This window comes from Xenopus laevis, chromosome 2S, assembly GCF_017654675.1.
Source record: "Xenopus laevis strain J_2021 chromosome 2S, Xenopus_laevis_v10.1, whole genome shotgun sequence".
NCBI lineage: Eukaryota > Metazoa > Chordata > Amphibia > Anura > Pipidae > Xenopus > Xenopus laevis.
This window is the reverse complement of record NC_054374.1, coordinates 73,595,012-73,658,156: the sequence shown is the minus strand read 5'-3', so window position 1 is coordinate 73,658,156 and position 63,145 is coordinate 73,595,012. Positions and strand designations below refer to the sequence as shown.

The 63,145-nt window shown below is 39.3% G+C and overlaps 1 protein-coding gene and 1 long non-coding RNA gene across 4 annotated transcripts; both read right to left on the bottom strand.

Moving 5' to 3' along the window:
- Positions 1 to 2,565: 2,565 nt before the first annotated feature.
- On the bottom strand, positions 2,566 to 15,537 carry LOC108709557. The gene is made up of 3 exons (XR_001934654.2): positions 14,142 to 15,537; positions 7,745 to 7,940; positions 2,566 to 3,257 (listed from the first exon to the last, which is right to left on the bottom strand). It is a non-coding gene; the product is annotated as an uncharacterized LOC108709557 (long non-coding RNA).
- A 3,190-nt stretch (positions 15,538 to 18,727) lies between these two features.
- On the bottom strand, positions 18,728 to 33,576 carry sfpq.S (splicing factor proline and glutamine rich S homeolog). 3 transcript variants are annotated; one of them, XM_041583986.1, is made up of 12 exons: positions 32,826 to 33,575; positions 32,025 to 32,213; positions 31,248 to 31,549; positions 30,332 to 30,427; positions 30,031 to 30,227; positions 29,817 to 29,901; positions 29,325 to 29,439; positions 28,208 to 28,253; positions 27,697 to 27,809; positions 19,686 to 19,733; positions 19,281 to 19,348; positions 18,728 to 18,797 (listed from the first exon to the last, which is right to left on the bottom strand). In XM_041583986.1, exons 1-10 carry the CDS (start codon positions 33,513 to 33,515, stop codon positions 19,710 to 19,712), a joined length of 1,857 nt encoding a protein of 618 aa, XP_041439920.1. In that variant the 5' UTR covers positions 33,516 to 33,575; the 3' UTR covers positions 18,728 to 18,797; positions 19,281 to 19,348; positions 19,686 to 19,709. The 3 variants fall into 3 exon arrangements, with proteins under 3 accessions (XP_041439920.1, XP_041439921.1, XP_018104999.1); XM_041583987.1 differs by lacking the exon at positions 28,208 to 28,253 and having other exon boundaries at positions 32,826 to 33,576; XM_018249510.2 differs by lacking the exons at positions 18,728 to 18,797; positions 19,281 to 19,348; positions 19,686 to 19,733 and adding an exon at positions 23,591 to 24,357.
- Between the last annotated feature and the right edge of the window lie 29,569 nt (positions 33,577 to 63,145).

Sequence of the window (63,145 nt, the reverse complement as noted above, 5' to 3'; positions counted from 1 at the left end):
GGGTGCAGTATCAATGATATCAATACATATTCAGCAAGGAAGATCCGCACTCTCAGGTCTTAAGTAAAATGTAAAAAATTTTATTGTTACATACGAGACTGACGTTTCGGCCTCCTCCGAGGCCTTTCTCAAAGTGTCCAATCAATTACAAGAAAGCCTTATATACAAGTGTTGGCGGGAGAATAGACAAATTGAGGCTGACGTATTAACATCATCACACAAAGTGCGACTCCGATTTACATATCACTCTAAATTACATAAGACTCATTAAAAACATAAAAATGCATAACTTGCTTCCATTACAACTATTCATAATCTCTACATTAAAACATTATATGCATTCATCTTCTAAAACCACGATACTATGCAACTATGTTTTGTAACATTAATATGTCATTTCCTGCTCCGTGTTATAACAATAAACTGTGTTGCAAAAAATGTATCAAAAGTAAGAGATAAGATGACAGGCCTGCTCTGAAGCTCCTTCCCTGGCTTATGTTAATTGACTAGTTCGGTATCTAAAATGATCGCTCCGTGTACAGCTAAAATAGACTCTAGATCTAATCTTTTCACGAAAACACTACTTATGTGCCCCACTCCTACATAATATATGACTCCTGTCTTTTGAACCCTGTCGTTATATGTCATCAGTGACTATAAATCCAGACGGATATAAGCCCCTCTATTGTGATCTACCAAGTGTAACAGCGTGTGTATTAAAGACAAATCTACTTGTATATGCGCAATGGGACCCTGACCCTTCACATAATTCTATATATCAAACAAATTATGCTTGGTGTATCAATCAGTGATAAAAAACCAATACACCACCTTAATTAAGTGCAAAAGGTTAACCCTTACATTCCCAAATAACAATGTCTCGAATTAATGGGTACTGTATACAATCTTCATTACTCATCTCAATTAGATTAACAAGTGAACACTGTTGTGATATTACTCTATATCTAATACCTTAAAAACATTTACAAATATTTATGTAGAAATAAATTAGCACCACTACATATAAATAAAATTAGTGAGCAATACATATAGCAAAAAACGAAAATAATAAATCAAATGTAACACATAAACGTGTGTGAAAAGGGTCCCGGTGTCCAAAAAGTCACAATCCATTCATGAAGTCATTGGTAAGGCCGTCTGTCAGCCTGGGCAAGCTCCACCTCCACTTAATATCCACAGGACATCCACTATGATCCACATTGTGTGTTGGTAAAGTTAAAGTGAAGCTAACGGATCTATCCGTCTTTCCCAAACAGCCCTTGCAGTGGATAGAGTTGCTACCAATAAGGGGTAGATACGCTTATCAAGTCTTACTGTGCTTTCTAGTGCTTCATATAATGCAGTGATATGCTTGTAGATACAGGGCATAAACGGACCCACTGAAGATATAAGGGTTTAAGGGTACACTCGGCAACAGTCTCTGTGCTCCAGATAAATAATGGCACTCACCCCCACCCTGATCAGATGTTAGTGGAAGGTGACTCGGTCTTGCACCCATTGTGCCCTTGTATACGCAGAGCAATGCAGGAAGCAACATGCACGACATTTTAGAGCGTAGGGCACACACCAAATAGATGCAAGCGAGGGAATTTTCAACTCACATACGGTATAGTTCTCCCATCCGATCGCCAGAGATACTATTCTCCTATCCGATCGCCCTTCCGGTAATTCTTCTCCTCCGTCTCTTAATGATTGCAGCTGAGGATACTTTGCGGGTAAAGATGGAATCCAAGCCAATCATCCGAACTAAAGCCATCGTTAAAGGCTTCGCTTTGGCAGTCTCCACTCCAGACCATTATAGGCCTCTGGGGGATATGTCGATAACATCAACCAGCATTATGTCTTCTAACACCAATCTTATTATAAGCCTTCTGTGAAAGTAAAATGTTATAATGTCCGAAAAACACGGGTGCACGGCTAAATTCACCAATAACAATCCACGATGTAGCCAGCACTCTCGAAAAGTAGTCCAAGGTGCCTGGGTGCAGTATCAATGATATCAATACATATTCAGCAAGGAAGATCCGCACTCTCAGGTCTTAAGTAAAAATGTAAAAAATTTTTATTGTTACATACGAGACTGACGTTTCGGCCTCCTCCGAGGCCTTTCTCAAAGTGTCCAATCAATTACAAGAAAGCCTTATATACAAGTGTTGGCGGGAGAATAGACAAATTGAGGCTGACGTATTAACATCATCACACAAAGTGCGACTCCGATTTACATATCACTCTAAATTACATAAGACTCATTAAAAACATAAAAATGCATAACTTGCTTCCATTACAACTATTCATAATCTCTACATTAAAACATTATATGCATTCATCTTCTAAAACCACGATACTATGCAACTATGTTTTGTAACATTAATATGTCATTTCCTGCTCCGTGTTATAACAATAAACTGTGTTGCAAAAAATGTATCAAAAGTAAGAGATAAGATGACAGGCCTGCTCTGAAGCTCCTTCCCTGGCTTATGTAATTTAGAGTGATATGTAAATCGGAGTCGCACTTTGTGTGATGATGTTAATACGTCAGCCTCAATTTGTCTATTCTCCCGCCAACACTTGTATATAAGGCTTTCTTGTAATTGATTGGACACTTTGAGAAAGGCCTCGGAGGAGGCCGAAACGTCAGTCTCGTATGTAACAATAAAAATTTTTTACATTTTTACTTAAGACCTGAGAGTGCGGATCTTCCTTGCTGAATATATATATATATATATATATATGGGAAAGTTTCTTTCTTACAAATTTCTTTTATTCTGTAAAATTACAGTTATTTCAGGTCTGATTAGGCTGGCCCACGACCTTCATCCTCTTGCAGCCTAAGAGAGCTGAACTGACAACTGGATTCTTCTTCCTCACGCTTAAACTTTGCTGTATCTCTGCCTGTCTGCTGGTAGTAGACATAAAGCTGCATTCTCTCAGCTGCCTGGGGTAATTTCTGGTTTGTCTGTCTACATGAGACACCATGAACCACAAGGTGATGATGTCCTTCATGAAAACTGGATGCCAGCTCCTCCTTGGACAAGTCTTGATGAGGCCATTGTGCCCTTCTTCCAGTGCAGTCTCTTCGTAATTCAGGCCTGTTGGGTTTGCAGAAGTGAAAGTATGTCACATGTCCGCTGGGTGCCATAAGGATACTTTTTTTATGAAGAGAAGCGGACAAACTGCTTCCATGCAGGGAGGGCTGAGTCCATGTTCAGTTATGACCCAATCCAACAGATCTGTACCTATATTAGAGTATAAAAAACAAAATTTACACTCCCATTAACTTAGCACATGGCAAATACTGCTGTATATCATGCCAAACCAACACAGGCGAAGGCACTATGTTCCTAATAAACATTATTCCATTATCGCTGTACTACAGAAAAATATACAGTGAATAAAGTACCCCCTCTTGTAAAATAAAAGAATATTATACGTTACAGAGGAGTTTCATGACCATAAAAAAACACGAAGCCGAAGGACGAGTGTGTTTTTATAGAGGTCATGGAACTCCGAGGTAACTTCTAATATCCTCATATTTTGCAACTGGGGGTACTTTATTTATTATAATACACAAGTTTCAGTGAGTCATGTGACAGAAATGACATCAGAACTCACCATTTATAACTGATGACATCACCGTTTATAAGGATATAATTTTCAAGATATTCATGGCTTTTGTGTATTATATATAAATATACAGTAACTATAGCTTGGTTCTAATTAACTTGATGTCCTTTTTTAAACTATGTTTTTGCATGTTTTGAAAACATATTTCTTATTGGCTTTAATTATTTATTTACTTTTCCTGAAAATGCCTGGCGAGGCATTTTCAGGCGACTGTTGAAAAGCGCATCGCCTCGTGTGGTTAGCACAGGCGTTTTTACATAGGCGCCCATACAAAACTGTCGCCTGCGCCGGTCGCGGCGCTTTGTCGCCGCGACCGCAAACGCGTCGCTATCTCCCCGTGTGGACTAGCCCTAAAGCTGGCCATAGATGCAAAGATTCGATCACTCGAATCCTGGAATGATTGGACTTCCCCATCTCCCGACCTGCCACTAACCATTCAGATCAAATAAAGTAGAAAAGAACAGATCAGCCGATGTTCTGCCCCTGACAGCAATTGTACGAAAGTTATGTCCGACCAAAGCTGGTGACAGTCTCCCGCTGAAAATCGTACAAATGGCAATACACGCAGAGATATTATCGGCAGCCAACAGAAATCTTTTAACCAGTCAGATCGACCAAACGACCGATCTCCATGGGACGAAAAATGTCGGGACTCCCCACACAAATAGTCCGAAAATAGTACGAAAATCGTACGAATACGAATTGCCATAGGGGTCATTTAGGAAACCCTGGGCACAGTGCAAGAGCACACCCCTCAGTGATCATCTACTGAGCACTTGTTCTGAGGGGTATGCAACTCTTTGCACAGAGCATCTGAATGAAGTGCAAGGTAGGGGCACACCTACAGTATAACCACTGTTTCTGCGGCACCTCAGTGTTGCATGGAGTCGACCAACTTCAGGCACTCTCTTTGTGCAGGATTCAGCGTTTAACTGACAGTTGTAATACATGATTGACATGTGGTCTCCTTCACAGACAATATATTAGTGATCACTTTCTTTTGGTTTGTTGTCAATTAAATTCTGACTCCTGTATGATGAGAAAATGTAGAGAGACAGGGAAAACTAAAGATGATCTTGATTTTTGCATACACTGTACAGAATCTGAATTGCTTTATTTTAGAAAGATCCTTATTTCATAAACATATAATTTTTTGTTTTTGCAATAGTTTCCCTTTAAGTAACATAAATGATTAAAGCAGACCTAAAACTGTACCTCCCAACATTTTGGAAACAGAAAGAGTAATAAAAAGATTTGCAATGCAGAACATTTTGTGGCCACACCCCCCCAATTACCATGTTCTTTTTACAAAATTTGGCAGGTTATGACATTTGAACACATTTCTGTGGTTTTTATTTTTTATTGCAGTTTTGCTAGTGAAGGTGAATTGCCCTTTAAGCTGCATGTCACACTTTCCCCAAAAGAGCTGCTCATTTTAAATTGTTACAATTGTTTCTTTTCTGCTTATCTCAAATTGTAACTAATGTATCTAATTGCATCTGCCACATATTCTGGGCTATCTGCAAAAAGCGAATTTAGTTTTAGAAACATTGGGGCAAATTCACTAAAGTGCTAATTTTTGCCAGAGACCGCATTGCCACACTCCTCGCCACTTCGCAAGGTGCAAATGTGTTGCCACGATGCTAATTCAGTAAAATGCGAAGTTGCGTCTCGGCAGCCTAACGCTGGTGACTTTTCTCTAGCGTTACATCGACAGTGTGAGCATTTCATAGCAAATTTTTAACTAGCGTTCATTTCTGCCTAGCAAAACTTCACTAGCACTCTTACGCTTAGGTCAATTTGAAAAGCGCAGGTACATTAAAGTCGTAGGGACGTCTTTATTAGTAATGTTGGTGCAAATACTTGAAGTGGCCACTTTTACACAAATGTCCAAGGAACCATAATAAAAACAGAATAGATCTGATGCCCTATACACTAGCCCACCCTAAAACAAATGTGCCATGCCCCTCAAATGTCTGGGAAAATAATGTTAACAAACTTCTTTAAAAGTCGCCAGCTTTTTTTACAACTTTTAACGCATTTCCGGCATACAGGATATGATGTCACTGACTCAGTTTGCCTGGTCTGAGGTGGTGAAGTAAACTCTGGTTAAAGAGGTAACATTCAGTAAAATCCGCACCTTAGCGAATTTGTGGAGTTACGAAAAGTCGTCTGGCGATAGGGTGCGACCGAACGCTAGCAACGGTCTCGTTAGCTGGCGTATTGTCCTCTATGCCTGTTAGTGAATTGGTAATGTCCCTGCAGATAGGATTTCTGCCAAATTGTCGCTAGCACTGGCCACTTCGCCCTTTAAATCTGCCCATTGTATCTTTTTCTGGCTGTTCAGTTCAGGAGATTAAAGAAAAAGTCAGAACATTTCAGTAACAATCCGGGATTGCGGGTTGAGCTGTTAAAATCTGGACTGTCCCGTGAAAAATGGGACAGTTGGGAGGTATGCAAAAACCTTACAGGGGAACTATTACGAAAATAAAAATTTAATATAAGCTTCCTCATACTGAAGTAGGAAACTTTCTAAATACAATCAATTAAAAAAAATTGCATTGTTTCTGAAATAATCACATTTACCTTCACTATCCCTCTCAGCATCTGTTTCTCTTCATGCAGCATTTGGGTGTCAGATAATCAGTTAGACAGTTAAGGTCCTCATAGACGCAAAGATTTTTCTTTGCCGAACGACCGATTCTAGCGAAGTCCAACCAATCCGTCAAATTATCATGAAAGTTAGTGGGATTCGAACGATCGTACATTTTATGATTTTTCGTCCGACATCTGTCAGAAAATTGATCGGCCAGGTTAAAAAATCTTTATGGGTCCCAGTGCAATCTATCTATGTCTGCAGGGCCAAGCAGGCAGCTACTCTTCAGTTTTGCTGGCAATATTGCTTGAAATGGTCTTTTTAGTTGATGGACACATCGTACATTTAAATGATCATTTCGAGATAATCGTGGTCTCACGATAACGATTGTATCTTTTAAAAATCTGTACATCAATGGCCAGCTTTAGACAGTTAGATCCAATATATCTTATAGGGGGGCTTCCTTTCCTAGCAGATGAATTAGAACTCACTCAAAATAACTGATTCCAATAAAACAACAACAAAATAAATGCCTTCTGTACAAATTCTGCATGTTGAGAGACAGGATTTCTGGTGATTTTAATAGTGTGATTTTTTCATCTGCTAGGCAAAAGGAGCTCCCCTATAAGATATATTGGATCTAACTATCAGTGATTATCTGACACCCACTGCTGCATGAAGACAGAATGAAGAGAAACCGATGCTGAGAGAGGGATAGTGAAGATAAACTTGATTATTTCAGAAACAGTACAGAATTTTTGATTGTATTTAATTTAATATAAAATTTTCATTTTAGTGATATTTCCCTTATAACATGTACTTGCCACAGATGTTTCAAGAGTGGAGGATGAATGGAACAAGGATGCACTCTGCAGTTAGAGGGTGGAAGGATAGAAGGATAACATATGGAAGTGCTTAGGCACAGCATGTATGACATGCCTAAACATGCATACCTGAATATTTAACTGTTCACATTCTTCCATATTCCACAAGCCCCAATGTATAGCAAAAACACAGTTAAAAGTAATCATCTCTTTTTCTAAAAACCAATATGCAAAACTTGATTCCAATACATACTAACTAGTTACTATAGCGACATAACCTGATTGCTCCCCTATGAGACAACTGAAATGTTTTATTCAATATTATTAATATTATTATTTCCATTGTGCTTCTTTCTCTTTTTTAGTAAGATTAGGTTAGTTATTTCTTAACCCCTTAGACTGTATTTTATTAACCTCAGAGTTAACCACATTTACAAACGTTGTAAGACTGTCATTAGTTACATCTGGAGTAAATTTGCTCTTTTTTGACAGCTTCTTAGGTAGGGAGATATTATCCTTAAAGTGCATTTTCAATTTTAACAGTCTAGTAAATTTGAAAAAATCTGCCACAATACAAATCTACTTTGTATTGTGGCACAAACCCCAAGCCCTTACTAATAACAGCAGTCTCAGTGTCCGACAAAGTAATGGAGGAAAAATTCACAACCAAGTTATTTACCTCCTTTGGCTTCTTTCCCTTCATGGGTATAGCTCTCTGGGCAGTGGTTTATTGTAGTCTCTCTTGCCTCCGCTGGCTGGAGTAGCTCCTAAAAAAGGAGTTTGTGCCATAGTCATCTTCACTGCTGCTGGTCTTTTTCACCTGGAAGGATTCACCATTGTATAGAATGGACTTAATGGACTAAGAATTTTCTTTTCTTTTAAGGAAAAATAGCTGTGTTATTAATAATATTTTTGCTATATTATATTCACTTACTCCACGCTATCACTTTAATTGGGGGAGGTTGTTTGTTCCATATGAAGGTATTTAATACCCACAATCCTTGTTTCTGTTACACTTGATAAAGGGCTATGACCGAAACATGTAGTGTGCCTACACTGCTAAATAAACACATTGCAGCTTAAAAATACTGCCTGGAGCTGCTGCTATCGTATCCCAAGGTGTGACACATACACCTGAATCTGCAGCCATAAGGAATTGAACATTGGTGTCTGAATCAGAAAAACTTCTTTATTATTGTATCTGACCTTACTTAATGCAGAGTGCAGTTACAATAAATTTGAAATTTTCAGGTTATTCATAGATTTTGGTATCGGCACATAATAAGTCTGATACTATGCCTAAGCTAAAGTTCCTTTGCTAAGCAAAAGGTTGCAGTGAGTGCACATTTACCAAGGGGCAAATTTACTAATTTGCAAATTTTCTCTTCACCTAACTTCAGCAAAGTTTATCTCACTTCGCCAGGTGTATTTTCACAACTCATTTCCATGTTTACTAAAAAAAAATCGTAAGTTCACTTTTAAAGAGAAATTTGGTGAATTTTCTCCTGGCGTTAATTCTCTGCGAAAATCTGCCAGTATATTTCCCCATACAATAGTCAGGGCCGTCATTAGGGGGGCACAGGGGGTACACTTGTACCAGGCCCAGGTCTCTGGCTGTGCTGCCCTTCACAAAATATCCAGGCCCCCCTTGACAGCACCAAAGCCGTGCCACACCTGCCGAAGTACCAAACTGCCGAAGTCCCAAAGCCGCAAAAAGACCCGATGCCTTGAAAGGAGCCGAAGTTGACGTCCCAAAGCCGCAAAAAGACCCAAAGCTACGAAAGGAGCCACAGTTTAAGTCCTGAAGCCACAAAAACACCCGAAGCTATGAAAGGAGTCAAATTTGAAGTCCTGAAGCCATGAGTTCAGTTCTACTGAACACCAATGTGTTTTTTTTTTATTTTATTAAACCCCTGGCCAACAATATATTATTTTTAATATTCTATAGGGCCCCTGCCACCAATGTTTTCTTTTAAATATTCTATGGGCCCCTAATGTTTCTTTTTAACATGTAAGGGGGGCTCTGACCACCAATGATTTTTTTAAATGGGGGGCCCTTGCGCCAGTTTTTTTTAAAAAAACTTTTATGGGGGGCCCTAGCACCAATGTTTTTTTTTTAACTTATAGGGGAGCCCTGTCACCAATTTTTTTTTTTTTAACTTGTAGGGGGGCCCTGACCACCAATTTTTTTTTAACTTATAAGGGGGGCCCCTCACCATCAATGGCTTTTTAGAACTTGTGTGGGGTAGTTTACAGTTTTTAGTGCTAATGTCTGTGTGGTCTTTCAACTGTGGTGTGGGATCTGGGGTCAGCGAGGGCCAGAAAATTTTGTTGTACAGGGCCCAGTGGTTTCTAATGGTGGCCCTGACAATAGTAGTGCGGAAAATTCTCTAGTCTTTTCTCCATGGAGAAAATCAGCATGGAAAGGGAAGTTTGCCAGCGTGAACCTGGCAAAGTACACTTTGGAGAAAAGGGTAACTTTTTCACTTTGATAAATTACTGGATTTTTGTCAGGTTCACCTGGGGAAAAAGATAACGGCGTGAAAGTTCTCTATCGCTGAGGTTTTTTTGCTAGCGAATTGTCTTAGTCGCCTTTTAGTTAATTGTCAAATTTGCTGCAAATTTTCCCCCAAAAACCCACAATTTGCTCTTTAATAAATGTGCCCCAATGAGAAAAGAGTGAAAAAAGGGCAACTTTTACCGATTTTTCAGAAACTTCACTTAACCTCACTGTTTATTCAGACTAATTTAAAAACAGTTCAGCCCAAACCACTGAATGGATTGCTGTTCAAATACAGGCAGTTTTGTTCATGAGTATTAGTTCCCAGGTGGTTTTTACTTATAGATATGTATGATACTTCATTACATCCCTCTTCAGGTGGATGAAGTTGCTCCATACAGTGCATTTAGTGACCTAGTTCTATCAGGTTTCCTGGTTGTCACTCTCAGGTTCAGGCCATCTAAACCCAGACACCGTGTTATTATTATTACTGTGAACATTTATTGAGTTTGAGGCTTAAGTGCATATGCAACAAATATGTGCTATAATTTAAGACTTTCAAAACAATTTCCTTCGCACACACTGAATCAAACTGCACATTTAAAGGGATACTGTCATGGGAAAAAAACGTTTTTTCAAAATGAATCAGTTAATAGTGCTGCTCCAGCAGAATTCTGCACGGAAATCCATTTCTCAAAAGAGCGAACAGATTTTTTATATTCAATTTTGAAATCTGACACGGGGCTAGACATTTTGTCAATTTCCCAGCTGCCCCTGGTCATGTGACTTGTGCCTGCACTTTAGGAGAGAAATGCTTTCTGGCAGGCTGCTGTTTTTCCTTCTCAATGTAACTGAATGTGTCTCAGTGGGACATGGGTTTTTACTATTGAGTGTTGTTCTTAGATCTACCAGGCAGCTGTTATCTTGTGTTAGGGAGCTGTTATCTGGTTACCTTCCCATTGTTCTTTTGTTTGGCTGCTGGGGGGGAAAGGGAGGGGGGTGATATCACTCCAACTTGCAGTACAGCAGTAAAGAGTGATTGAAGTTTATCAGAGCACAAGTCACATGACTTGAGGCAGCTGGGAAATTGACAATATGTCTAGCCCCATGTCAGATTTCAAAATTAAATATAAAAAAATCTGTTTGCTCTTTTGAGAAATGGATTTCAGTGCAGAATTCTGCTGGAGTAGCACTATTAACTGATTCATTTTGAAAAAAAAATTTTTTCCCATGACAGTATCCCTTTAAGTGCTCTCAATGCATTTAAGATAAGAGCCCAGTCTTCCATCAGGCACTGCTACTTCCACCATTTGCCGCTCATAAAACAAATAAAAATGTGTGTGTATTTCGCTTTAATAGATGCAATCCACTTTTCAAATCATACAAGTATCAGAAATAATATATTTGCAGAGCACTGTCACCAATGCAGCTTTCAATACATAGTAAAGCATGGCATTAGCCTTTTAAGGGGTTATGGTGGGTGGATCTTTAAAATGTTGTATAGCTTTTTCAGCTGATTAAAACAAGGGGTATGATATGGCATACTTTGTCCTGGAATGACGTTCTACTCAAATTTTCCATCATTAAATAATATTTACAGTAGTTTATGATTCTTCTGGATATGACTTTTTTCTTTTTATGTGCCTATAAATGTATCTCTGTTGCTGGATTAGCAAAACTGGCATCACCACAAACTGGATTGGCATATTCCTGCAGCTGGTTACATGATTTCAACAGGAGGGAGAGTAGACTGGATTTCCCAAAAGCTTGCCTACACAATATATTCCTCAGGGGGTTAGGGAAAAAGGCCCATGGACCCCTGGTAAAGTGTTTATAGGGATCCTAAAACTGAGATATTTAGGATGACTGCATTTATGTACAGTATGTCAGTGGAGGGCTTAAAGCTTAAACATGACTGGCGGTTGTCTTGTCTTTAAGTTCTTTGTAGTTGTACTGCACCTGTGAGCATTTCTAAAATAATTTAATCTGCCATATTTGTATCAACCCCACCATTTCTATGTTAATACACTGTTTTAGTGGAACATGCAGTCTGTTGCTGCTCAGCTGTTTTCTATAATTGAACATCACTTTCTGAAGCAGAAAGAGCCAGAAGGTGCTTGTAAGAGCAGAACTGCAAAATGGCAATTATTCCCTTCTGCTCTTCAACAAAACTGGAGAATAGAAGTTTATTGATTTCTGAAAACCTTATCCAAACTGATTTTATCTGACACAAATAAAGATTTTGCAATTTCTTGCATATTTTTTTTTTTTGTCTCCTCCCCTTCGATGCTGTATTCTGTGGGGTCATCTGTAAGGATATTTTCCATGCACATGGTGTGGTTATATGCACTCACAGAACTGCGGCTGCACAGCACAGGGGTTGTATCCATGGCAACATCACTGGACACAATAACTGTGGGTACAGTCCCATTGTGTAAACTATAGTCAGTTTTAATGCGCTAAAGCCGCAAAGTTAGCGCATTGAATGGCAAGTACACAGGGGCCCAGGATGTAGAGGGGCCCCTTGAAGCCCGGTTACATCTAGTTACACCACTGCAAATGCACTTACTAAACATGTCTCAGAAACCATGGGGCATATTTATATTTAACACTGGAAACAAACATTACCTGTGATGTTGCCCATAGCATCCAATCAGCAATTAGATTCAGTCCCGGATTTGTGGATAGGCCACCAAGGCCGAGAGCGGCAGGATTTTAGGGGGTGGCATGCTGCCCAACCACACCCACATTGGTTCAGAAACACTGGGGATGTGCAGGAGATAGAATAGTTTTTTTAAACTTCCTGTGTGCTAATCCCCATTGTTCCTTTCTCCGTCTGCTAGAATCTAAATCATTAGCGGGATGGCACAAATCACCGAAGTTTCCTCATGAGGCAACTTCGGGTGACTTCGGAAAACGAAGTGCCATCCCGCCGGTAGTTTTGATTCAAGCCCGCGGGGAGGCAGTTCAGGAAGATTAGTCGCCCGAAGAAGAGGCAAATTATCGCCGGGCGACTAAATCTCACCAAATCTTGTCTGTCTCTGTCGCTGGAGTCGAGTTCAAGTTGACTTTAAGTCAAAGATTCTGCTGCAGCCCTTCTTTTGCCTTTGTCATGTCTGAGATACATAGCTGCTAAATTTTAGATTTATTGGACTGCACCTTTAGTGTTGTAAAACAGCAGTGGCTCTTTAAAAGACAATTGAAGCACAGCATGAAAAACTGATTGTAGCAATGGGTTATTAAACCCTGATGTTCAACAACCCAGAAGAAAATCCATCTCCCCAAGTTCACCAATATATGATTTATTGTACATGGCTGTGTAGAGTTGGGGAGATGATGCTATTTAGCATTATAGAGCTGCTTTATTTACTGGCACATGCGGTAGCCCAAGGTTATGACCAGACATTTGTTTTTATTTCAGCCCTTTGTTTTTCAATCTGTCAAATCTGAAACAAAATGGCATTTGTGAACATGCATCTCTGGCCATTAGAAGGCATTCTGTAGTTTACTTTGGCAATATATTCTTACAATGTTAAATAATTATAGAGGTCAACGTTGGCAATTCCCTCAATTATTCAGAGAAGCATGGGAAGACTGTAGTGAAAATTCCTACAAAATACACCAACTCTACCACACTGTGATCCTGACTGAGGCACAGTTTCAATATGATGTGAAATAGGTTCTCTTAATTATAGGGGCCCTGTAACCTCTAGTTACACCAATAAGACTCAACTAGTATTTTGAAGGACTCAACCTCAAATGCCATAACATTGTCTCAGATTTTATTTAAAAAAAAAAAAAATTATATATATATATATATATATATATATATATATATATATATATATATATATATATATATATATAATGATTACGATACTAAAATTACTAATTACTATGAGTTATTTTAAAGGGGTTGTTCACCTTCCAAACACTTTTTTCAGACCAGTTGTTTTCAGATTGTTGACCAAAAATAAAGACTTTATTCAATTGCTTTCCATTTTTTTTTATCATTTTTCCCAAAATCGAAGATTAAAGTGTTATGTCACTGTCTCTGGTATTTTAGTGTCGCAGCTCAGTAATTCAGGTGCAAATTCTGAACTTTTACAATTGGATACTTTTAGTGGCTACATGAGCTGATACATGTATCACAACAACTGTATCAATTCTAACAGCTGCCTTTAATGAAACTCAGGTATTTTCACTCAGCAGGGACAAAGATAAAAGATGTATCAACTAACTGTATCAATTTACAGTTACAGAGTCGGTGACCTACCCCAGAGCTGCTTTAGCAGGTGAAAAAAATACATTTTACACTGCAGTATTAGAAAAACAATCTCAAATAGAAAGTAAGGAAAAGTCTTTATGGTGAACAAACTGAAAAAAAGTGTTTGAAGGTGAACAACCCCTTTAAATTAGGGATATCATGCTTAGAACTTAGTTGTTTACTGCAGCTTTTAGCCATTGTAGGGTAAAAGACACTGGGAACTGTAGACCGAAAAACACCTGAAAAAGGGTGCAAGATGCTGTTATATTACATACAATGTCACATAGAGAATATTTAAATAAAACACACCTGTGTAGTTTGCTAGTAAGAGCATCAGTCTGTGGTCTCTTGATTTTTCCCATCATGTCCTGTTGTGCTGATTGTACATTAGGAAGAGTTGCTATGCATTTACTGGAGGACACTGAAAGGTTGACCGTCTCTCTCCTGCACCCGTCCTTACTTGGGTGATGTGTAGCCTGTTTTGATACAGGTCGTTTCTTCATTGCAAGCAGCTTTCACAGCCAGCTCTTTGGCGTATATAAGATGAATACATTCATGAATTATTCAGGCTTTGAAATATTTACAAGTCCAGGTTAAGCACCTGCTTGCTCACATCACAATACATAACTAGCTATAGATGTAACAAAAAATATTTTGTATATATAATCAGATCTCATGTGGATACATAAATACCTTCACTGCAGTTTATTTTCCTTTGATCTATCAATATATCTATTTAATTGCTGTAAACGAGTTTATGTTGTGTGCATTACTACATTTCTTGTTGAAAAAGTCATTGGGGGTCATTTATAAACACTGTGCAAATTTGCCCATGGACAGTAACCCATGGCAACCAGATTGCTGCATTCATTGTTCTACTCGCAGCTGGCTTTAAAAAGCTTATCGCTAATTGGTTGCTATAGGTAACTGCCCATGGGCAAATTTGCCCAGTGTTGATAAATGAGTCCCATTGTATTCTCCTTCACCAAGAATCCCAGGATGTGAGATCTTTATATTGATTATCATCTACAGCAGTTGGACATTACATATTGCATATAAAATCCCCAACTTCCAAATGTCGTTTCTTAAAGGGGACATAAGACATAAAAATCTGTCTAATAAATGTCCTTTTTAAATTAAACATGAAAACCAAATTCTTTTTTTATTAAAACATCCATACCTGTGAAACTCTATGCCTTAGGCATAGAGGCAGCAGGAAATTACTTCCCATTCTGCACTTCCTAGATGTCATTGCACTCCCCACATTCTCCCTCCTAAACATCTAATTGTGTAGCCAGAGCATGGGCATTATGTGCCCCATTCTGCCAGATAAACAATATTTCGGCATGCCTTAATAACAGTGTTAAAAAAAAAATAGCTGCTCCTTACTTGCTGCGAATGTGAATTCCAAGAAAAAAAAACAACAAGATTTAAATAATTTTATTTAAATAATTTTTTATTTAGCTTGACTAACATCATAAAATAGAATTTGGAATTATTTCATAAGGTGACTGGTTCCCTTTAAGGTGACCATACAAATTACAATAACGATCTCCTTGTGACCAAAGATCGTTTGTTTTTTCTACAAATGTTAAAGGGGTGGTTCACCTTTAAAGGAGAAGGAAAAGTAAAAACTAAATAAGCCTGATCAGAAAGGTCCATCTAAATATACCAGTAAACCCCCAAAGTAGTGCTGCTTTGAGTCCCCTGTCAAAAGAAACACTGCATTTCTGTCCTTCTATTGTGTACTCATGGGCTTCTGTATCAGACTTCCTGCCTTCAGCTTAAACCTCATTGCCCTGGGCAAGAGCATGCTCAGTTTGCTCCTCTTCCCCCCCCCCCTACTGTAATCTGAGCCCAGAGTAGAGAAAGACTCAGGCAGGAAGTGATGTCACACCACATTAATACAGCAGCTCCTATCCTAAACAAACAGAGAGCTTTAGAGCTTTTTACTCAGGTATGGCAAAACATTCTACAGAATAAATATACCATTCTAGCTTGCACTATTGAAGCTAATCTATTGGCAATAAAATGCCTCCGTAGCTTTCCTTCTCCTTTATGTTAACTTTTATTCATTAAGATGGAAGCTGCTTTTTAAAATCTTAGTGGATGCCCTTGTTGTCTACTGGAGGGAACTATTGGTAAATAAATGATTCTTTTCATGGCCCCCTTACATATTTATACATAGTTTTAATAACTCACCTTTTTATATTTTACATTTCTTCTGCAGCTATGTTCCCTCAAATTCCATACTCTGCCTGCCCTATGCTCCTGGTGTGTGCGCCGTACTTTACCTGCTCTAAATTCCTTGTGCGTATCCTACTGCCCTATGCTCCCTGTGTGTGTCCTGCCCTGTCTGTGGAACATAAGCCTGGTATTTGTTAGCATTCCAAAAAGGGACTCTTGGATGGCAGTGGATGCAATCTACTTGGACTTTGCTAAAACTTTTCATACATAAGCTCATTGGTTAAATTAAAGAATATTGGTCTGGCACATAGTATTTGTATAGAGAACTGGCTAAAGGATAGATTACAAAGAGTATTGGTAAATGAACATTTTCTAATTGGATCAGTGTTTGTGTAGTACCAAAGGACTCTGCCCTTGATCCTTTGCTTTTTAACTTGTATACTAATGACCCAGAGGTGGGTATGAAAAGCATGATTTCTAATTTTTGTAAATGCCAGGCAGAATGTTGCCACGTTGCAGTGATTTGACTTACAGTAGAATCCCCATTTTACAGGGAAAAAAAATGTAAAATCCAAGAAAATTTGAAAACAGGGAAATGTATAATGCAGAATATATAGGTGGGACCACAAAACAATGGAAAATGAGGGAAAACTTAAAATCAGGGGATGTAAAATTGAGGTTCCACTGTAATTGGAACTCTGGCCAGCAAGATGGAAAATGTGGTTCAATGATAATAAATGCAAGGCTTTTCCCAAAATGGCAGCATGTTAGGGGTTTTATTAATTGAGCAGGATCTAGGGGTTTTTGTAGATAAGTGGTCAAACTCCAGGCAGTGTCATTCTGTGGCTACTAAAGCAAAAAGTACTGCCTTGCATAAAAAGTGACCAAAACCCAATGCTAAAAAACCCTTAGCCCCTCTTACTGATTACCGAAGCGCTGAAGATAGCCCCCCCCCCATGAGCAACATGGGGTAATTACAGATGGCAACACCTGTGCAGGGGGAGAGACTATGGAGGGTCGGGGTTTTGTTTGCAATGGGGTTTAATTTTCCTTAAAGGAAAAGTAACACCAAAAAATGTAAGTGTTTTAAAGTAATGAAAATATCATGTAGTGTTGCCCTGCACTGGTAAAACTGATGTGTTTGCTTCAGAAACACTACATAAACAAGCTGCTGTGGAGCAATGGCGGAAATTGAAAAACGGCTATATGGCACAGGTTAACTAATGGATAACAGATACCATTAGACAGACAGAGCTTATTTGCTATCTGCTGTGTAACCTGAGCCTTTTCTCCTTTGAATGGCTGCCCCCATTGCTATACAGCAGCTCATTTATATAAACAATAGTAGTGTTCCTGAAGCAAACAGCAGTTTTACCAGTGCAGGGCAACACTGCATTATATTTTCATTACTTTAAAAAACACTTATTTTTTGATGTTACTTTTCCTTTAACTCAAGGGCTAAAATTAATATTGCCTCTTTATAAGTCCCCCGATAAGGCCTCACCTGGAGTATGCAGTCCAGTTTTGACCTTCAGTCCTAAGTGTATTAATGAGTTGGAGTGCAGTTGTGTGCAAAGCAACAAACTGCTTTTAAAAGGGATTGCAGATTTAAAATGATAAGGGTAGAAAATGCTTGCAAAGGGACATTATTACACTTTATAAGTACAATAGAGGGCATTATAACCATTAGCAGGTGGTGTTTTTTCTATAAAACAGGCCATCCATTTACATTAGAGGAAAATAACAGTCATTTGAAGGACTGTAAATAGTTCTTCAGTGAGGTTGTGGAATGCAATGGCAGAAGTGGTAATTCTGTTAATTCCTTTAAGAGGGTATTGGATGATTTCTTTAACATACATAACACATTGGGATACCAAAACCTACAATTCATATAGCTACAACTAAATAGTTTGTGAATTCATGGAGTAGTCCGTGTGAATTCATGGAGTAGTCCGTGAGCATGTATGTATTCCTGCACACTGGGTTTCATTTGGAGGGGACTTTGCCCTTACAACCTAGCCTCACCTGTACACTTAACAGCAAATTGTGGCCTTTGTACAGTCCAAGGCTATATGGCAGGATTCCAAGGCTATATGGCAGGATTCCAAGGCTATATGGCAGGATTCCGAAAGTTATAGGTTCTAAATGCATGTCATTTAAGAAAATTAGTATGCATCACTCAAGTCATGAGAATGTCTCATTGGCAGAGAAAAGTTGCAACTATCTGGAAGCAGCTACCTTAAAAGGCCCTTAATACAAAAGAAAGCTAGACATCAAGCGAAATAGCAAAGTTAAGTATGCATGCCATGAGCTTAGCCAGTTTTTAGATAAGGTACAGCACAGATTTCTAATTAAATGTTCTACCACACCACTCAAAATACTACTTTAAATATGCCATCTCTATTGTAAAGCTACCTCCTATTTATGGTTGTGTTCTATACTCACAAGAATTGAACCCCTTTGCCATTAGTTTAAAAAACATTTTAGAAATCAAGTTATGACCAGGTACACACTCTGCTTAAGGCAGTCAAACATTGCATTTTCTCCACTTGCAGATGACCCCAATGAAGACATGGCATTACACTGTATAGACCAAGCAATTTTTCAGCTGAATTTCATCCCATCTCTGCCATTAGACAGATGCCAGTCATTGGGCATAGATGGCAGTTCGGTTTAACCCCTCAGACTAATAACACAAAAAAGCCACATAATATGAATGTCTTTATTTAAAAATAAAACAAAAAAAATCCAGATTGCAGTCCAAGTTCTGCGTTGCTCCTGGAGAGGGGGAAAAAAAAATTAACCATTTATTTAATTTATTTTTTTCAAACATTCTTGCTTTTATAGACGTACCCTTTAGTGTCTCCCACCACTACTATGAAGGCATTGCAACCACCTAGAGCAGTGATCGCCAACCAGTCACTCGTGAGCAACATGTTGCTCTCCAATTCCCTGGGATGTTGCTCCCAGTAGCCTTAAAGCATGTGCTTTAATTTGAATACCAGGCTTAGAGGCAAGTTTTGGTAAAAACAGATGTACTGCCAGAGAGGTTGACAATCCACATAGGGGCTAGCAAGTGGCCAATGACAGTGCTTATTTGTCAGTTAAAGAACATTTTTCATGCATGTGTTGCTCCCAAAATTTTTACTTCTGAATGTTACTCACTGGTTCAAAAGGTTGGGGATCCCTGCCCTAGAACAACTAGAGCGAACTTATACACTTTGAGGAACTATGGTATCTGTTTTTGATAAACATGCCTACCTTATATAACAGACATTGTTCAGACTTGTTTTGGACACCTCATTCAGTGTGATATATGCAATTTAAACCTGCAAGAGAATGTGGGATTAAGATGTGAAAAACGCATACTATAAAACGTGTACACTACATTGTAGACAAACATTTACAAAAGCCTTGCAGCGTTTCATGCTTAAATTTAAGACTCATTAAATTTCTATTTAAGATACATGTAACTAATTATAAAGCCAGGTTGAATACATTAGTGTACATTATTATTACGACTAACCCTTTTTTGGGATAATTTTAATAGAACCATTTTAGGCAATGCTATGTAAATGTAAAACCTATTTAAACCTTATGTGCCAAACTACTGGCTTGCACAATCTTCAGCCATGATCTAAAAAAAAAAAAAAAAAAAAAACATACCTTGTACAGAACTTGTAGCAAGTTTTAACCAATGCCCACTTTCATGACCTAAAAAAAGAGAGGATAGTTATTTTCAATCAAAAATAGAGAAACAAACACGCAAACAACTATGGAGTCCAAGAGCCTATACACATGCTAAAGTGCAGATTTCATCAATCACTATAGTCCAGGAACTGAAGAATGGAAGAAAGAACTGCTTGTGCAGTGTTTATTTATTTATTTATTTATTTTTAAGCTTCAAGTCCATAGAAGGCCCACAAGATCATACAGTAAGTAGTCCAGAATGATTTAGTTCAGGAAATTGGCTCCCACTGGTCACAAAAATCTGTCACTAAGGGTAAACCTATTAGGCGTTTTATGGTACCTTAAATCTGGATTGTAGGTATTAAGTAGAATCAGGAGCTTGTGCTGGGAAGAGGAGGGGCGGTTAAAATGACTAAAATGCAGGAGTGCACACAATATTCCACTAAGAAGCAGTAACCGACTGTCAAGCTTCAGATTAGTATATATTAAAGTGTCAAGTCCATCAAGGCCTTAAGGCATTTTATGCAGTGTAAATAGCTTCATAGTTAACAAAAACACTTAAGGCACATCTGCATTTCCCATCAGTATACTACCAGCTCCAGCACCATGAAGCAAATCTAGAGCGACAGAAGACTTATGTCAGCCCAGAAGCCTTAGAAGTCTAAGTAAAAAAAAAGTTACCAATCCTTACCACATGTTCAGATAACCATTTGCCCAGTGAAATATCCTGTTAAATACATAGTACTACTAATCACAGGTATATACCCAATAAAGCTGTTAAAAATACAGTCCCTCTTATCTGCAGCCAAACAGAACATCAGTCTTTGGCACATTAGCCTAAACACTGAGCTGCAGACATCTAAAAAGAAAGTTAAAGCTACAGGTAATTTTTAAAGGGACTACACCTTTAACAAGTTCTGACACCACACTTCTGAAGTTTTAATTTTGTAAATAAAAAGATGAAAGAGCACAATGCAGCATTTGATTACAGCCTGCCTAGATTTACAGAACAATTTTAACCATGTCCGAATTATAGCTCTCAGATTCTTGCACTCAATACTATTCAAGGTTTGCCTTCTGCACATTAGTCTTTACAGAGAATGCTATGAGAGAACCATGCCAAGTACAGACTCGCTTATTGCACAGTTGCTTCATTTGAACCATTGCAAAGTCACACAAGTTGTATTTATGTCCTCAAATAAACAGTACATTCTTCTGGGTGTTTTGCACAGGCTAGTGCACTCACACCCAAATTATACTCTGCCTGAAAACTTGCCAGACAATTGGCAAGTTTTCGTTAACAGCTCAAGAGATGAGCAGTTAAAAGCCCCGCTCAAACATACATAAGTTACTGCCTATACATTCTGGCATTTAAAAAGTTACAGGTTCAGTGAATTTTTAATTACTTATGCCTTACAAGTGGATAGTACCACTATAGAGGGAAAGTTTTAGTATTTAATAGTCAAGCTTGGATCAGTCTAAGTTATATAGATATAAAAGTATTCACGATATCAGCATTGCCAGTTCTAATGTGAAAGGCAGGGAGTGCCAACACCATTTAATAAAGCTATTGTACCTCACCTTATGATTTGGACAAATTGGTTCAGGACATTACCAGACTGCCCCCACCCCCCCCCCCCCAACACAGATGCCAGTATGACAAGATTTAAATATATAGCTATGTACACAGTCTATGCTGATTTGGTAGCAATACTGCAATGTTCTTATGCCATATGCCTTCAAAAGCAGCATAGATTAGCAGATTTTATGGTTCCTCAACATTTGCAGGACACTTATTGGCAAGCTTAAAATATCTAAATATGTAGACAGCCATCCATTAAATTACATACAATAGTGTTGCATTTAATTACTACGTAAAATGCTTGTATTTAACTGGACTTCTTCATAGAAGTCTAATAGTATGCCTTCCTATTAGAAAGCACATTAAAACATGTAATACAAGCTGTAAGTCTTCCTATAGGAAGACAACGGAAAAGTAAACAAAATTAATGAGTATAAAAGTCTTAACAAAGACACATTGGCACCCATCCCCAGGCAATGTTTTCTATTAAGTAAAATGATACTGAGCCAACATCACAGTTTCACGGAAGCGCATTCTCGATGGCAACAGATGCAACTTTTTTTAAAGGATATTACAAGACCCCCAAAACGAATTACAAGAACATGGTTTGAGCATTTATTTCAATGACAGTGAAGGTAATTTCTTGCAGTGTAATCAGACGACGCTCCCACAAGTTTTTATTTTGATTCTGGCAACATTAAGTTACGCAGAAAAGAAACACGAAGTGCTGCATTGTGATCTTAACAACAGAAGTGTTATGTCAGAATATCACATTACACAGTAAGTCACCAAGTTAGAGGATTACAGGTTTACCTACCTGGAGGCTGTCAGCAATGAGAATCTTGAAGCAAGCAGGGTTACTACATCCGGGATCCTACAGTCCAATGGTAGCACTATGTTCCTCAAAGTTATGCACTGCAGAAATGCTTGCTACAGATGGTCACTAAGACTGTAAAGGGCAATTGAAGTGGCTAAAAACTCCAGTAAAAATCATATACCATGAAGATTTTCCCCAAGTCTCTGGCTGCCAACAAAAAACTTGTACAGATGAGGACTGAAACAAGGGCTACTAGTTTAGGTTAATCTTTGATATCAAACCACTGTTCTGCACAATGAATTTGTGCAGGTGACAAACTAAAAGCTAGCCCTCGGGACAAATTACTACTGGTCAGATGTTTTTAACACTAATACAAAACTATGTATTTAAAGTAATACAAAACTATGTATTTAAAAGGTTTTCTAGAACCTTGCCAAAGATCACTGTTTTTAAAATTACTTTTCCAGTTAACATCAACTTTAGCTTTAACGCAAAATGAAACTGCAATAAAATTGGGTTCGTTCTACCCATTATCTGACAGTGGCATGGGAGACCCTTTATCTTACCTATCTAGTGCCAACATTTTGCAGCAATTTAAATTTGATATAGGCAACATGCTTCTGAAATATGAATGCAGAAATATATTAAGCAGCTATTTACTCCAAAATAAGGTTCATATTTTGAACTTGGGCAGGATAAGGAACATGATATAGTTAAGACTGATTAAGACCTTTTGCATTATGTTGAGTTATGAAACTAAAGGAATGAACTGCACAGGAATCCATATAAAGGAATGAACTGCACAGGAATCCATAAAGGAATTAACTGCACAGGAATCCATATAGACAAGTCCGATTGACCAAATTAAATAAACTGCCCAATGTATTTGGTTAGCAATCACTTTTCTTAGCATACTTTGCTTTAATGTCTAGAAGTAATGCCAAGCTGTTTTTCTACTTAAGAACATAGTATACAAGGACATAACTATGCTAAGATAATGATATTGCATAAACTAAGCGACTACTTAGCTATACCATCATTACCACACCATTCAAATTATCTTAATTTAAGCCCAGGTTTTACTCATTTCAAAGTAAGAAAGGAGTTTTACTCATTTCAAAGTAAGAAAGGAGACTCCTATCAGAGCTTGTATAGTAAACATACAATCTCTAAGGTTGAAGTCTTTAAACACACAAGACTTCCTTTACAACCATATGTGGAGTGCTGATACAGAAACTGGCCCTTCCAATATTACTGAAGTGCCAAGTGTGCAAGGTAAGCACATAATGATCCACTGGATCAGAATAAAGGATTGTGAAAAGTACCAAGCACATGTGCTTAATGATATTTGAAGAGTGCTAGTATGCCTTTGAAAATAAGAATCATTGCATTTTGTACATGCAACAAAGCCTGGATTAAGCCTCTATAAAACAGTTTAATAATGCAACCACCCCAAAAATGTACCCATCCCAAAACAAGGAGTTTTCCATATTGACATTTTATTCAGAAGTTAATACAGCCTGTTACAAAGACAGTTTTATGAAGCTTCTTTCAGGCCACAAAATGCTCAGATACACAGGGAGAATAAAGGATATTTCCAGCCCTGCCCTTCAAACCCACTGGCATTTGCAGATAAGTTCCATTATACAGAAAATCACAGCTTTGTAAAACTCCATTCTTTACAGAACCAGCAGTATGGCAGACTTGCTTTGGCTGCACATATGCCATTTAAGCCTGCCACCGCATTAAACCTCTGAAGCAAGCCTTGGTAGTGGTCTTTTAAAACATTTCATGATCAGCCCAATATTTATTTCTGAGCAAGTTCTTAGTTTCTGGAGCAAACTACAGCTGTGATTGATTACAGGCACAGTTAAATAAAAAAAGGGGTATGGGGCAAAAAAAATCAATACACTGCCATAAAATAAGGGAAGGGGAAAGCTTTGTGAAACATTACCAGAACAGTATTGGACAATTAACGTGCTTCACAAATACTGGGTCAAGCATCTGAGCATCCATAAAAAATGCTTCTTACTAAAATGCAAGAGTTAAAAACTTAACAAAATAAACAATGGGAATAGATTTAAAGTGAAAGAAACCTAGAACCTGGGCTTTTTGTTTGGCCCTTCATATTCTTCCCTCCCCCTCCCATAGCTTCCAGCCCCTGCTGCTGCAGGTGGTACAGTCCCAATCCCTCTAGAATTTTGGGCATTAGGAGTTCCTGCATTGCCCTGGACAAAGCGCTCATTGCGCTTTAGAAATACAGTTCATTACAGAAGATGTTGTCCGTGTGTGTATAAAATGTATTTTATAGAAGGGTCCCGCAGTCAAGGTTCGTCGTTACAATCACCATTGAGTCGATCCACAGGTACCAGGAACATAGAAAGGAAAAAAGGGTAATTTGCAAATTAGTCAAGTGTCACACATGCGATGAAATGCTCCCACACTTCACAAGGACATCTGTTTCAAAAACAGACTATACTGTGCTACAAGGTAGCACAAATTGAAAAAGAAACCTACTTGGTATTACTGCACTTTGTAATGTAGCAATTGTGAAGTCAGTGAAAGTCAAAAGTAATTTTTACCTACACCACCTGAGGGTGTAAAAATAAAAAAATAAATAAAAAGTCCAAGCCTATCAGTAATAAAACTGAGCCAGACTACATTATCACATTATGGCCCTATACAATTGCTATTCAAATTCTTAAGAGGAGATACAACATGGCCCTGTGATTGAATGTGCACTGCAGATCTAGAATGATACACATGACCCTATAAATTAACTTGTACAATACAATCTGGAAACTTCACATGGCCCTATAGATCTGATAAACAAGTAACTTAAAAATAGCTATGGTAAGTTACTTTGAGTTAAAAGGAATCTATCACATAAGCACTTAAAAAAGCCTAACCTATGATTTTATGGACCCCACACTTGTCTGAAAGCAAAAGGACTGGTCTGCAGCAAACTAGCATTAAATAAACGAAAAATCTGAGGATTTTAAAACAAAATAAGTGCAATTTGCATATTAACATGATGGCTCCGTCACTGCATTGCACATCATTAAGAACTTGCATCAACTTATATCTGTGACACTTTACAGCCTCATTTAACTTTATTTCAAAAATGTCGAAGAATACTGAAAAAGGGTTCAAGTCACAAAGCTAACTCATGTCATTCTTCTCTAACCTGCTCAAAATGCTTCTGGCCATCTTCTGCAATATTATCTTGCAAATATATGCAATTTGGCTTGCCAGGTGAATATGCTAAGTCTACAAGAATCATAGTGACAACATTTAGGGCCTATTGCTGTGAACCTGCCCAGTTCCCTTAAGAGACTGAATGCTTAGGTGAGAGATTCCTTTTAAACAGTATATTATACTAATTAGTATGATTGAACGCAAGGAGATCACTAAATAGGTCATCACAACTGTAAATGGATGGTAAACTTAGTTCATCACAACTGTAAATGGATGGTAAACTTACAGTGAAGATCAGAGGGTACAAATGAAATAGCACTCACTGTGAATGATTGAACTTGTTACAAAACCCAGTTATTGATCTAGATTTAACATCTACTGTTCTAAGGAAATACTACAGCTTATTCATTGTTGCAATAGTTAAGATTGAGACATCTAGGCAGTATTACTACCCAAAGTATTGACCCCTGTGTGGGAGCTATAAACAGTCCCAGCTAAAGCATCTTTCCATTAAAATGCATTTGCTTAAATAATTATACCATGCTATGGCCTTAATGTTACAAGGGAAAATTACATTTGAGACCAATAAGAAATGTACTTCAGAAAAACATGGCCTTGCAAAAGTTATTGCATTAGCCAAGTGGAAATTATCCCTTCCCTGATAATCCGAGTAAATGATTCATATCAAAAGTGTTTCAAAGTGATGTAGCTGGCTGCAAGAAAAAGCAAATTGTATTTCATAGAAAACAGCTCTAGTATAGAACTGCAGTGTCTAAAGGCAAACACCCAGGACATCACACCACCTCTGCTCATAGCACGATAAAGCCAATTACTGCGATAAAGCCAATTACTGCAATTACTGCAAACTCTACTTACTACTAAAGGTCTAACATTCAGTGAGCAATACTGCTAGTTTAGCATCTCACCAAGATTAAGACTACCAATGACTAAATCATTGCTTTCAGTTGAATTTAAATGCCTAGAATTGCATCACATTTTTCTATTGTTGAACAAGGCAATTTACAATTCATAAACTTGGGGGGGAAAAAAAACAAAGTTGTTAGATACCACTGCATTATACCATTTGTGAAGATTAAAAGTAAAAAAACTTAAAAAAATTTACATTAATGAAAATGTTACTCAGTGCCCTTTATGGGGGCAACAGTTAATCTGGGTAGCCCTTTCCCAACAATGCAAGACAACCCAAAGCTTCCCCAAAATGTAGCATTATATCCATTGACAGTGCTTAGTGTAGCAGTGTATTTATTTCACAAGCCCGAATGTTTTTTTCTAGACATCACAATAAAGTAGTGACTTAAAAACTAAAGCCTACTATACAAACTGCATGTCTTGCAGTTCTGCTTCTGCTACATAGACTTGGCCATTTGCGCCAGTTAAACAAAGCAATCATGGTGATAAGTGTTTACTGCTCATCTGTGCATTCAGAGATTGTGAATTCCGCTGGATTGCAAATAAGTGGAGCAGAAATGAAAAGGTAGTACTTGTATGTAAATATTTTAACCTCTTAATAGCCATCATAAGCCTTTTGAAAACACCAGAACAAACCCGATGACCTACTGTAGCATTTGCATACCCCCATAGATGCATTGTAAACTCAAAGTTAACTCCCAACTGCCTAAGCCTACCTAGAGTAGGCAATATCTGATACAGTCGACTGGTTTATATCAGATATTTTAGCTACAATCTTTTGCAATAACTTACACGGGCAATGTAAAAATTATCCTTAAGTAGGTCTAGATTTACAAAGCAAGACATGCCATAAAGTTCTTTCGGTCCTTCTACAATTCGATGCAAAAAAATAAATGAAAAAACACCACCGCAATGCTGTAATAAATCTAACACTACTTAAAGCCTATTAACCGTGCTTAAAATCAAATACAACACCTTGATGCAGACGAAAGAACTGGGTAGCTAATACATGGGAGTAGTTTTTTTTGCCAGCACTTGGGCAGCTAGGCCATTAAACCCTGACAGTAAGGTTTACCTTTAACCCCGAATTGTATTACCAACCGTAAAACGTCAAAAAGTCTATACTATAAACTATTAAGCGTTCTGTTCCAAGAAACGTTCAAGAAAAACAGTCCATTGTTTTGGCAATGCTCTGTTGAAACAATGTTCTAACCATATACTAAAAATAATAATGAAACCACAAAGGATGAAAAATTAAAACCATTTGGAGAATACTTTGTTTAATGCCCATACAGTTAGTTTAAACCAATATACTCCAGAATTTTGAAGAGATACTGAATGTTATACAGTAGCAACACAAAAGATACTAGTCAAAAAAATAAGTCCTTTGCCCAGGCCTGATTTATCTGGGCCGTGTCACTGTTGCACATTATCTTTCAGTGCATAAACGGATACATTACCATGTCTCCACCCATCATTGATGAGCCGATGGTAGCTTGTGCTACACCAGGGCTGCTTTCATAGCCCATAGCAGCTCCTCCAAGCTGTTGATACTTTTGGCTTGCATAGGGATCTAAAAGCAAAAAACATGATTAGACAGGAAAAAAAAGACTGCTATGCAGATGCAAAAGTAAAGTTGCCAACCCATTTACCAACAATCAAACAGAGATTCTCGCCCCCCACCCTCCCAAGAATCAAAAAATTCACGGTCTACCCATTACTTAAAATGCCATTTATGGGGTAAAAACCTCTAATGCAAAACTTGTCATAGCCCTATAGAATGTATTTTTATTATTTAGCGCATTGTTGAGCACTTTTTATTAATAAATTAATTCCATGACATTCATGGTTTTAGAGAAAGAGTTTAGTCATATTTTGAAAACCTCAAACACTAATGAGAATGTATATAAATTTGCCGGTGTTTAATAAATGATTACAATCTTCTAACAGCACTAAAAACAGGCACTTTACCTGCCATGGCCATTTGACTTGCTCCCATGCGCATATCTCGTTCCCGCTAAAACAAATTAAAAGGTGAAAAAAAAAAAGTAAGGATATGTCCAAGGCAATAAAGCAGCAGTTATATGCAGTTATATGAAAGTTCTTCACAAAGACCACTGGGCTAACTTAGTGTTCGCACAATCTTACTGAAACCAAAAATAATTTAAAGTTACTTTACAATAGAGTAAAAAGTTACAAAAGTACAGGTATGGATCAGTTATCCAGAAAGATCCAAATTACAGAAAGGTTGTCTCCCATAGACTTCATTAAATAATCCAATTTTTTTTTTTAAATTATTCTCTTTTCTCTGATAAAACAGTACTTTGTACTTGATTCTAAACCAATATATAATTAATCCTTATTGGAAGCAGAACAAGCCTATTGGGTTTATTTAAAGGGATACGGTCATGGGGAAAAAAAAATTCAAAATGAATCAGTTAATAGTGCTGCTCCAGCAGAACTCTGCACTGAAATCCATTTCTCAAAAGAGCAAACAGATTTTTTTATATTCAATTTTGAAATCTGACATGGGGCTAGACATTTTGTCAATTTCCCAGCTGCCCCTGGTCATGTGACTTGTGCTCTGATAAATTTCAATCACTCTTTACTGCAAGTTGGATTGATATCACCCCCCCCTCCCTACCCCCCAGCAGCAAAACAAAAGAGCAATGGGAAGGTAACCAGATAGCAGCTGCCTGGTAGATCTAAGAACACTCAATAGTAAAAACCCCTGTCCCACATTCAGTTACATTAAGGAAAAACAGCAGCCTGCCAGAAAGCATTTCTCCTAAAGTGCAGGCACAAGTCACATGACTGGGGGCAGCTGGGAAATTGACAAAATGTCTAGCCCCATGTCAGATTTCAAAATTGAATATATATTAAAAAAAAAAAAAAATCAGTTCTCTTGAGAAATGGATTTCAGTGCAGAATTCTGCTAGAGTAGCACTATTAACTGATGCGCATGTTTTCCGATGACAGGATCCCTTCGTTTACATAAAGAGACCAGGACCCGAGCATTCTGGATAACCAGTCCCATACCTGTATTATGAAATCATGAATTATAGCCAACAGAAAGAATGTGACATACTGGGTCCATGTAACTCATACGATAGCCCTCTTCTCTCTGGCGCCTCATCTGTTCCTCCATTTCTCGCTGACGAAGCAACACTTCTTCCTCTCTCCTGCGACGCTCCTCCTCTTGCCTATATTTAGAATGTAAACAATTTGAAATGCTACAGTATTTTGAGAGCCTCTACTAAAGTCAATACATATCTTGGGACTTGTATTAAGAATGTTGGGGAGGAAATGAAGTTCAGTGACCTTACATAAATAGTTTTGCATGTTTGAGATATAAACCAAACAATATTTCCATGTATACATATTGCTTTTATTAAGACTGAAGTAGCCACTTGCTAGTCTATGTTCAGACAATGCAAAACACTGCTTTGGCCCCAGTATAAACAAACAGCTGGCTTGTGATTAACCAGATATATATGTAGGCAATGCTACAACATTGAGTGGTAAATAATGACAATTGGACTTTATAAATCCTGACTGATATTGGTATCTCTTTACTAACCTGAGTTGCATTTCTTTGCGCTTCTGCATTTCTTGATTGTGAATCTCTTCCATGCGTCTGAGTTCTTCTTGGCGCCTCATTAAATCTAAGATAATAAAGTTAAGTTGATTCAAAGCATAAACCAAGCAGTCTCATTGGAAAATTACACTACAGATGCGTATACCACATCCAACAAAAACATACAGGGAAAGTTTAAAGCAAGGCAGCCACTTACCTTGACGCAAGAGATTAGCTTGATGTTCATGATATGCATCTTCCATCTCACTTTCAAGCTTTTCTTTTGCCTCCTTCATGTTTTTCTCCACCTGTGCCCGTTGCTGTTTCTCCATCTCATCCAAAGATTTCCACCTCTGAGAATATTCAAACTCAAAAGTCCCATGTTGGGCAAACCTTGGTGGAACCTCTCTCTCCCTTTAACCAAAGTGAAAGGATTGTTAGTTCCTAAAGTGTCACAAAAGCACAAAGCTAGACTTCTGAAAAGGTCTACTCAGATCAACGGATATAAGACCACTCACTTTTGGTAAAGGTGATTCTTCTGCGCAAGCTTTTCAGGCAACCCATCTTCATCATCAAATTGTTCAAGGGGCTCGACCATAACTGGCATTGGTGTACTGCAAAATCAGATGTTTATGTAAACCACTATTTAATCAAGATTAAACTTTGGGCATTTCCCTTAATTACATCCACAGACTGGTAAAACCAGAAACATGCAACATTTAAACAATAAACTAACTAAATTCAAAGACCAATACATTTGCTCTAACTGCAAGTACACAATTTTTGTAAAGAAAAACCCCAGCTACTCAAAGGAATACACAAAAATCAAGCCTTTAAGGTGGAAGTTCTAGGTTTAAGGCAACATCTGGCTCATGTTTTATCTGAAAAGCTATCTTAAAGCGATACCGACACTCCTATAAAATTCATAAGAATGTGTCAGTATCAAGTATGTGCTGCAGCCGCAATAGCTCCCCTCAAAGCTGAAGTCCTGTTTTAATTCGTAATAAGACTATGGAAGGATCATGCCGCCCCCGGCTTCACTGAAAGAGCACAAAAGATCTTAGGATGGTAGGGTTCATGCAGGTTTGCAGGGCTGGGGCAGCTTTGAGGGAATGATCGTGGGTGCAGCACATACTTGATGCCGACACGGTCCTATGATTTTTTTTTATAGGAATGCGTCTATCATTTTAAGATGGCCATACACTGGCAGATTGAAGCCCTACCATACAGTTGCATTTATCAAGCCTGTCCATTCCAGAAACCAAAAAAGCTGAGCCAAGAGCAGGCCCCGACTTGTTCTGTACCCTTTATAAATGTAGTCTGTCAGCTGTTCCATCTTAATTTAACAAAAAAAGCTACCAGAATGTCTCCTTGCTTTGCCCCTTGCACTTAGGCAGAAACACATTGCTGTGATTAAACTCTCAAAAGACTTACGTGGTCAGAAGAAAAACTCCATCAGTGCATCTTTCAAGTGCCTTCCTGGCTGCTGGTTTTGCTGCAAACTCAACGATTCCTTTTCCAGTTGACCTCCCTCGATCATCCACAATTACTACAGCTCTCTCCACTGGTCCAAACTGGCTAAAGGCTTCTTCCAGTAGCTCGTTAGAAACAAACTGAGATAGATTGCGTACAGACAAGGCAGCTGAATGTGTTGCAAACCGTACACGTAGTTGTCTTCCTCGCATCGGCAAGTCATCAAGCTCTGCTTTCGCTATTTCTGCGAATGCGCGAGTTTCCTAAAAGGGGGGGGGGGCAGTTATGAGTAAATCTACTATGAGTTAAGCAAGTCAGCTTTCCTGAAAATTAAAAAACAAACCAGTGAAGTCCTTAAATTCACTGGTCAGTGGGTAAACTATTTACTATGAGACATGTTTGAGAAACAGGTCAATAGTCAAAGATGGCCCATGCCCACTGGGCTCTCAAAGATTTCAATATAATCCAGCCATTTAATATGCAATGTACAAATAATCTAAAAAGCCTATGGGTTATACTTCTGCTATTTAACAAACACGACTAATATATAGCTGCTCCAAGACAGCGAAAAAATCAGACTTTACCTTTAAAAGGTTGCAATCACTTTATAAATTAGTGGTGTATATCAGTCAAAATATGCTGGTGCTTTATAATCTATTAAATGTGCAGCATGTAGGTAGCATAACAGATCACTGGAATCTTAAAGATAAATGAAGAATATCAAGAAGCTCTACTCACCAGTTTAATAAAGCCAAAGCCTTTACTTTTGTTAATGAACACCTCTCCTGGTTCCCCGTATTTTTCAAACAGTTTCTTAAACTCATCGTCGTTTATATCAGTCGGGAGATTGCCCACAAATAGCCGGCAGCGCTGAGTGTAGGTCTTCTCTCCAGGCCTTTTCAGAAGTGAAAGTGTGGCCCTTACACCCTAGAATTAAAAATACATAAAAAAAATAAATAAAACTATTAGAGATGTCCGAGGGATAAAAAAAAAAGGTTGATTAATTAAAAGCCACTGTGCACATGTAAAGAAGAACTCAATGAAAGCGTATCTGCGACTATAAACACAGGGAGGGGCCCGACTCTAAAATGGAGTCTCCACACAAAGGCAGAGGAAGTGATGGCGGCCATTTTAGGAGCTGCATCTTAATGCACGTCGCAGCGGCCTCATCATATCGGAGCAAGCTGCAGTGTGCATTATGAATAGCTTTAACTAGAATATCTATAACAGTAGGAAGTAGACAGCACAGGGGTTTCCTGTAACTATACATTAGAAATGCAGCCAATAGAATTGAAGGGCGCAAGGGAGCTTAAGAGCATTACCCGCTCATTTAGTTGGATGTTAAAGACAATAGAGGTCAATGGACGTTCTAAGACGAGTTCTATAATAACGACCGCACTATGAATCAAGGCAATTATGGTAGCGCAATAATGGCAGTTGCTAGGTAAGAAATGAGACTATCGCCACCATAACTATAGGAGCAAAATCTACAGTAACGCGACTAATACCACCCCCCCCCCCCCCCCCAGTCGTACTTACATCGTTCCATTCAGGCCCATCCGAAAGGTTTACTTTGGTCTCACTAGGAGTTTGCTCGGGTTGGGGCGGGGGCTGAGATTGGAAGCGGGACTGGTGCGGCCGCTTCTGTCCGATTTGATTTGGATTCTGCCCGGGCCTAGGCCTCTGCTGTTGGTGATGGACAGGGGGCTGGAAAGGTTTGGTCTGAGGAGACGCATTGTTAGGCGGCGTTGGTTTCTGCGGCTGTTGCTGAGGCGGCTTTTGTTGCTGCGGAGGTGGTGACTGGATCGCTGGTTTGGCAGGGCCGGGCTGGGTCTGTTGCTGCTGTTGGGGAGTGATGACTGGTTTCTGTTGTGGGGATTGGGCGGGCTTGGACTGCGGGGACTGGGCCGGAGGCTGAGAAACCGGAGTCACCTGGGGCTTGGCTGCGGCCTGTGGTTGTTGTGCGGGTTTCTGGGGCTCCGGAGCAGAAACCGGCTGCTTCTGCGGTTGTTGGACGGACGGCTTCTCTTGTGGTTTTTGTTGCTGAGAGGCCTGCTGCTGATTTTGATGGGGACCCCGATTAGAATCCATGAAACCCGACCCCCGGTAATTCGGCATCCCTCCTCCACGTCCACCGTTTCCACGACGATAGATACCCATCCCCATACCACCCATTCCCATACCACCTCCTCCACCACCACGGTTCCGGAATCGATCGCGTGGCATCATTTTCGTTCTACAACAAGGGATTTCAACTCGTCACTTCAAAATGGCGGCGTGCGAGAGAGCTTGCTCCGTTCTTTGTCCTTCTACTATATAGAATATCTTTGACCACGCCCTTCAGATCACCAACCAATGACGAGATGCACTCAAACAGGAGAAGCCTAATAGTTATTGGTCGAAGGGCTAGAACAAGGCGGTTTCACTCACAACTGGCCAGATAATGGTTCCAGGCGAAGATAGACAACTGTGTTAGCCAATCGAATTGTGCTGCAGCAGAGTTGTGATTTGATGTTTGATATCGAGGTTTCCGAGGTTGTGTAATATCGTAAGCCTGTGAGAAATCATGTCTCATATCACAATGGAGAGTATTAGGCTGGTACTTTTGCTTTGTTTGATAGGCTTAGCTTAATACCTTTGTTTCTGCGTGATAGTCTTCGTTTAATACCTCACGACCTGTCCCACCGAATAAATAATGTAGCATAAACCATTTTTATACAGTCACCCCATTTAATCCAAAAATGTATGTGGAGGCCCGGGGCACACTTGCCCTGAGTCATTCCTGACAGCAATCATAATATACTCATTAGCACGTGTTTACCATTATGAACTTTGGTTATATTAAGCTGGCCATAGACTCAAAGATGTCGCCAAACGAGCGGATCTTTCCCCGAAATGCCACTAACCCGGGTCGGTCGGGTAAAAAGTCAAACCTTCCCGATCGATATCGTGGCCAGATATCGATCGGGAAGACCCGTCGGAAGCCCCATACACGGCAGATAAGCTGTCAAATTGGTCTATATATGGCTGATATTGGCAGCTTTATCTGCCCGTGTATGGCCATTTTAAGGGTCAGGCTCATGAGCAGATTAGGGGAGATTAGATGCCCCAGCGACAAAGCTCTTCTTCAGGGTGGCAATCTCCCCGAACTGCCTTCCCCCTGCCCACTGCCGGCTAAAATGAAAATTGCCTGCGGCAATGCACACACGACGCTTCATTTTCCGAAGTCGCCCGAAGATTTCTCGTGGGGCGACTTCGGTACACGAAGTGACACGTGTGCATTGCTGCAGGCGATTTTCATTTTAGCCGGTAGAGAGTGGGGGAAGGCAGTTTGGGGAGATTGTCGCCCTGAAGAAGAGAATTGTCACTGGGGCGACTAATCTCCCCGAATCTGCTCGTGTGGCCTGACCCACACTAAAAAAACAGCCTTTCGAGCTCAATCCTGCATGTACAGGCATTAATGTGTAAGATTAAAAAAATAGCCACTATGAGTGAAGTTTTGAGACAAATATCATAACCTGCAGTGTGGCTTTCTGCTGCTAAACCCTTGGGCTTTTGCATTTGGTTTTCCACTCACAGGAGCACAATGAGGCTGAAAAAGGACAGATGTTCCTAAAGACCAGCCTTTTCAAAACCTTTTTTGTTTTGATCCTGAACGAAGATAAAAAGGTAAACACCCACAATACCTTTCAAAAAGACCAGCTGCCAATTCAATCTGGGGGGGGGGGTTCCTTTCTGATTCAAATACTGGCAAACTGAAAACCCTCTGGGTCATCAATTGCTGTTGATTTTGTATCTAACATTTAAGGGTTTGTTCAACCTTAAATTAACTTTTAGTATGGCATAGAGAGTGATATTCTGGGATTTTTTTAAATGTTTTTATTATTATTTAGCTTTTTATTCAGCAGCTCTCAAGTTTGCAATTTCAGCAATCTGGTTGCTGGGTCGAAATGACCCTAGTAACCATGCATTGATTTGCTTAAGAGACTGGAATATGAATAGGAGAGGCATGGATAGAATGCTTGAGTAATAATAAGTAGCAATAACAATACATTTGTAGCCTTACAGAGCATTTGTTTTTAGATGAGGTCACCAACCCCTATTTGATTTTGGAAAAACAGTAAAAAATAAATAATGGAAAAGTCTTTATTTCTGGGGAACAATCTGAAAACAACTGAACTGAAAAAAGTGTTTGGAAGGCGATCAACCCCTTTAAAGTTAAATGTTCCAGTCTCTGCTGTTTAAGGGTAGGATTAAACGGACGTTTTCGGCTCGATTTAATGCGCTACGAAAATAAGGTAAAAGATAGAAATGTCGGATGAAGTCGCAGCGTTGATCCGACGAGACACCACTGTCGGATGCAGACGCAGAGTGTCAGATCAACGCTGCGACTTCATCCGACATTTCTATCTCTTACCTTATTTCTGTCACATGAGATTCATTTCATGCGTTTTGTCGCAGCGCGTCAGATTGCGCCAAAAACATCTGTGTAATCCTACCCTGAGTCTGGCAGATCAGTCATTTAGGTGCAGATTCTAAACTGTTACAATTTTGCAACATTTAGTTGATACATTTCTCAGCAGCATCCCTGGAGTATTAGCAACTATTGTATCAATTCTAACAGCTGCCTTTAATGAAACTCAGGGATTCTGCTGTTTTACAGGGTTGGCGATCCCCCTTCCAGAGCAGCTTTAGAAAGGTGAAAATTTTGATTTACACTTTAGTATAAGAAAAACGTTCACACACAGAAAATAGAAAGTAATTGGAAAAAGTCTTTATTTCTTGTGAATTATCTGAAACCAACGGAACTGAAAAAAGTTTCGGAAGGTGAACAACCTCTTTTGCTGGTGCCCAAAATGTTGCCTGGTTTTTGACACCAATAAACACTTTCACATCAGTGCTGCATCCTGATTAATTTGCAGTCGGATGAGCAGCTTGCAGCCAATGCTACAAAAAGTGGTTGGTATAGTTCAGCATTTTACCATCTATTTTTGCATGGTTATGAAACATCACCTTTAATAAAATCTTTTATAATTTGGGTGCCCTGAATTTATATACAATCTGTGCCCTGTCCTAAGTTGTTACATAGCATATTCAGTTATAGTTGCTTTGTTTGTTGCGTATACATTTCAGTCATCTCTATAATATAGCAGTGAATTTCCATTAGCAGTCAATAAGTGACTTAATGGTGCTTTCTCTCATTGATGACTGTGGCACAGTAAAAGGCTTGATATTTAGTGGACATTGATTGCATTTGTGCCAGGGACTTTGGGTACAACCTCTCCTGACCTGTGTGAACCTGTGTTCCACTTCAAATGTCAGAAATGTTATGCTCACAGAGCCACTTATTTCAGTATACAAAAGGAGGCAGATTCACTAAAGGGCGAAGTGGCTAACGCTAGCGACTTTTTGCCAGCGTTACCACCCGCAGCGACATCGCCAATTCACTAACAGATGCAGGTGCCGATTTGCTAGCAAAAGAGACCATCCCTAGCGCTCGTTCGCATTCTATTGGCAGCGACTTTACGCTCTGGCAAAAGGTTGTTATTCCGAATTCAGTAAAGTGCGGATTTTACTGAATGTTACCTATTTCGCCAGCGTTGACTTCGCCATCTCAGACCAGGCGAAGTGCTAAAAAGAAGCTAGATCTTCCTCATTCCTCTGTCACTTACTTCATATCCTGTCTGCCAAAAATTCATTAAAGCTCCAAAAACACTGGCGACGTTTCCTTTTTTGAAGCAGAATTGCCTGCAAAAGTCCTGACTTAAGCTTTTTTTTGGGTAACTGCTTTTCTCCAGACATTTCATAACAAATAGAACATTCATTTTACAGTGGGTTCATGTGTAGGGCATTATATTAACTCTCTTGTATTTATTAAGGTTCCCTGGACATTTTTAATAAGAAGTGGTAACTTCAAGCATTTGCACCAACAATAATAATAAAGACTTCCATACAACTTTACCCGCCTTATGCAAATTGACCTAATCACTAGTGAATTTTCGCTAGACACTAATGAACGCTAGAACATCTTCGTTATGAACTGCTCACATTGCCAAATTAACCACCAGCGTTCAGCGCCCAGGGCACAACTTCGCATATTAGTGGTAGCGTATTTGCGCCTGCCGAAGTGGTGCGATGTGTGTTAAGCGGACGATGGCGACAATTCGCCCTTTAGTGAATCTGCCCCAAAGTCTGGGGACTAGTGATGAATGAAATATTTTGCAGTGAAAAAACACTCACACCATAATGTATAGCAAAAAAGATGTTGATCAAAAAAAACACCTATTGACTTCAAAGTGTTTGGTGAATTTTTAGATGTTTGTAATTTTAGGCAAAGTGAAAAAGCATCAGATTGGCTCATCACTACTGGTGACAGAAACAGTTATTTTCAGTTTTGAGGTTCGACTATGGAGCCAGCGCTGTCCAATTAAAATTGTTGGAATGTAGGTTTACATTAAACTTTTTCTTGTTACTATATTGTTACTGGTGAATGTTTTTGTGTTTGTTTCTTAATATATACTAAACACATTTTTTTTTTTTAATTTTCTACACAAATTATTACAGTAAGCTAAGGCCAGAACTATGGACAAGCAGCAAGAGCACCCATGTCAGTTGATCTGTGTCCACTGCTAATACTTCCTGACAGAGTAATAATTAGGGAGACACATTTTTTTCTGATTCTGAATTCATCAAATCTTTGGATTTAGTTTGGTGGAACATTTATCATGTGTCTTTAAAGTTCTGGACAACAGAACACAACAAAATAATATTACAAATAACTTATCAAACGTTATGCCATTTTTTTTGCGTTATCTCAATTTTAATTCTGAAAATTCAAGTATGGTATTTGCATCCCTAGTAATGATTTGATTTAAGCAAGGGGAGGGCAAATTGCCACACTAGCTCTGTGGAAATAATGTATAATTCTATATTGTTTAACAGTTTCAGCTTGCTTTCAGTATGGGGGTTAGCACTGAGGCCTCTGAGAGCAGGTTATACTAGTACAGGTAGGGGATCCTTTATCTGGAAACCCATTATCAAGAAAGGCTGTCTCCCATAGACTCCATTTTATCTTATATAATCCAAATTTTAAAAAAATAATTCATTTTTCTCTGTTATAATAAAACTGTACCTTGTACTTGATCCAAACTAAGATATAATTACTCTTTATTGGAAGCAAAACCAGCCTATTGGGTTTATTTGATATTTAAATGGTTTTCTAGTAGATTTAAGGTATGAAGATCCAAAATACAGAAAGATCCATTATCCAGAAAACCCCAGGACCCAAGCATTCTGGATAACAGGTCTCATACCTGTACACATGTGACATCATGAAGCCCTTATTGAATTTTAATGTATCTCCAATGGGTCATAATTGCAAGTATTCAGGTAATGATTTTCTGCAAAGGAAATGTAAATTACAGTAATTTTAGCAAAAGCCATCTCCAGTAATGTTTCACAGTAACACTTCAGGTATCTTGGTTGTTAACATTCCCTGTAGCCTTTATATACTGATCAGTGCTCCCATAGCTAAAGGGTAGGGGTAAAGGCTCATTAGAAAATAGTGGAAATTAGGAAAAAGGGCATCATATGGAGGGCACACAAGTTAGTGATAAGTGCAACTGCTCTTGGCAATCAAAAGCACATTGCATATCACCCTATGTTCCACCACACATGGACAAAGAATATGATCCAATTTAAAGGGGGATCCAGATGCCCCACCACACAGTTTTGTAGCAGGTATAAATCAAGTGTGCACATGTTCACTCCCCAATAAATGACATGACATGTTTATTTCTGTATTAAGAAAGCAAACGTTCACACTTTCAATTATTTAGCATTACTGCTTAACATAACAATTACCCCTTACATAAAATGGGCCTAATCCAAAAAAAACAAACATTTCACATTTTCACTGATATCCAAGGCGAGGTATGACTTAAAAATATGTGTTAATCCAAAGCAGGCCCATCTGCCATTGACTTCTACATGATTTTGACAGGTTTTAGCTGGAATTTAATCAGATTTGGAATTGTTGCCATTTTGATGCACAATAAAGACGTGGTGGCGGATTCTTAAAAGAACATGAAGGCCCTCTGCTTCTCCCAAAATCTGTGCATGCCCACCATATCTCCTCCGGGATTATATTCTTCTTTGCCTTCTGTCCCTCCTGCACTTGATTTTACTTGTCCCTTACCCATAGAGTAAAATGCAGGAGGCAAACCACACTTATCGACCACCTCCTTGCATCTCATTTGATAAACTGGGCTGAGAACAGATCTTCTGCTCCCTATAAGTTGCATCATATGTGTATATACAGTATTTCCTAAAAAGTAGCAGAACCCATCACTTGCAACCTAAGGGGGGTGGGGAAAATGGTCCCCCAACTATTTTGGTTTCCTCTTATATAGCTGGGGTGCAAGGTTTAGGATATATATAACATGATATTCAAGAGAACCAGCACTCCCTTATATAAAAAAAAAATTCTCATTTATTTCTGTTGCATCAATATCCAACGTTTATATATATATATATATACACACACACACACACACACACACACACACACACACACACACACACACACACACACACACACACACACACACACACAAGAGGTCCTCTGCACTCAAGCCATTATCAATATATTTAAGACATTTAAGACACTGAGATATTTTGTGCATACAGCTACTAAAAAATGCCTTACCCTATATTGCAATATGTTTAAGCTGGCCAACTACGTCAAAGTCATCCCATATCTGGCCAGTACTAAGCTCAATTTTCATTTGATTCATTAGGAATTCTATTACTTCATTATACATTTTACACCACAACTCACTTGCTGCTTTCAAGGTTAAAACTTCCAAACTTGGCTGCCCTTTTATTAGACACCAGTGGGATCACCTGACTATAGCTGGGAAGGGTGGGAGCTACAACATGGAGCTGGCCACTGCTCCTGTATAAACTATAAGAAACAAGGGAAAGTTGTGCTCACCACTAATTTTTAAAACCATTAAGCGGGGGTGCAATGAGGTTGTGACCACAAAATACATATAGACAAACACAAGCACTCAAGCCAATATATTTAAGACATTGAGACATTTTGCCAATATATTTAAGACATTGAGACATTTTGTGCATACAGCTACTACAAAAAATACAAGGAGGTTGTGGGAGCATTCCAGGCAAAAAAATATGTTTAAATACAATGGAAATGTACCTGATTTATCTTATTAATCAATGCACATTTCCTGGTCCCCTGTCTCACAAGTAATTTAGTTTATATGCAAGTGGATGTGTGTATAAAAATAGGGGTTCTTAGTTACAAAGTTATGATCATAAAATAGGTAAGCCACCATACCAAGTCAAGGTAAACCCCATACGGTGGTCCCTAGCTGTTTACCTCTGGTCATTGTATAAAAGTAGTAATCCTTGGGCTTCAACAACCCCCCTTGTATTTTTGTCATACAGCTACTACGTCAAAGGCATCCCATATCCTATATCATGTATTGTGTGGTCACAGCCTCACTGCACCCCCGCCTAATGGTTTTAAAAATAAGTGGCGAGCACAACTTTCCCTTGTATAGACTATATAGTATAGAATACTATATATAGTATTCTTATACATCATTACTTAAGAGCAATCTATTAATATTTAAGATTTTCCCTATGAGATATAGCAGTGACTTTGTGGCATGAACTCATTTAGTTGGGTATATATAAAATAAGGTAAAGGAACATTGGCTGTACTGTAAAAAGTACAGTGATTGTCTAGTTACTGAATAAAATATAACTGTCAGGAGCTTACCGCTGCCTGAAGCCCATGCAATGTCGCTCTTCTGCGCTATGCGCTCCACCGATGCGGTTCAGTGACGTCATGACGTGTGCGTCATGACGCTGGCGCAGGGATTTCGATTGACGCAGCGTGATGACGTAGGCGATCCTACTTCTTGCGGCGCAGAGTAACTTATTTCTTATTGATATACTGGTTTTGACTCTGCTTTTGCCTCGACTTCTCCTCATCCTAATCCTTGGAACCCTTGCTTGGACTTTGATTCCCTGTTGCCGACCCTGCTATTGCCGTGACTACTCTCCCGCATTAACCCTTGAAACTTTTGCTTGGATTTGATTCCCTGTTGCCGATTCTGCTTGTCACTGTTATGCTCTACTGCATTAACCCCTGAAACTTTGCATGGACTTGATTATTGTTGCCAATCCTGCTTGCCTACCGACTACGCTTCAGATTAACCCTTGTGGAACCTGTTTCTGAATATCTTCTGTCTTCTACTGGGACACCCATCTGGCTCGTGTGTGTTGCTGTGATTGTGACCATTCCTGTCTGTCTGCGCTGATCTTCACTCCATTTAGGTTACACCACCTGCGACCGACACTAAGGTGATTGCCAAAATCCACGTACGGTTCTAGAGTTTCTTGCCGCAGCTGTTTACACCATTAATTCACCCTTTCTCTGTACTCATCTGCAGCCGCAAGACTCAACACTGGAAGTACTTCACGAGGTCGGTGTTCCCTCTTAAAGACTTACAGGCTCCCATACATCACCTTCACTAACCTCCCTCTGTACCTAGATGAGGGTGTGTTGGAGGAGGGGCTGTAAGGGTTGTCTTCCTCAACGCCAGTGGTTCCCTCCTGCTCGGTAAGTCTGACAATAACGACTTCCAGTGTAACCCATTTGTCTTCCTCCCAGATCTATCTATACTGTGAGAAACTTTTATTTGCATCCCTGTCTTCTGCAAATTGCATTAAAATGGGTGCTATTTCATCTAATATTGAATATATACAGCCTTATCAGCTATTTACATAAGGATTTGTTACAGGCTGTTTTCGGCATATTGTGTTCTTATACACATGCACACGTGAAATTCATAATATATACAATAAATTATTGGAACAAAATGTTTTGCCGCATGAAAATATTTAAAGTGTTGGTTCACCTTTTATTATTTTGTAGAATGGTCTTCATGTTTCCTTTTTTGTAGTTTTTGAATTATTTGCCTTTTTCTTCTGACTCTTTTCAGCTTTCAAATGGGGGGTTAGACCCCATCTAAAAACAAATTCTCTGTAAGGCTACGAATGTTCCAGTCTCTTATTCAAACCAGGACATGGTGCTATCTGGACCTTAGCAACCCTGCTGCAAACTGGAGAGATGCTGAATAAAAAGCTAAATAACTCAAAAATCACAAATAAAAAAATAAAACCAATTGCAAATTGTCTCAGAATATCAATCACTACATCATACTAAAAGTTAATTTAAAAGTGAACAACCCCTTTAAGTATTTGCTTTGGCTTAGTCCACCTACAAGTGCATACGGTTTTATACAGAACAAGAAAAAGACGATTTTTGTGCATGTGTCCTACAAGAAATCAGAGTACCACAACATCTTGAGGAAAAGATACATCAAGTAAATGGAAACAAATAGAAGAATGAAACAGAGTAAACAAGACCAGTCTAACACTAAAATTATTGCCTTTCCTGCTACTGAGCACCCGGCAGTAAGGAGTGAATTAGTATTTACTCAACTGGCAGGGAAAACAACATGCATGACATTATCCAGAGAGCACTATTGCTAAAAAGAATCAGGTATACATTAAACATACATGTTATTTGCAAATATTGACTGATACCAATATCCAGCCCTGCTTTTTACAGCTTTAGGCTTACTTTAGATTCCCTTTAAAAGGAATCATATAGACTGATTTTTGCGCTTTGGCTTTTATTGCTCTTCATTTCTAAAAATACGGTGTCATTTGAACTAAGGAGTCATTGGGATTAATGAGTTCAACAGAATCTGTTATTCTCTCTATATAAAGCACTCGCCTTCTATTGCTATCAGGCATAATAACATGGAGACCATAACACAAAGGAAAATTATTTATTCATCATCTTTTGGATCTTCTTAAATTGGTGAGAGTGATATTATACTGAATAATAATATATGTATTATTAGGGATGCACCAAATCCAGGATTCGTTTCTGGATTCAGCCAAGATTTGGCATTTTTCAGTAGGATTCGGATTCGGCCAATTCCTTCTGCCCGGCCGAACCAAATCGGAATCCAAATTTGCATATGCAAATTAGGGGCGAGGAGGGAAATCACATGACTTTTTGTCACAAAACAAGGAAGTAAAACATGTTTTCCCCTTTCCACCCCTAATTCACATATGCAAATTCGGTTTGGCATCAGCCCAATCTTTAGAGAAGGATTTGGGGGTTCGGCCGAATCCAAAATAGTAGATTTGGGGCATCCCTATATATTATTAGATTAAACTATTGGTTGAATATAGTTTTAGTTTATTTTTTTTTTTTTATAAATTCTTTATTTTCCAATAGCACCGTCATACATCACTGCCATCACATGTGTGTACAGAAATGTTCAATCACATCAAATAACATGACCAGGCAGATCAAGACATGCAAAAAGAGAAACTACAGTGCAGTATCATGTGTCTATTGAGCTAGTTCATAGATAGAGAAATGCACAACCAAACGAAAACAAAAACAAAAGGATTAAGCCATAGGTAAAGCAATGTATAGTGCTATATCAGTTAGCATGGGCAAGGAAAAGTATAAGAGTCACTGTTGAGCAAGGAGGACAAATCAGCACAAATCTAGGTAATGTAATAAGGCACGAAGGAGGAGGCCCGCCGGGGTCTCAGCAATCCCTCCACCAATTATAGTCAGAGCAACCCAACGGCATTAATACTGAGATCGAGACCCTGTTAGTGGAGAAGAGCCGCACATTCCGGCGATTCCATGAAGAGAAGCCAATGGGTCCATTTCTGTCGAAAATTATCTTCCTGGGAACGTTGGTCTCTGGGGATCTTGAGTTTCTCAAATTGATAGATTTCCTGAACCTGCAAAATCCACTCTTTGACTGAGGGAGACTTGTCTGTCCTCCAATACCTGGGTATTAAGGCTTTGGCCGCATTAATCAAAGTGGAAACAATGGAGCGTCTATATTGAGCCGTAGACATCATGTTGTGATGAAGTAGAAAAAAGGCTGCAGAATCCACAATCTCGAGATCTGTAAATTTAGACAATAGCTGCTGAATTTTTGACCAGTAAGATCGTAGCCCTGGGCATTCCCACAAAATATGGGACAAAGTCCCCCTCCCTCGTCCACACCTCCAACATGTGTCCGGGACATCCGGGAAGATTTTTGCTAACTTTACAGGGACCCGATACCAATGAGAGAGAACTTTATAGTTATGCTCCTGTAGTTTGGCACTAGTTGCAGTTTGGAATGATCTATCAACAATGGCGGACCACTCATCTTCAGTAAAAGTAACATTGAGTTCCTGTTCCCACTTCTCTTTGAAAAGACCCATCGGTGAGGCCTGAGTATCAGAGATGATTCTGCGTAACAACGAGATTTCGTGAGGGTATCTGTTGGATTGTGTAAACAATTGTTCAAAAGCGGTATCCGCACTACTGCTAGAATCCAACGCGCCTTCCGTCAGCAAGAAGTGTTTGACCTGGTAATACCTCAGATGGTCTAACGATGAAATCCTATCAGGTTGTAGAATCTCTTCCAATTTCTTAAACTCTCTTCCCCGCATAAGCTGGAAAGCCCACAGTGTATCCCCTTGGATCCATTGCGTGAAGTTAGTCTTTCGTAAACCTGGCGGAAATTTCGGGTTATACAATATCGGTACCATTCTAGTATTAGTATTTACCAGGCTCAGTTTCCTTCGCAGGCTGTCCCAAGTATGCAGAATATTGAGAATAATCGGATTCCGTGGTGTCATAAGCGACCTATCAGATTTTGCTATCCACGGTAGTACTTGCAGTGGAACCCTCGACTCTTCTTGAAGTATCGATATCCACATTTTCGCCTCTTTCGCATGCCAGATGTCTAGCAGTCTTTGCAAAATCGCTGCTCTGTAGTACGACAGGAAATCCGGTAATCCCACCCCTCCTTTGGTCTTGGGTTGAGTTAAAAAGTTAAATTTAAGCCTAGGCCGTTTCTTTAGCCATATAAAGTGAGAGATCAATGCATTCAATTTTTGAAAAACATGTTGCGGTATCTGGAAAGGAATAGTTTGAAAAAAATATAAAAACCGAGGTAAGACATCCATCTTCACTATATTCATGCGGCCAAACCATGAAAAACCAGGTCTTTCCCACCGAGCCAGGTCTTCTCGTGTTCGTTTGAGTAAGGGAAAAATATTAGCGGCAACCCCATCTTCTACATTAGCAGTAATTTTCACTCCCAGATACGTAATGGACTTATCCTCCACCGCAAAAGCAAAAGAGAGCTTCACTTGGTCCAGCAGTGCAGCTGATAAGGAAACATTAAACAGACTCGATTTCTGATAGTTGATCTTTAGGTTACTAACTGAGCCATAAGTCCGAAGTTCCTTCATCAAATTCGGCAAAGATATAAGTGGGTTTGTGACAAAAAACAACATATCGTCGGTGTATGCCGCCACTTTCTGCTGAGTATGAGCTATGGGAACCCCAGCGATATCAGGATTCATTCTGATTTTGTATAAGAATGGTTCAAGAGTGATAATATACAACAGAGGAGATAATGGGCACCCCTGTCTTGTCCCATTGTTGATCTCAAAAGCCTCTGACAGCGACCCATTAACCCTAATGCATGCTCTGGGGTTTTTATATAGACTCTGAATGCTTTGAATAAATTGGGGACCCAGACCCATCTTCTGGAGACATTGAAAGATAAATGACCAGGATACGCGGTCAAAGGCCTTCTCTGCGTCCGTGGACAACAAGGCCAGCGGGATGTTGTTTCTTTTGCAATAGCTCATAATGCCATAAACTCGAAGCGTATTGTCCCGAGCTTCCCTTGAGGGAACAAACCCTACCTGTTCCGGGTGGATATATGTGGCTATCACTGTCTGCAAACGAGTCGCCAGAATTTTTGAATATATCTTCGTATCCACATTTAGCAACGAGATAGGACGGTAGCTCTTCACATCTAAAGGATCTTTACCTTTCTTGTGAAGCAAAGTGATGTATGCCATAGTAGCGTCTTGTGGTAACATCCCTGTAAGTTGCGTGTTCTGTAAACTTGCCGTGAAGTGTGGAAGTAAAATATCTTTAAATTTTTTATAGTAGAGACCAGTGAACCCGTCAGGGCCAGGCGCTTTCCCGTTTGGCGTAGTCTTTATAGCCAATTCTACCTCTAAAGCTGTAATTGGGGCTTCCAACCGGTCTCTAAGGTCAGATGCTATCTGAGGTAGAGACATTTCGTGTAGATATTCCTCACCTGCTGCCCTTTGGGAGTCTTGACTCTGAAGAGAAGATTGTAAATTGTATAAAGAATGGTAGAACTCCCGGAACGTCTGGGCTATAGTTTGTGTATTTGTCGTGGTTTCCCCCTTGTGGGTCCTAATCTTCGTAATCTGAGTAGATTGTTGTTTACGTTTCAACGCATTGGCCAGTAGTCTACTGCATTTGTTCCCATGGTCGTAATATCTCTGTTTTTGATAAAAAATGGCTTTTTCCGTATAGTTAGTGAGGATTGCTTTAAGCTTCTGTCTAGTTTCGGTGAGAAGCTGCAACACCTGCCACACCTGCTGCAACACTGGGCCTGCTTGTGTTCAGTCTCTAAGCGTTGCAAGGTTGAAAGTAAGCTATTATATTTTTCAGTTTTTTCCTTCTTCTTATGAGTCCCTATTTTAATGAGCTCCCCCCGGATCACACATTTGTGAGCTTCCCATATCATTTGAGGGTTAGTACCTGCTTGGCAGTTGTCGGTAAAATAATTCTGAAGTACTTTCCTAAGGGCATCTAGCTCAATTTTATCGTTCAACAGAGATTCGTTCAATTTCCAATGCCATTTGTCCATTCTGGGCTGAGTGAGTGCTAGCTGTAAGAAAATTGGAGCATGATCAGACCATGTAATGGGCCCCATGGATGCAGCGATGATGGTTGGCAAACAAAATGCGGTACTAAAAAATAGTCAATGCGGGAGTATTGTTTATGAGCATTGGAGTAGAATGAATAATCCTTGAGAGTAGGGTTATGCAATCTCCAAACATCCATAAGATGATGGCCATTGAGAAGCGATTTTAGCTGTGAGGTGCATCTAGTGGAGAGGGATGATTTCTGTGCAGAGCAATCAAGGTATGGGTCAAGTGCAACATTCAAGTCTCCGCCTATCAAAACAAATCCCTCAGCAAATTGCTCCATCCGTTGTAGAAATTTCTTTAAGATCAGATGCTGGCCCACATTAGGGAGATATATGGATGCTAATGTGTACAATTTCCCCTTCACGAGACCTTTCACTATATTGTAGTGGCCCTGCGCGTCCGCCGCCTGGTCCGTTAGAATCCACTCCGCGCAGTCAGCAATCAGAATCGCAGTGCCACGAACTTTACTCGGTTTGCTAGTGTATATATGAGAATAACCCTTTAAGTACAGTCTCGTGGTGGCAGCACATTTGATGTGAGTCTCTTGTAATAGCGCAATATGTACATTGTGCCGTTTCAGTTCCAATTTCAAACAATGTCTTTTGTGAATTGTATTAATGCCATTGACATTAAGGGACATGCAACACAATTTTTTATCCGCCATGTAAGAATAAGATAGAGAAAAAAGGCGTCAATACTCGTTTATAGCTGTCCTCCCAGCGGACCCCCTCCATGCCGACCAGCAATTGTGTAGTATATACTAAACCTGAATCAGTAAACCATAATGGCATAATCCAAATAAACATCTTCAATAACATAACTATAGCAAGTAAACTGTGACACTCAAAGTAAAGCTCATGTATTGCATAAGCATTCCCACCTGTCAAACCTTCAGTGTCTGCCCAAAAACTCATTTTGGGTATACAATATCCCGCAACTCCCCTAAGATGTTATGGGGGAACAATCAGTGCGGAAAATATAAGTAGGGTACGTGAAGTGGACTAGAGAACCCACCAAGGTGATCAGAAATAACTGACACTTTACATGTCCCCTGTAGCTCCCACAATATCCTCCCATGTATATCCTCCCGTAAGTCCCCTTAAGAGGCATATCAGTTGTGCTCCCAAATATCCCTAGAAGTACAGGTCCAAGGGCGCCATGTCACTATCTCGGCTGCGCGCCCTCAACCCAATGTCACAGCAGTAATCGAGTATGCATATTTGTATATTAAGAACAACCTGCAGAGTAAATCAAAGGACATAAAAAGAGGAAGTCCATATTAAAAACTGAAAAAGAAAAAGAAGAAAAACCAAAAACCAAACCGTAATACTCATCGAAGCAGTTCAAAGTCACTTTCCCGGTAGTGGCCCCTACCGGCAACACCGACGGACATCATCCGAGACCCTGCAAAAAGAGAGGAGAACAAATGGGGGAAGATTCCCCTAGCTGAGTAGAGCGTTCAGTCCTTGGGTCTGTTGTTGTTGGCCCGCTGCCTTTTCGATGGCGATTCCCAGTCTGAAGCCCTAGGCACAGGCAGGTCACCGCCGTGGTAGATCAGTTGCCTCCACTCCTCGATCTCCATTGCTGGTAGGCCTAACTCCTGACAAAATTGGCGTAGATCATCTGGTTCTTTCAAAGTGTGGGATCGGCCTTCTTTATGCGCCACCAAAGCAAACGGGTAGCCCCATCTGTACTTGACGCTGTTCTCATGTAGAAGTTTCGTGAGAGGCCGAAGAGCACGCCTCTGCTGCAGCGTGATCCAGGCCAGGTCTTGATAAACTTCCACCTTCTGATCCGAGAATAAAATCTGTCCTGCTGTGCGTGTTTTTTGCATGATCATCTCCTTCAACCTGTGGCTGTGCAGACAGCAGATTAAATCCCTCGGTCTCTCACTTCTTTGTGACGCACCTAAAGCCCGGTGCGCCCGATCAAATTCTATGGTCGTGTCCAGCGGCCTATCCAAAATGGAGTTAAAAATGGTCTGCAACGCACCTTCAATTTCAGTGCCGGCAACCGTCTCAGGGACGCCACGTACACGGATGTTATTGCGTCTACCTCGGTTGTCCAGGTCTTCCATCTGACGCCTCAGAAAATGCAGTTGTTTATGGTGGTCATTGGACCGCTCGACAGATTTCTTGATGGCCACCGAGTGAACGAGGGTCTGCGCCTCCATCTCGCCCAGCTTCTCACCAATCTCCCGTAGCGTCTCCTTGATGCCCGCTAGCTCCGATTTTTGTGCTGCCTTAATGGTGCTTGCCATGTCCCGTAGGTCTGCCTTAGTCGGTAACAGCGATATCAGTTCATGTATGTCGGGCTGTAGGGCAGGCACAGGGGACGCGCTGGACGAGCGATCAGGGCTTGGGGTCCGGGCCGGAACGTCCGCCATTTTGTCTCTCCTCCGTGTGGCTTCGTCACACTCTGCTTTTTCAAAGAATTTGGAGACCGACGGCGGCTTAGGCTGCGATAAAGTAGGTGGTTTTGGAGTCTGGGGTTTCTTCTTATTATCCTTCCCCATGACAAGCGTCTATGGGGTCCCGTGCCGATGAATAACGAGGATAAAGAAGCTTATGAACGGGAGCTACTCAGAAACACGTCTCACTAGGTCGACATCCAAACCACGCCCCCAGTTTTAGTTTATTAACGTTATGCAATGGCATAACTGGATTTCACACGCCTTTTACATATGGCTTTGCTGGGAGGTTTTACTACAGGTGCACTAGGTGGCACTGTTATCAAAATAATTGACTTGTGGCATTTACATGGACGTGAGATACATAACCCCCCTTTGGTTTTCACTGTAAAGCTTCTTAAAGGAAAACTATAGGAAAAAATAAGGACCACCCCCCTGGGATCCTAGGATTCACGGTACACACAAACAAACCATACAAACTATACATGTTAGGTCACATGAGCCAATTAAAAGACAGATTTCTGTCATTTGCTTCCACACTTCTTTCTGTTACAGTTAGAGCTGCAGTATTTCAAGGCAAGAGATGTAAAAGGGCAATATTTACTTAAATATATTTACCAGTTTGGTAAAATTCTTTGCTAAATGGTTGGACAGATCCACGCCCAACCAGCACCTACCAGACCCACAGGGGTTATTTGGGAAAACCAAACCCCGGGAAGCCAAGTAATCAGCAAGTGACATCATTATGAAGTGGAAGTGACCACTCTGGGAGCTAGATCATCCAGGTAGAATTTTAAAAAATTTTTAACTATATATGCGTGTTACCCAAGTACCCAAGCAGAATGTCTGCAGAAAGTATGTTTGGGTACTTTACAAAATGAAATATAACAACTTTGCAGGTATTCAATATTAATAAATGAACCTTCAGCATAGTACTGTCATTCTGCCTCCTCAATCTTAGGAGGTTAAGCAAAAGTGATCTTATTCTGCCCTGCGCGCATATGCTGACTGCTTTAATATTCACTTTGCAGGTATATCTTGGGTACTCATTTTAGGATTTTCTCCTGCTCTTCTCCTATAGGCATCCTATAATATTAGCTAAGTGGAACAGTTTGACATCACAGCTTTAATCTTTTTGTATATGCATAGCTACATCAGGAAGAACTTAATAGTACTCATGTCACTATCATACTATGCCAAATAGAGCTATGCTCTATCCTAAGAGTCATTCAGTTAAATGATGATAACTTTAAAACAATCAAAGTGAAAACTTTGCTAATCCTGGATTTTCTTCAATTTCATTAAAATTGGGGGGTTTAATCAAATGGTAATTATGCACAAAGGAATAAAGGTAAAGTAAAACAGTCCCCAAATGATGCTACAAATTGAACAATGCTTCATTTTACTCTTTATTACAACCTACTGATACTGGACCCTTTTTAGGATTCTACAAACGTCAAGGAACATAATTTGTTTTGCACAACTATTTTAAAATCAACATCTGTCAGTACCCAGGCCCCTAATCTCCTGAGCACCTGGCAGCTGCCAGATCTGCTTGCTCCCTTGTTCTTACCATGCAATAATGACATCCTTGGAAAAATAAGCCATACCTAACAAACCTCTTGTGATAAGACTCCGCAGTCCACAGGAACAAATATCATTATCTTTGGATCAGTCAAAAAAAATCACCTGCTGTGTAGTATGAGGCACAAGACTGGAGAGAAAAATTATTTGACCCACGAAAGGCTGTGCCCTCCAGACACCCTGCAAACCACTTGGTACGTTTTCCTCTGACAGGAAGTTCATCCATCTTACACAATTCCATTTTTACTGTAACATTATGGCCACAGGAGGTCCTCAGTTGATCAAGATCATACCCACCCCCCACTAAAGCACACACCCACCTGCTACATTTTACATGGTTGTGTTTGTGAATATATAGTTATGAGGATTACAGATTTTATTAATCTACTACTACTAGAATGCTGTTCTGATCTTTACTCTGCCCATGGACAGACAGTGCATACAGACTTGAATAAAGTCAGGATGTTTTGAGGTCTCCTAATCAACAAAATGTTAAAGGTTTCCCAGCAGGCACATTTTCTTTGTGCTGAAGACACTATCTGCATACAATTATCATGCAAACAAGTGAAATGCAAGTTTTTCAGTTGCCCTCAACTGGACAAATTCCATCTCATCCATGCTGGCAGATGAAACTGCTTTGCATGTGGCACAAAGCTAAGTTTCTCCAGTATTTGACCAACCAGCAGGGGCGTAACTATAGAGGAAGCAGACCCTGCGGCTGCTGGGGGGCCCCAGGAGGCATAGGGGCCCCCTGAGGCCCTAATTCGTATACAATTTCAATAAATGTTGGTAAAATATGTCAATCTCTAGACATTTTGGGGGCCTGAAAAATAATTTGCTGTGGGGCCCAGTAACATCTAGTTACACCACTGCCAACCAGCCTCCTTTTAGCCTGCAGCTCCTTTATTTAACTTGCCTGTGTTTCAAGGTAGATAAGGTCTGATGTGTACTTGCTTTAATTAGAATACCTCTTTTGGGTGGAGTGCTAAAAGTATCCATTGCTTCTTAAGGGAACAGACTATCCTATGATGTGTAAATCATGCAGCTTGCCCCACAGGAAACAATGCAATCTATTTTGCCTGGTACCATGTAACTAACACAAACATGCATGCACACACACACCACCCCTTCACCCCTTGTATGTAGAGGCCCATTATGCAATACAACCCATCCAACCCAATTTGCACTTTTTTTGCTTTTCAAGGCTCAATTTATAAATCTGAGTGGGTTTTTTAAAGGACCAGTTACATCAAAAACTTTAATTGTTTTAAAGTAATAAGAATATAGTGCAGTGTTGCCCTGCACTAGTAAAACTGCTGTGTTTGCTTCAGAAACATTATTACTGTGTAGCCATGGGGCAGCTATTCAAAGGAGAAAAGGCTCAAATTACACAGCAGATAGCAGATAAGCTCTGTAGAATATAATGCTATCTGTTATCCATTATCTATCCTGTGCCATATAGCCGTTTTTCAATTTCCACCATTGCTACTCAGCAGCTTGTTTATATGAACTATAGTTGTGTTTCTGAAGCAAACAGATCAGTTTTACCAGTGCAGGGCAACACTACATGATATTTTCATTACTTTAAAACACTTTCAGTTTTTGATGTTACTGTTCCTTTAATTAGTTGACTGCCAGACAGAGGGTAAAGGTGGCCATACACGGGCAGATAAAAGCTGCCGATATCGGTCGTTTGGACCGATTTGACAGCTTATCTGCCCGTGTATGGGGGCTTCCGACGGGTCTTCCCGATCGATATCTGGCCACGATATCGATCGGGAAGGTTTGATTTTTAACCGACCCGTTGGCGCCCCTTGGCGCATCGTAATTCGATAGTTCGGCCATACGGCCGAACGTTCGAATTACCCCCGATATAGCCATGCCGTTAGTGGCATTTCGGGGAAAGATCCGCTCGTTTGGCGATGTCGCCAAACGAGCGGATCTTTGAGTCTATGGCCACCTTAAGCAGCGATAACAAAATTCTCTGTGATGGTATTATACCCAAATCACAACTGGCAGAATAGTTTCAGTGCCTGGATCCCTGCTGGCTATAGTGTCTGCCCAGTAACAAAATGTTCACTGACCACCTTCTGCAGAGAAGTCAACCACTGAATCATTGCCACTGCAATGACAACCAAATACAGTTGCCTTTTCTCCCCTTTCATACCGGCCACACATCCTGCATGGTTAATTAGCAGTACATTTAGATGCGTGCTGCATGGCCGCACATAGATAAATTCAGTCTGCAGCATACATCTAAACTTATTGCTAAGTAGCCAAGCACGATGTGGAATCAATATGTGGCTGGTATAAAAGAGATGACCCTAACCCAGAGGGACCCATGGTGCAGTCTCAACCCCTGTCCCATGGAAATTTATGCCACTGGTGTTTTCAGTAAAATAACGTGCATTTCAGCACAGATCAATGAAAATCAAGAACTGTAGGATGACACAGACCAGTTGCACTTTTATGCAGGCACCATAGAATGCATGGCTGGTGGTAGATTAGACAAAGTCCCCTCTAATCTGCATGTGTACTTGTCTGCTCACATGCTTCCACAACAGCTGTACAATTTTATGGGAAAATGTCCAGTGTGGTGACATGACTACTGAGATCTACATTTCATTAAGAGGTTTAGATACCAGTTAAGCACTGAGCTACTACTGTCAGTCCTAGAAATAAAATGGCCACCATTAAACAGTACAGTGCAGAATATAAGTGTGTGCATGAAATTGTGACACTTACCTGGTGTTTATACTGATATACTATATATATATATATATATATATATATATATATATATATATATATATATATATATATATATATAAACATATATATATATATATATATATATATATATATATGTATATATATATGTTATATATATATATATATATATATATATATATATATAATTATATATATACAGTATATCAGTATAAACACCAGGTAAGTGTCACAATTTCATGCACACACATATAAGCACAATTTCATGCACACACTTATCGTGCACCTCTGGCAACTCAAAGTATGAGTGCGGGCACTTCTGGACAATTATATATATAATATTATATTATATATAATATTATATATATATAATTGTCCAGAAGTGCCCGCACTCATACTTTGAGTTGCCAGAGGTGCACGATCAAGGATATATAATATAAACAAACAAAGATTGATATTACTCCTGATGTTAAAGGAGGAGTTTCTATATTATGTTTCTCTCTAGTGGGGCTGGATAAAAGAGATGCTTCTAGTGTTAGTGTCTGAGATGCACTGTTATAAATTCATACAGAATGCAGAACCAGGACTAGGATTCCATCCATGGGAGGGATTCTCCAGACCCTGCCTCAGATTCCCATACAGGGAGAGGCTCTTGCAGCATTCCATTTACAAACAGAGGCAGGACAAAGCAATTAACTCCTTCATGAACATTGTATCAGCCTCCACATAACCAAAGGGGACTTGGGAGCATGTGACCACAGAAGCCCTCCTCAGCAGATCTAACCTGTATCTGTAAGAATTATGAATTATTTGCAATACAATATTTTAATTGACTACAGTAAACTAATAATAAAATATTATTATTTAACATTATTCTGGAAAAAAAATAAAAATTTTCTTCATTACATAGAATGCAAGCTCTTTATCTAGGGCAGTGGTCCCCAACCAGTAGCTCGTGAGCAACATGTTGCTCTCCAGCCCCTTGGATGTTGCTCCCAGTGGCCTCAAAGCAGGTACTAATTTTTGAGTTCCTAGCTTGGAGGCAAGTTTTGGTTGTATAAAAACCAGATGTACTGCCAAACAGAACCTCAATGTAGGGTGACAATCCACATAGGGGCTACTAAATGGCCAATCACACCACTTATTTGGTACCCCAAGAACATTTTTCATGCTAGTGTTGCTCCCCAACTCCTTTTACTTCTGAATGTTGCTCACGGGTTCAAAAGGTTGGAGATCCCTGATCTAGGGAATACTTTATTGTATCTATGCCATTTAAGCAGTGGCATAAGTATAAGTTACTGGGCTGCAAAACAACACCATCTAGAGCCGCCCTAAACATTGGCAATAAAACTAAAATAAACTAAAATAAAACGAAATCTTTTTTTTCAGGGTGGGACCCTATGATTCCTGGGCATCCAGCAGTCCCATACTGTTTCCTTTATAGTTAAAACGGAGCATTTGAACTACAGATTTTCCTAGATACCAGTTCTAATATAGCACTGTGCTTGTGCCCTACACCCAGCATTCTATACTGGCACACACTTCTGAACTCTCCCATTTGCACACAGGCACTTCCCTACAGAATACTCATGTGTCAGCATATACACAGGCCACCCTGCCTAATAGTCTCCTATATTTCCATTGTTAAAATAAATCTCCACTTTCCACACTTGGTGCCAGCTCTTGGCATCTTGATACACATGGTTCTCTCTATAGCATCTTCCTTTACCTTATATAGCAGGGAGTAGATGAATTTCTCACTTCTAATATTAATAGCCAAGAGGAGCACAGGGGAGCTGCCAAAAATAACAGGGAGGAGAGAAACAGAGGAGGACTAGGGAGGAGATACCGGGACAAGTGGGGGAAGGTGAAAGGGAGAGTTAGAATGAGACACCGGCATGGTGTGTGCAGGATTGCATGTGAGACTTTTTGTGGCTTTGGGACTTTACTAAAATGAGGTAAGTGGCTTGTAAGTGCACAGCTAGAAAACAGAATTAGCATCAGAATTACTTTTTTCTGGAGTAATTTGTATGTAATTTTAATAATGCAGTTGCTCATATAATTATAAGTAATATTTTGGCACTCACTTGAAAACTGTAATAATATCTTCTAATAAATATAACCTGCTGGTGTGCACTGATGTCATACTGCCCTTCCAGCTGCATCTTCTATAAGTGTCCCCCTGTTTGTTCACATAATCTGACAACCTTACCCTGTGTATACTTGCCAAAGGTCTATACTTGGACACTCTTTCCACCAAGAAACTAATCCTTTCCCTGCTTACCAGGAATAAAATCTTGTCAGCAAGAAGTCCCTAAGGCCCACTCTCCTTTGGGCACCTATACAATTTCAAACATCAATATGACCTTCTGGAGTATCAAAGTCAAGCTGGTTCCTATTGAACACCCTGGCTAAGGTAGAGGTCATACTACTGGATGCAGCTGATGTTAATAATATTTCCATACTCCATTTTTTTTTTCAAAATAATGTAATGCATAAATAGAGAGAGCAAGTTCTATGCAGGGATAAAGGGAGTGCTGGTGCTTTATTAACAGCTCCCTGTTGTCGTTGGTAGACACTAATGTTTTGGGTATAGAAGATACAAAGGTTATTTGTTACCTAAAATGTAAGAGTACATTGTGTAGAAATTCATTTGGATAATATTAGGACAATGCAAACTAAACTGCACCTTTTTACGTAATGTATTTTCCAGCCTGATAAAAGTAAATGGATATAATTGAAATTGCAGGCATTGCATATAATGGAATAGAAAAGAACAGCCAGAACTAGCTAAAGCTGGTTCACCTGTTGCACTAAGGCAAAATACTTATTTCTGTAGGATTGTACTTTTTTAAACATAGTCAGTCATTGTGCATGAGTTTTAGCATGAAGTAGTGGTAAAATGTATTCTGGAAACCACTTAATAAAGCCATGTTTCTTAACATTGGGTTGAGAAATGTAGTTGGACTACACATCTCAGTATTCTTCAACTATATTCATGATCACATTGGTATTTGTAGTCCAACAAGGGTTAAAAGTCACACAACAAATATTCCTCCTCTCCCACAACTGGCAATTATGATAATTCATTATGTTGCACTATAAGATAATTGTTAAATGTTTTTAATATTTACATCTGTGATATCCAGTGTGTGGCTTCCACTCCAGTTAAGGTTACCAGAGTACCTGAAAATTCACCTGTAATAAATGCATGCATGCAACTTGCTCTTCTAGCTATATTTTCTAAACGTTCCCCTGAATTTTAGAGTAATCTCGTAAGTTTTGGCAGACAGACTGAGCTCCGTATTAAGCTGTTGGCTAAGTGAGCAGTAGGGAATGCAGATCACTCTCTCCAGCTATACACTGCCCATTCATATTGGTGCATGTACGACTGCATAAATATATGGATTTCTCTGTTCTAAGCAATGTGTTCTGAGAGGGAGGATTTGTTCATTCATAAAATATAAATCCCAGGAGTTCAGGCAGCTTCTCTTTGCTCGGCGTCTGTTCTTTACCTAATCTATAAGCTTTCTGTTTAGTCCCTTCTAACAATTTTGAGGGTTTGATTTCTTTATGAAATTATACATACTAGTGACTGTGTAGTGGCAGCTGGCAGCAATTCTGCTTGCACACCAAGGGCTCTTTAACACTTTTATCAAAGTCCGATTTTATCTCAACATTTTCTGCTACAAACTCTGATCAAATCCGCTCTGTTTTTTTACACTTATTTATTATTACATTTTTCCGAAAATTTGCTTTGCGGGGAAAAAAAAATCAAATTTTCAACCGAAAACTCAGATATACTTTTTTGCCCGGGTATTGCATGAAACCCTGCAAAAAATAATTGGGACTTCTCCTATTGAATTATATGCAACCTCGACAGGTCTGAGGTTTCGGATTTTCCAATGCGGACTTTTCCATCCTCTGTGTTTAATAAACTCCGAAAAATTCCGAAGTCCGATTTTATATAAAAAAAATCACACAGCTAACACAATAAATAATCCCATTGTAGTTCAGCAAAGAGCAGAATATTCTTGTATATTAGAAGATATACCCGATGCTTTATGGGGAATGCTCCCAATGGATTTCTTTGGAAAATATTTATGATGTCTTATGTATTAGCAACCTAATTCAAATATCTGTAAATGCTAGTGTGAAATGACTTTTGGAATAATATAAATATGTCAGTTTGGAATGCAACATGATAGATAGGCAATAACATTGGACCTGTTGAAGCCTCACTGGGATCACATACACTGGAAACAACAAGGGTGTGAAAGGGACGGAGTAGTGATTATCTCTACTGGGGCTCAACTTGTGCCATGTTGAAAGAAAATTCTACATTAAACCCATCTCTTACATAATTCCACTGAAACTCATTTCCATTCAGCTGGAAACCCCCAATTACCAGTCAATGGCAGCTATATTTCACACAATATAAAAGTCACTGTGCTACATTGACATTCAGGGAAACAATCCAACATGCCACGATCTATCTTCTCCAAAGACTGCCTACTAGTAACTGAAACCTCAGTACAGAGGATGAGTTGCTTGTGAGGATTTTACACTTGCTGGAATCCTCTGTCACTTGGAAAACTGAGCTACATAGGAAAGGATTGGTATTCTCATTTGACAGATAGTTCTACCCAGTATTGGAGGAAGGGTTATACATGCTATAAACTATGTAATAAATATGATTGCCCTTTGCCTTTTGTGCTGTTTAAATACCCCTAAATAAAAAGAAAGCTTAACCAATTGTCTATACAAGCTCATTGACTTTAAACATAATGAAAAAGAAGAAAAAAATTACCTGAAATAAAGGTTATCTTCTTTGTTGCCCCCTTGGCATGTATAAGCTGCTTACCAATTGGAAAGGGAACTATACAGCCAAATCACAGAAATAGGCTGAGCTCCAGCAGGGATCAGCTGCACAAGTATCTTAAATCTCTTTAAACGTACAGCCAATCACACACTGGACCAGTAAGTGGGTGGGTTGTTCTGACAGATCCATATTTGCTTTTATGCCAGACATTTGTTCCATAGGACAGCTGGAGGCAAGGGCTGATTTATTAACAATGGACAATATGTCCTACTATGGTTTTACATAGCAACCAATGTCAGCATTGGATTTGCAGTACAGGTATTCCTATAACTGATTTTTTGTTATGGGTTACTAAACCCAGGGCCAGGCATATTTGCTGGAGTGTGCTTAGTGCAAATAAATGGGCATAGTAAATGGTACAAGTAATTATAACACATTTGGAAAGGATTTAAAATTTTACAAATGTGTTTATTAATTTCCACTGTTTCAGCCTTTATAGGAGAACTAAAGTCTAACTAAAGAATTAGGCTAGAAATGTAGTACATTATATTTTTGGTTTCTGCACCAGCCCAAAGCAACCAAAGCCCTTTAGCAGGAAAGATCTGGGACTTTTCTCTGCCTCAAGCTGTCAGACTTTCTCCTGCTTTCCAAATGTTCCTTAAAGAACCACCTGTTTAGGGGAGCTTATTCAATGTAATTAGCCATTGCTGTATCATTCATCACAAATTTGTTTCTAAAACCCTTACGTCTCATTTGCACCCTAACCTTTAGTTTGTAAACTCTTGCGAGTAGGCCCCTCTGATCCTACTGTACTCTGTAAACCCTTGTTATTCACCATTTGTTCCCCATTTGTTATAAACTAACATAAAGCACTGCGTAACCTGTCGGTGCTATATAAATAAATGATGAAGATGATGACTCTGAAGATGCCCCAGTAGCTCCCCATCTTCTTTTCTGCTGATTCACTGAACATGCTCTGTGCTGCTGTCATTTACTGCGCTTACGGACCCACTCACAATATAAAGTACACAGAGTATAAATGTCACAATATAAGGCTGATTAGTAAGTAATACAGATAATTACTACATAACCGCACAGAAAGCAGTGCAACTAGCATCAGAATGTAATAATCAGCCCTGTAGCATCATCTTATATTACAGGCCAACCTCATTTTCCGCTGGATTTGTGACGACCCCTAAGCTTAGCTTAGAGCCCACCGAGCATGTGGAAGACACTTTCCAAGATGACAAGTTTGAAGTCCTGGATCATTGCTGCTATTGAGAAGCTGAAACTTTAGGCTGGTGCAATAAGTTCAGTATATAAAATATGGTATTTATAACCATATTGATTTTCAGGGTTTTGTTCTCCTTTATACAAGTGAAATAGCAGGATTAGTGTAGCATTTCGGAGGCTCGGAGAGGAATACAGAATAGCAATGAATAAGCTGCAGCAACTGGTGCCTCCTCTAACATGACTTGGGTGTCACAGTAATGAAGGCATTCTGCTATGTGATCAATCTAATTTGGCTTTAATACTCTCATGTTCTTATATTTCTCCCAGGCAGTGACTTGTATATTTGCTGGTTCCAACCTTGCCATTTTTATTCTTTCCCTTTTGTGGATCTACCCACAGTAGAGATATGTGATGCGTTATCTGGGAAACCTGTTATCCAGAAAGCTCCAAATTACAGAAAGGCCATCTCTAATAGACTCCATTATAATCAAATAATTCAAACTTTAAAAAAAATGTTTTTACTTTTTCTCTGTAATACTAAAATAGTAGCTTGTACTGGATCCAAACTAAGATATAATTAATCCTTATTGGAGACAAAAAAATCCTATTGGGTTTGAATAGCATAAATGATCAGACTTAAAGTTTTAGTTGTTCACCTTCAAATGAACTTTTATTATGATGTAGAGAGTGACATTCTGAGACAATTTGCAATTGGTTTTCATTTTTATTATATGTGGCTTTGAGTTATTTAGCTTTTTATTCAGCAGCGCTCCAATCTGTAATTTCAGCAATCCGGTTGCTAGGGTCCAAATTACCCTACCCACGCATTCATTTAAAAATGAGACTGGAATATGAATAGAAGAGGAACTGAATAGAAAGCTGAGTAATAAAAAGTAGCAACAACAATGTATTTGTAACTTTATAGAGCATTTATTTTTTTAGATGGGGTCAGTGACCCCCATTTGAAAGCTGGAAAGAGTCAAAAGAAGGCAAATAATTCAAAAACTATAAAAAAAAAAAATAATGAAGACCAACTGAAAAATCGCTTAAAATTGGCCATTCTATAACATACTAAAAGTTAAGGTGAACCACCTCTTTCTATAGAGATCCAAATTACCGAAAGACCCCTTATCTGAAAAACAGGTCCCAAGCATTTTGGATAACAAGCCTCAAATCTGTAGTAGAAACCTACACATGATCAGTGGCCATGCATATCTTACACATACCTTAGATCTTGGATCAGATCAAATGGAATTTTCCTGTTAGCCAGTCAGATCCAACAGGGGAATCCTGAATGATTTCCAGCATTTTTATGTTTACCATTTATAACACATTTTTCAAAGAAAATACCGATGTCGGACCACTGAGCAGCTGAATGCTATTGTATGCTGCTGGGTAGCAGTGCTCAGAGCTGGGCATTATCCCCTCTTTTATTCTTGCTCCATGATGCATATGCAGGAACAAAGGATTTGGACAAAGTTTTTTTCTAGCACAGAAAGTGTTAAATCTACATTTATTATTTTACTTTGTACCATTTTCTGACTTTTGCCAAATCAGCTTATAATCATAGGTATCTGATAGCCTATACACCCAGATAACAGGCAAACTCTCATCACCCAGATATATATTTGGTTTGCCTGTCCCTCAAAAATAAATCCTGTTTAATTTAGACTCAATATAGTCATCAAGGTGCTCATATTTGACTTTTTCATTACAAGCTGCTGTACTCTGGCACCACTGGAAATGATAATGTTTTGAGCCTCTTTGTTCTCATAGAAATAGGGAATGACCATTAAACAGGCCGACCGGGAGTTTTCCTGGTATCCCAATGGGCCAGTCTGACACTGCACTAAGGCTATGCTAAATCTTTGCTGGTTCTCAATAATGCAGGAACAGAATTATTGGATATTATAACTGAGCAACGTTTTGACTTTTGAACTGCCAAAAATAATGCAGATGCTCAGTTGGTGCACAAATAGGATTAAGTTCAAAATCCCAGATTAGGAGGCACATTCATCAAAGGTTGAATTTCGAATTCATGTGAGTTTTTAAAAACGTTCCTAAACTCCCATTGATTTGAAATTCGACCAATCTAAATTTATATAGAAAAATAAAAATCTTCAAACTCGGATGAATTAAAAAGACCTGAAAACTCGAATCGAATTCGATTTCAATTTAAGAAAACTCTATTCAAGTTTTTTTCTCTGGGATTAATCCTTATTGGAGATAAAACAATCCTATTGGGTTTTTATAACACTCAAATGGTTTTTTTGTACGAATCAAAGGAATAGCACATTTTTCAAACTCCACCAATTGACTCCAAATAGGTTCTAGGAGGTCCCCAATAGTAATTCGGCAGGTTTTAGATGGCAAATGGTCGAAGTCAAATTTTTAAAGAGACAGTACATTAATCGAATTTGGACTTTGGAGTAGAAGTACACATAAAATAGCTTGAAAATGTTTTCATTCAAATAGGTAAGACAATTTTACATTTGAACAGGTATATAGTATATAGTTTAGTGCTATACATATAAAGTATAGTGCAGCAGATTGGCAGGTACTATCTTTGCATTTCATATTGAAGGAGAAGGCAAGTGTTGCTATACATGGGGGTGCCAAAAGTTAGGAAACCCCAAGTGATTGTATTTACTTTCCTGACACCCCAGGCCGGTGCTCAGATCTTCAGAAAACTGCACCGCCCCGGGGGTTCTTCCATAGAGCACCAAGGAGCTTCCGTCTTCTTCTCGTGCCTGCGCACGCGCAGTAGAGCAAAATGCCGAACTTTAATGGAAAAGCTGGCTATTAAATTTTACTGCACATGCGTCTGCCTCTGGAAATTTGAAAAAATAAGAAGACAATCGCTATATGGTGCTCAATGGAAGAACCCCAGACCAGTGCAGTTTTTTTGCTGATAGGCGCACAGACCTGGGGTGTCAGGTAAGTAAATACAATGACTTGGTGGTGCCTAACATTTGGCACCTCCAAGTTTAAATGACATTCCTTCTCCTTTGACACCTATTCACTCATTCCTGACCTTGAAAATTGCTTCCTGCAAGAGAATTTTTTTTTTAAACTTTCTCTTTATTTTAATTTCAAGCAAAATAAGTTTCCAAATAGGTAAGAAAATTTTTACATTTGAACAGGTGCTAATCCAATGCTGCTTGTATTTTAGGGCTGCAGAAC

Excerpts from the sequence above, each read along its gene's own strand:
- sfpq.S (XM_018249510.2), bottom strand. The coding sequence starts at position 33,515 with ATGATGCCACGCGATCGATTCCGGAACCGTGGTGGTGGAGGAGGTGGT. Across the intron at positions 29,440-29,816 it reads CGCAAAGAAATGCAACTCAG|GCAAGAGGAGGAGCGTCGCA; the intron begins GTTAGTAAAGAG and ends TTCTAAATATAG. Across the intron at positions 24,358-27,696 it reads CAATGATGGGTGGAGACATG|CGCAATGAGCGCTTTGTCCA; the intron begins GTAATGTATCCG and ends GTATTTCTAAAG.